Below are 72,089 nucleotides of genomic sequence, written 5' to 3'. Positions count from 1 at the left end.
TTAGTTCAGGTATAAAAATATCCTCTGAAATAGTTTAGAAAAGATACTAATTATAATTTATGTTAATTAAAATGAAAACTTGGATTTTAGAGAACATTTTTCCTGTACAGATTTTGGAGTATTTCATGAAAAGAGGCAAAGTAATTGTTGTATTTCACCGAGAAAGCAGAGGCTGAGAGGAAGGAAATCATCTAAAGATACAAGGCAGGCCACTGGCAAGGGCAAAAAGAATAGATACTTCAGTCAATACCCTACTCACAAAATCACACTAATTCATCTTTTTCTTGGAGAATTATGACTGTGTAGTCATGTGGCTTTTCCTGGCTTTATTCAGCTGGTAATTGAGGACATACATGAGTATGTACCAGGCTAGATCGATATGTTTATCATTTTACATGAAAACAGAAGGCTGTAATAAATACCAGGGCAGAAAGGTGCATACTGCCAGTTCTGCCAGGATCTTTCCTCATGTAATTTAGAATCTACATTCCTAAACTGGGAAAATGCCCATTCCATGGTCTTTGTGTGTCTGCAAGTCTTAGCTGAGCCAGTCACTTTATTTTAGAGTAGGATGGGATGGATTAGCACTGGACTTTCTGCTCTTGGCTCTTTTTCCTGGTGGTATTTCAAAGTTCTGGGTAATCCAGGAAGGACTGATATTCAATAGCCACTGTGGCAAGCCTTCTGAGATGGCAGGAGGCTTTTGGTACCCTCTAGATACTGTGTACAGGCAGTGACAGGCACATCCCAGTTCTCTGTACATAGCTGCTTCTTCACTAGAACCAGCTGTGACCTAATATAGTGGGGGTTTTTTTTCATATAGTTTCACAAGAAAGTGTAAGATCTTGTGTCAGAAGGACAAAGTGCATGTACTGTTTCTGAATATTCACATTTCTTGACTTCTGCAGGCAGCATCTGGTGATTTGAATCCCAAAACATTTAGTCATCTAATTTTCATGCCGCCGTTACATTTTTCAAGGCACCTTAGAGAAAATCTGTACCATATGTTATACTTTGAAAGTATACATAATAGTTATCTCTATTTCAAAATGAATCACAGACTTATAGGATAGTTTGGGGTGGGAGAGATCTTAGAGACCATCCAGTTCCAAGCCCCACTGACATGGACGGAGACACCATCCACTATCCCAGGTTGCTCCAGTCCACCTGGCCTTGGACACTTCCAAGGATGGGGCATCCACAACTTCTATGGGCAAAGTATGCCCATGACCCTTTTTTCTGACTTTTAACCCAAACCTCCCTTCTTTCAGTTTGAAGCCATTCTCCCTTGTCCTGTGCCCTTGTGAGAAGTCCCTCTCCAGATCTCCTGTACCCTTTCAGGCACTGAAAGGCATTCTAGGGTCTCCCCAGAGTCCTCTCCTCGAGGATGAACAACTCCAACTCTCTCAGCCTGTCCTCATGGGACAGGGGATCCATCCATCTGGACTCGGTCCAACAGGTACATGTTTGTGAGCAAAGAAAAGAAGATGGTTCAGAATATTAACAAGCTGAGGATTATTTTCTATTTTATTCCAGGAACCATTCCCTTCTTCCAGTCCTCTCCCCATCAGCCCCTCTCCACAGGTACTCTCCTCCCCATGCTTGGACCCATGTTCTCTTGTTCCTAGCTTTAGAGTACTAATTTCTTTCCTGACACATGAGAACTGACATAAGTGGTTGTCAAGCTGATCTGCCTTTTACGGTGAACAAAAATAAATAACATGAGGCCAATCTTTAGTAGCCTGTAAGCTTATTTAGACTGCACTCCCTGTCTATCATTCTTGCTTATAGAAAAGATAATGTGGGATGAATGTGGTTCTGGTTGGTAAATTTGCAAACTAAAATGCAAAGCTTACACATTCACTGAGGATTGAGTTCAAGTAAGTAATATCTTCAGAATCCCAAATCTTTTTTATAAGCTTCTGCTGCAGTTACCAGACAGAGATTGAAAGTTTATGCACATACATAGCTAAAAATAATATTTTGTACCAAAGATCTCTTATTACAGTGTTTTCTAATTATTTTGTGGAGCCCTTTGTGAGAATAATGATATTAATGGATATTAATTGCACTAGTGACCTTTTCTGATACACTAGTCATGCCAAAGAACTTTAAATTCCTAGAGAATGAGTCAGTGCCAGCTCCCACAGACTGTCTGAGGCAGGAAAGACAGCGGGAACCACAGAAATTATGCCTTTTATTTAAGTTTTATTTCACCATCCAAAATCAACCTCATAAGGAAGTGTGAAAAGTTACTCACGTTCTCTACCCTCTTTATTGTCACAAAGCACTCGTGTTCCACTGACTAATCCTGAGAGCATGCTTACATGACAATCAACAATTTCAGGTGACTGAGCTGCATGCCAGTACCATGCACACGACCAGACTTGGGCTAGTCACCCATTTACACAGGGCCGTGGGGTATTTGGTGTTCAGTACTTCCCCAACCACACTGCAATGCCTGCTGAGTTCACAGCTAGCACAAACCTGCCTCAAAGTCCTGAAGCACCCATTTGACATCAGCATCTCTCCAGGTAAAGCTGCATGGGTTGTTTAAAGTCTTGTCTGGATTCTCAAGTTATGCACATCTACCTGAGGAATAGGAATGATTTTTTTTGATGAATAGATGTAGTTATCCCTAATAGTCTCAGAAATCGTTTCTCTTTCGATGTGGTACTTTGAGGTCATCATAGCAAAGGTGCTTCAGTCTGTACCTTCAAATTATGAGCAGACTTACATGTCTGTAAACAAATTTGCCTCAAAAAGATGTATTTATGCACCAGTTCTCCTGTGTGTTCCCGAAAGGCAGATTCTCGTGCCCTTGTGTAGGTTCAGTATCCATTGCCTAAATGTGTTGTTACTCACCATGAATCATTTCCTGACTGCAAAATGTTACAAAAGGCAACTGCAGAAGAAAAAAGAGGCTGTACCAGGGTAGAACACATCTAATCACGGAGACCTGCCATATACTGTTTGTCACATACTTTTCATTAAATTTAATTTGATTGCAGCACAATACAAGCAGGTTATATCCCATGGAATCTGCACTGCAAAACCTTAGAACAGCATACAATTTTAGCTGCAATTTTACCTTATCTCTGATGGTTATGATATATTTCACCTGAGACATCTTGCAAGTGATTATCTGAGATAACGTGTGGGTTGGATGTGACTTTGGTAAAGCTGCATATCTGACAATAACAGATGTACATCTCGTACATCTCTAGCTAAATTAAGTTGTTGGCCTGTCATTCATCACGGTGATTCTACTCTCTTTTAGGTGAAAGTTGTGTCTGTCCTTTGGGAGAGAATTTAAGAAAGAAATCCCTTTCGTGCTAGAGTTTCTCCTAACAACATTTATTTGGCTATACTGAAACCCTGAGCTTAGCACACTCATTTTAGGTGGGTTTTTATGTTTCTGTTATAAATTGCCCACTTGTGGGCAGAATATCTTGTGATGTACAGTTGTAACTTACAAGTAAATTGTGGGAGAAGGAAAATGCCACTCCGTAATTGATAATGTTATTGTGGCAAACTGTTGAGTCAAATACAGTGCAGGCTGCAATTATCATCAGTTAGAAATTACATCCTTTCTCACTTTATTATGTATCATGGATGTCAAAGCAACTGAAATGTTTCAGCAACTGAAGTGGAAAAATGTGAGCTACCTAATGGATACACCTTTTTTTTTTTAGCTGCATTAATTTATTTAGTTGTAGGAATGTGCTTCTTTGGAAGCTGTTGCTGTAGTGCACCCATTTGGAAGTCAGCATGTTATAAATAAAGTGAGTTATTAGGAAAATTAATATTGAGTGAAGCTTTCCTCCCTTCTCTTCTTCCACTGAAAGTAAAAATCATTTGCAAAATAAATAGAAGCTTTTAAAATATAGAAAAATAAATATAAATCCCCCCAACTGTTTGAATGTTTTACCTGACTTTTCCAAAGACTTACTATTATGTTTTCTTGATTCAATTAATTAATTACTTTAAATCTATGACTCAAAGTTTAAGTGTGTGAGGACTTTTTTATCATTTGAGAATCTCATATTTTTATTTTTATTTATTAAGACTTAATTTTTGCTAGTAAACCAGCAACTCAATTAATTGTACAGGTCTATGTTTACTGTACAGTGGAATCATGCATGAGTCTGCAACAGAAGTTTTGTCTGTGACTGTCCAATGTGCCTTCAGTCTGAGCAATCTGTGTTTTCTGGCAGTTTGCTTGTCAGCATTGCATCGTATTCAGATGAAAGAAGGATTTACAAATACATTTAAAGGGCTTAATCTATTAAAAAATCTTGTTTCTTTTGGAGGAACAATGAAACACAAAGGCTTTTGTTTGTTTGTGTCCAAGCTGTGCTCTGTGTTGCCTACCCTGATGGAGAAAGGGTGGAGGGGTGGGATGAGGCTGATTGGCTTTGAAGACAGAAGGAGTCTCAAAGATTATAAATTGTTGCTTGGTTACAGCCCTTGTTTTTCACCTCTCCCAGGGATAAGTTGTGATGTTAGGGAAGACAAAAAGATGCGGTTTTGTTTTGTTTTTTTTTTTTTTTTTTTTTTTTCAGAAAACTCTTTACATCCAGAGCTCTAGATGGAGTTCTTAAGAGCTCCTTCTCTTAAGCACGTGTGTCCTAAGATACATGCCATTGTTTTCCTCTGATGTTGTACATCTGTACAAGGATGGCAGATGCCTGTGCTGAGTACCCTCTTGTACATATGTACAGCCATCATTTCTGCTTTCAATCTGCTGCCAGCATTCAGGGAACTCACATATTATGGGCCAAAAAATTGTGCTGCATGACTGCTGAAACCAATACACACCTGTGCTCTCTGCACTAAACAGCTGTGATATTTATAACCCTGTCTTGATATGAAGCAGCCAAGAGAGAAGCCAGCCTTTAGAAAGGTATTGAAAGAACATTATTTTGAAAGAACAAATAACAAAAAAAAATTATAATCTGATACATTGTAAATAAAAATAGGTGGCAGATCTTTCCTGTATTAAAATGAAATTCAATTTCTTGATGTGCCTCCTAGGTCTTCTAGGGTGATGCTTACTTTTGGAAATGTGTCAGTGATGTTCCTCTCTAAATGGCTCCTGCCCATTTTACTGAATCCAGCTTTCTTTTGTGTTCTTTTAATGTCCTCTTCACCTAGTTAAAGAGCAGATGACTTCTTACATGTGATGAGAGATTCTAGACCTGAGATCATCTAAATTCAGGATGTGGTGAGCACAGTGTGGTCTGTCACATCACGGAGCCTGGGCCTCCTCCCTGTAAGAGCAATTACACACGAAGGTGGTTGTAAACTCAGCCTACAAAATCACAAAGTCACAGGATGTCATTATGGAAAAGACTGCTGTAAATCATCTAGGTCAGCCTGTTCTACAGCAGAAACCCACTGAGCTGGATTTTAGTATCTCCAGCACTGAAGGCTCCACGATCTTCTTGGGGAGCCCATTGCACTGTTGGACTACTCTTAGAGTAATCAGGTTTTTACTTCATTGTAAGTTGCATTTCCTGTGTTTTTATTTCTTTCCATTGCCTATTCTCTCATACCTGGTGCCCTGGTTTAGTGCAAATTTGGGAGGAAACCTCTGAAGGGATCCCTCTAGAAAGCAAATTCAATTGGCCTCTCTTCCCACCAGTTCAGGAGACATAAATCTCCTTGGAGAAAAGTGGAAAAAACCCTGTTTATTTAACAGGCAAAGTAATCACAAGCCCAGCATTGAAAATGAATAATATTAAACAGTGGAACCTCTTGTTGTTCTGAAGAGATGACAAATTCAGACAGTCCTTGCCATGGTGTTGCTGAGCTCGCTCAGTCTCTCATCAGTCCCTCCAGGGCTGGAAAATGCCATCCTGGGCCCCAGTGGGCTGCTGGTGTGAGCTCCCAGTGCTCTGCTGGGTTTTTGGGTCCAGAGCAGGTTGCAACAGTTCCAGGAAAAAGAAAAGCCACAGTCCTGGGAACCTCTCTCTCTCATCTATCTAAAAACCCTTAACTGAAAGGAAAGGAGAGCTCTGTCCTGCTGTCTGTCTGTGCTGCAGACAACACAGTCCATGAGAGAGAGAGAGAGAGAGAGAGAATGCTGAAGCTCTTATTATCTCTGTGTGTTTGAATCCAGCTGCCTCAGACATTCCACTGCTTCTCCTTCTTCCCCCTTCAGCCCTCAGATCCAGTTTTAAAGGCACAAAACTTCTTTCTGGATAATGGGGATACCATTCAGCATCATAAAGTCACCTTGACACCTGAGTGGACACCTGAGCACTACCAAGAAGTGTCTGGCTCCATCTCTTCTCCCCTCCCTCCCACCCAGCACTTCATCTATTGATGAGATATCCGAGAACCTTCCCCAGACTAGAAAACTCAGCCCCTCTCACCTTTCCCCAAGTGACAGATCCTTCAATCCCTCAGTCATGTTTGTGGCCCATCACTGGATTTGCACCAGTTATCCACATCTCTCTTGTATTGGGGAGCCCAGAAATGGAGCCAGCACTCCAGTTTTGTCCTGTTGGTGCTGAGGGGAAGGAAGGAATCACCTCCCTTGACCTGCTGGCAACACTCTTTGTAATGCAAACAGCCTTAGAATGAATATGTCATTTTAGACAACTCATGAAAAATATTTTACTAAGCTAAAAAGGAAAACACGTAAAACTACTGACTATTCATGCAAATAAATGTTATGTTTTTTATTCTCTTATCTTACAAATGCTTGTCTTATACTTTTCCCCGTGCCTTCTTTTTTAAGAAGATTATGATTCTGTGTTTTTGCAGCCGAGTTGTTGGTGCTGACAGATTTAGAGGATTTTATTATCAGGCAGAGGTATCCAAGGATGTGTCATCTCTTAAACAAGTCCTGTTTTTTGACTGACACATGTCAGAATAGCAGGCTTTTCTCCCCCTTGCCTCCAGAATAGACACCTTCCCATTTCACAATGCTTTGCAATTCATCGTCTGGTTTTCTCACAAAATCCCAATGAGTTAGTATTTTACTTATTGGCTAAACTATTTGAAACTCAATTTATTTTGGCTGTTTCTGATCACGGGCTGTCGTTGCTATGATGTATGACAAAGTATGAAGCTGAAGCCATAAGAAAAGAAAATGGCAGACCAAAACAGAGATGAGATTCTGCCTCAATCAGTAACAAAATATGACTGAGTTTGTGAGGCCAGGATCTCACCCGAAGTAATTTTTCCATGTTCCCCCTCCTAAATCTCAGATTTCCTTAAATTCCTGAAGAACTGGAAATTTAGCATGAGACATATAAAGCAGCAAATTGTTGGATGTGGATTGCACTTCCATCACGAAAGCCCTCTAAAACAGATATGAACTGTGCCCACCTCCATATGTTCATGCAGTTAACTCCCAAATCAGAGAAACTGAGGGATTTTTTTTCTTTCTTTCTTTTCCCTTTTTCTCTCCTATCTGACTTCTCTTTGAAGGCAATGGGCAGTTTTGGTAGCTCCCCAGAAGACAGCGTGTGGGAGGGTGTTGCTGAAAATCTCAAAAGCAAATATAAATTAAAAAAAACGGATGCAACTATGTTTACCAAGGTCTGGCAAGCAGAGGGATAATTAAATTTGGATTTAGGAGGTATAGAAATCTTTGGCAGCAAAAATTTAAGGAAAAAATCCTTAGAGAGTTCTGCCAAATATTAGAATAATTATCTCTTAAATAAAATTTTATTTGCTTTCCTTCATTGACTATTGTAAATTCCAGATGCTGCCAAAGCTTTGACTGTTTGATTAATTGAATTGATTATTTTGTTTGATTATAGAAAACTGTGTTCTATAAAAACTACACGGTGGAAACACAAACTGTATTAGTGAGGCGCTGGTAGGTTAAACCTTCCCACACTTTCTCACATCTTAGACATCTTTCACAAAATTTTTTGAGATTTCAAAAATATACCTGCTTTAGCATACATGGCAGAACTGCAATATTTTAGCAGCTTGTTCCAATATATAAAGAAATTGGAATAACCAATAAGATGTCTTACAGGCCCTTTGGTCATACCTCTGCTCTTCCTAGGTACAGAGACCACTAAGTGCATCTGATCTGTGTCTTTCTGTCTCATCCTCCTCACTACCTCACAAAAAAACAAAAAAATTTGCCTTCCAAATCCTCTCATTCTTGAGTGGCAACATCTCCTGATTGGAGAATGTTTAGCTGTAGCCAAAACATTTCTGTTCTCCTTTACCTATGGGTTTGGTTTTGTTGGTTTTTTTTTTTCACTTAAAATTCTGAGCTGCTGGTGGTAAGCAGGTTTTTTAGGTAGAATAATAACAACAAAAATAACTGAAAACAACATTTTCTACGAAATAATTTGGATGGTCTTCTACTGAATAATTTTGATGAAACACTTCCTTTAAACCTATGTACAGGAGAATTTAATATATTGACCTGATATTTTCCTTTATTAGATCTTCCCATAAACTAATTATTGTTTCATTTTGATTGCTTTTTTAGTGTTGGATTTCTAATTTAATCTACAATATTTAGAAGCAAAAATGAAAACTACAGAGAGCAATTTCAGGTGGAATTACACTAATATTAAAATTTCCCATATGAGTTTCTAAGCCTTTCTGCAGTTTACAGTGTGGTTTTTGACATGTGGCAGGGAATTAATCTTGCAATCTGCTGAATTTTGATTTCCCAGTGGAAATCAACCAGGAATGGTCAAGGCTATGTAAAATTATCCTTTGCACATGGGAATGCTCAGGGCTGGTTCTGTGTGAAGGGAAAGTAACCATTTTGGCAGTGGCAGCAGATAGCTGAGGAAAACAAAACACTGAGAGCTCTGGAAAGCCAGGCTAGCCATGGAAAAAAAAAGATTTCCCCTTTGGAAATAAAAAGATTCCCCCACAAATATCATTTGCCATCTTCACTTTCCCATTCCCAAAGGAAGAGTAAACCCAGCTCTTCACTTCTCTGTGTTTCTTACTCTCCCTTCTGCATGGCAGAATTACCTGGGTTGTATCCCTGCCTCTCTCGTAGCTGAGCATCAAATGCTATCAAGTAAGGCAAATTTCAGCCATTTCTGATTAAAAGGCATTTTTCTGAATGACTGTGGCTGGCTTTCCCATTTTTTCCTCTAGACATCATTCTCTTAGTAATGAAAAAAGGGAAAAGGATCTGTCAATCCAGCTACCAGAATGGCAAGGAGTTCTGCGTGCCTGTGGCAAAAAAAGTTGCCCCAAGACTGAAACTGATTTTTAACCACCATCAGTTACTCTAGCTAAAATTTGTATTTCACACCTTGGTTACAGCTGGTATATTGCATGTCCTGTACTGTTATCATTGACTCACAGAACGAAAAGGAAATCCTTTGCATTCACGACGTTAGTGTCTATTGTAGTTTAACTGACCAGGAGGGCTTCTCCAAATAACTCTGCTACTCACATAACATACAGATGTTATCTTGAGGTTGTGTCAATTTAAAGAAAATCTGTTTACTAAGTACTGCAGCACGCTGTATCTTTAAAATCAGACAACACCAGTGTACATAAAGTGTGCCTTTAGTTATTATCAGCAAATAAACCTCTAGTAATGAGGTTTCAGATCTATTGGTTCAGTGCTGGTAATAATTCTCTGTGGAACTGACTTCAGCCCATTAAGCAAGGCTGCCTGTGCTCCCGTGGTTGTTAATTTGACGGGACTGTGTCACATTAAGTAGAACAAACATGTTTTCACCCGCTCAGCCATCCAGAACGGACATGGCTGTTACTCTAACAACTGGATATTGATTGGAAGCACTCACCCTTCCTGACCTAGGGCTGGTACATGGAAACAGAGCCAGGACTGATTAGGAGATTGTATGTGTTTGTGCACATGTGTGCCGTGTTAATGGTCCACATAAATTTCAGGCCTTTTGAATTCGTGTCATGTTAATGCTCTGAGCATGAGATCTGTCACTCATTTCCTGCAGAAGCTGTGAAGCCTCATTTATCTTTAATTATTTATTTGTCTGCATCCTTGTACCCATCTGGTCAGACCATGCTTTCACATGCTTTCAGGGTCCACCGCCCCATATTGAAAAATTTGTTTATTAGCTGTAGCTCTAATAAAACTGTCTCAGGAAATGATGAAGTTGAAGAACTGTTGGGATTGGCTTCTGGTTTTGAGCTCATGTATGGCATAATTCAGTAGATAGTAGTGTGATGCTTTTGTGCATTCTCGATACAGACAATATCATTAGCTGGTCATTTCTGTAGAAAGCCAAGGAACAGAGGAACTAAAGGGGACCAAAAAAAAAAAAAACAAACCAAAAAACCACACCACCAGAAAAGAATAAAGGGGGATTTTTCATTCATCAATTGATGAAAGCAGGTGACCTTGCAATATAAATATTTGATATACTGCATCTCCTTCCTGTAAATTCTCCTCTGTTGCTAACATTTAGTCCACACTTGGACGTGTACATGGTCTGATTGGCAGCACAGAGAGGAGGAAATGGGGTGAATGGCTCCAGCATCCCGTGCTGGTGAACTGTGGTGAGCCAGCATGGAAGGAATACTCCACTAGCCTTGCCACCAGGAGAATCATGAACTTACAGGTGATTCTGGGTTCAGTGAAGTCATGTGCTCTCACCTCCTGTAGACTTTCCTCAATGAAGGCAAGAGTTTGTTGATGATTTACTTTTCTTTGATATCCTTCTCAATTTTTTTTCCTGCTCCCTCTCAAATATTGAGGTCCTCACCAACTTTATTATATGACTCAGTAGAATTATGTCACATCTTCTCAGCTTTACTCTTTCTAAAAATAGTACCAAGAGCTGATAATAGGTTTTTATTATGAAGGTGACTACCACACACTGTCTTATAATCAAAGGTAAATTTGGGCCACTCAAAGTGAGAAATTACAGGTTTAGGCACTTTTAACAGGGTGATAGAGGAATAATCATAAAGGCTAGATATCTCTCATATGTTTTCTGCAAAATAAAATATGCACGTATGTAATATTTACTTTCCACTCTTTAATGTGGGTTTTTTTCCTAGAATAAATATTTATAAAAAATAGAGGTATTATAAAAATATATTATAAAATACTTTAAATCGTTTTAAAAATCTAGATTTTTAAAACGAATACCTAATTTCTAGTGTAAGATACTTAAGAAAACAATGTAACAATATGGAAAAAAATAATTTTTTAAAATTATTTGGTTTAAGATACAGCAAACAGAAACTAGAATTGCATTGTTCTTGCATTTCTTTCCTTCATAAAGCAGGAACAAGAAAGGCAACAGTGAAGAAAACAAGATAGAACTTTATCTGAAAATAGAAAAATGTTATGGACACGGTTCATTAACATTAAATATAAATATGCTACAGCGCTAAAATTCAAGAAAAATTGGGAAGAGAAAATGGCATAGCTAAGTAATAAATGAGTGGTCTTGAGCAGCAAAACATACTGTTCATCAAAGAGAAACAGTCATGTTATGTATAGAAACATTTCTCTCTACAATTTTAGTGAAATACTTCTACAGTGAAAGAACTTCTGAGAAATTACCAGGTTTATGGAAAGAATTTTTTCAAAGGATCTGTTTTGGTATTGAAAGTGCTTTTATTTCCCCACCTTGTTATACTTTCAAGCACCTGGAACAATCAGAGGAAATACTGCTTGAAAACCCTTCGAGAAAATATGTGGGGTAATAAAACTAAATGTTAATTTTCTATAGCTCATAATTTGTGAAGCAAACAATCTCAGAAATATATTTTGATACTTTGCTTTGTGGAGGTCTTTGGAATTCAGCTGAGTGAACATGATGATGAAAAGTGATTCTGGCATGACTGCATTTGAAGGGAATTAAAGATTCATGGAAACTCTGCGGAGGGACGTAAAACTGGAAGAACATCAGAATACACAATTAGTCATAGGGGATAATTCTGCTGTGATTTTAAAGTGATCAATGCAGTGCTTTTTCATATTATTAAGTTATAAATTATTTTATATTATAACCCCAGAAAATCAGACTCTTCATTATAGAACACTAGTGCTGCAGGATATTATATAAATATAATCATGTATATAACAAAATCATCCATCACACTGTGATAAGCAATTAGTGTTCAGTTGCAGCTAGTCAATATCAGTCTTCTAATTTTTTAAAATATTGAATTCTAATAAATATTTGACTTGGAAATTTTAGATGTGTACTTTACAGAATTGAGCTTTATTGGCACAAGGTCTCTATGATTCTTAACATGATTTGTATGATCACAGAATGGATGGGATTGGAAGGGACCACAGTGGTTCTTCTGGTCCAACCTCCCCACTCAAGCAGGGTCATCCTGGAGCACCTTGCACAGGATTGCATCTCAGTGGTTCTTGAATATTCCTGGTGAGGGAGACTCCACAACCTTTTGAGCAATCTATTCTGTCCTGTGATCATCCACAGTGTAAAGAAAAGTTCTTCCTCTTGTTCAGGTGGAACTTCCCATGCATCAGTTTCTGCCCATTGCGTCTCACCCCGTTTCCTGGCACCCCTGAGCAGATGGAGCCTGTTCCATCCCCTGAGCCCTCCCCACAGACACTGACAGACACTGACAGGGTCCCCTCTGTGTGTCCCCTCTCCAGCCTGAGCAGCCCTGGCTCCCTCAGCCTTTCCTCCCAGGAGAGATGCTCCATCCCTTCACCATCTTTGTCACTGTCCTCTGGACCTGCTGCAGGAGCTCCGTGTCTCTGCAGAAATTTTAATATTTCTGATCATTCTTCCATATTGGACCCTTCCCTCAGACCCCACTTTACCTCCTCCCCACACAGGGATGTATAAATACCCCTGTCTGAGGCTGGCCTCCTGCTTTTTGCTCTTTGTTAGTGCTTTGTTTGTGTTCCTTCCAAATATATATGCCTTATTGTTTGTTATTTTTGCATTATTAAATTCCTTTTCAGACTATTGGATCAAGGCTGCCTCTCTCTATCAAGTCTCCATCGGGGCAGAGTCCTGAGGAAACTCAAAGGGATCCGATTGTCCCGGCTCAGACTCCTGAGAGTTTCATTCCTGTTTCATTCCTCAGAATTGTGTCTTCCCAAATGAATCTTCTGTCTGCAGTAGACAAAGAGGCTGATCCTGTGGCTTTAATTCCTGTGTTCTATACAACTGTACCAAACCAGCAATGTTTTCATTATCAGGAGGGTCAAAGGGTGTGAAACTAATGTCTGGCTTCAAGGAAAATAAATTGTCATTGAGGAAGCTGCTTGAACCAGGCCCTGATTTTGACTGCTTTGTATCAGCTTGATTAAATCAACAGTGGATGGGACTACCAATAACATTGGTGGGTTTGATTGAATTGCGACGCTTCAGACAATCATGAAATACCTTTTGAGTAATAAAACGTTCTACTTTTTGTCCTCTGCTTCATTTTAGTTTCACCTGTGTAAAAGGAAAATATTTTTTTCTGTATCAAAATAAGAGAAAAAAAGTCTGCAAATTCATCAAATCTGGCTGAGTGACAAGGTAAAAAACATTAGAAACTGGTATTCGATGGGTATTTTGATGATTGGGTATGGGTCTCTCCCTACTTTTATGTAGAGCAAGGCTTGCAAACTAAATAGTTCTTTACTCACAATTTTTTTGTAAAGCAAAAAAGTAGATTCTCTAGCAGAAAATAATCAGAATCTGATTTTTTTGTTGGTTTTTCAGATGTGAGTTTTAATTTTCTTGTGTTTTCTTTATACCTAGGATGTACACAGCCTTGTGTCTTTCTGTCAGTGTTCTTCCTGAAATTCTTAGACTAAATGCACAAAGGGTATTTTTTCCCTGTATGCTATAAACAGCAATGTGGCTAGAATAAGAACAAACCTGCCACACTAAAATCATTTTGATCATGCTCAGGAATCCTGGTAGACATTTTGGTTTTCTGTATCCATTTCTTGGAATGAATAGGAATAAAGATCTCATCAACCTAAATATAATTCCAATCTGATTCATTCTGCAAAGGAGATTAGAGTATCTTAATGCCATCCTGCTGCTTTTCCTTCAGTGGAGAGGAGTAGTTGATAAAATAGATGTTTAAATCCTCAAAACTTAGTATCTAATAGCAGTCAGCAATTTAAATAAGAGTGTTCACATACCTTAGAGGTAGTACTTGTGCCTCCTGCCAGCTCTCACTGCACATGGTTCAGAATCTAGTGTTTCAGCACTGTCTTTAAAATGCCAGTCTTGAGATAAAATGCAGGATTTCATTTTGAAGCTCACAGTCTAATCTAGTGTATTTATTGAAGCTAAAATTGTTCCAATCGATGCTCTTTGGTTTTGGGTGCTTTTTGAAATCAGTAGAATTTCTGCCCTAACTCCACACAGATTCAGGCATATCACCAAAATCAACTTTTAGATAACTTGAAACTTAAATCAATGCTGTTACAAGTATATATGTTTTTTACCCCTTTTTTACATGGCAACACCATTGTGAGTGGTTTCTTGTAGCAGGTGGGCCACTGAATTCATGATCACTTCTGAGAATACCAACCTGAGCAATTCCTACAAAAAGTAGAAAAAGTTCTTTTCCTAGTGAATGGTCTCATTTTTCAGGCAGTGATTAAACACAGTTCACCTACAGAAAATAAAAAGGCCCATGCTTGTGTTGCACAAATGAACAATTTTTTCCCAAGACACAACACTATTTTAAATATCAACATTGAGCACATACTTAACTTGTTAGGAGTTTGTTTTAATATTCACAGAAATTGCTATTCTGCAGCTCATGAACTGTTCAATGAACTGTTCTGCTGAAAAGAAAAAACTTAGTATGCAGCACAAAGTAAGTAGCTGATTTTTTCCACCGTTTACAGCATCATTTTGAAGTTGTAAACAACAGAAAGTTCCATCTTTTTAGCTAGTTAGTTGGGCTTTTGTTGTTTTTGCTGTGTGAGAAATGCTGTGAAGCCCTATGTCCTGTAAAATACTAATAAAAGATTTTGAAAGCCTGTGTTGCTTTAAGAGACACAAGTCAGGATTCTGATGGGTGCTCCTCTGTCTGAACAAGATCCCTGCCTTTAGGTATTGATTAATTCTTTGTAAATGGGAGCTGCTGCTCAGTCAGTCTTTTGGGCTGTTAGAAGTTCACAATGTGATGGTACACACAATGCTCTCTGTGTTGAACCGAGTGTGGAGTGAATTAAAATTATTAACAAGTCTCCCCTCTAAAGACCATCAGCTAGGTAATAAATCAACAAGGGATACCACAGCATGATGAAACTGTTACAGCCCACAGTTATTACAACACATGGGGCACTGTCAGAGGACTTTAATCTCCCTCAGGAAAAAAATAATTTATTACAGCAGCATCCTCTGAACTTGCCTGGTAGATATAAAAATTATTAGGATGAAACGTTTGGCAAAGCAATATTGGCATTGCTAAGCAGGTTGCATATACTAATTCCTTTCATGAATCCACATCAGTACCTTCAGTAGTGAACACAATTATCTGATTTTGAACCAAAAACATGGTGGAACCAAAAATCTTGTATTTCAGACAATTTGACAATAGACATATTTCCCAGTAACTTCAATGATGAGAGAAAAAATGTGTATACATCAATCAGTATAAATAAATTAATAAAATTCTTTATTTGGCTTTAAGGACTACCCCAGTTATCCCACTGCATGCTTGAAGTCATGCAAAACCTGCTTCTGCAGGCAGAATCCTTCCAAGCTTGGGCAGAAGATGTATGAGTGGGAGTCTGATCGTGCTTCTGACACATGGATGTTTCTCTGGAAACAGGTAGGAAGCATTTAGCCATCTTTAAGAGACTTTGTGGCATTTTATCTTCTTTTTGCCAGAGTCAGGATTAAATGCTCGAGACAGTGTTTCCTTTTGGACTCAGATGTTTATTAATTCTTACCTACATTACAGTCTCACAAGCTGTGAGTTCTACAGCACTTCTAGCTAACAAACTAAAAATGGAGCCCTATCTCTCTCTCTCTACAAGGCCTTTTAAGGATAAACTGTCCAATTAAGAAATCACACCTCAATTATTTTTACTTTTAACCCAATAACCAACCACCCATGGCCTGCAATGTGGACTTTTCTATCCAATTACAAAACACCACCCAGACTCATGAAGAAGAGGGTGAAAAACAAGGACTGGCCTCTGCCCTAAAACCTCCATCTTGCTTTATATATATTACTATAATCTAAAACATTAAACTCCAAGCTTTCCACCCTGTGATATCACACACTTCTATCCAAACTACACACCCACAATCAAGGTGCTGTCATTCAATTTTGGAAGCCTTCTCCACGGCCTCAGGTGAAATGCAGTGTTTTCTTGGGGGTCAGTGCCTGTCAGCACAGAAAGACTGAAATTCCCAGTGACCAGAGTTCCAAAAAGGCTTCAGTGTCCCCCTGGATTAGGCAGCCACTGGTGGCTGAGTGCTGGCTCCTCACAGATACCCACAGAGACATGATGTGCTTTGTCTGGGGATGGGGACACATCGATCTGTCAGGCCAAAGAGAATGTGGGTCACTGTGTTTGCTCCCTCTGGGCTGCAAGCAGCTGGCTGCTTTAACAAGAACATAGTAGCTGAGAGAAGCTCTGTCAAGAAATTCTTCTAGTGCCTGAACAGTCACGTTTCGAAGAGCATAAAAATGGCTTGGACTGATATGTGCCCTGTATTATTTCCATATGCTGCCTCTGCTGAAGGGAAAAACCAGAATATCTGCTAGGCCTTTGGACAAGGCTGGGGAAGAAAATTGGCTCTGAAATCTTTGCCATCTTTTGCAGTATTAGATGAAAAACTTAACCACGCTTCCTAAGTAGGCTAGCCAAGCTCTGTCGTGATGAGGTATTAAGTAAAACAAGCTAAATGTAGGTAACTGAGAAATTACTTTAGTAATCTAAAGATGGAGTCTTTGATTGTACTGGGCTTTTTGCTTTTTTGGAGGGGGAGGAGGGATGGGGGGGAGTGGGTGGAGGAGTTGGGGCGTAGCACCTTCGCTCCAAAAGCTGTACAGAGAATCAGATGGAAATTTTGTATCTCCTATATAAAATATAATTAATTCCACAACTGAGTGGATTGACATGAAGATTCTTGTCTTTTTTCCCCCATCAGTGGTCTGTTCTGAAAATAATGAAGAGCCAGGTATTCTCCTTTCCCCAGTTACATGCCTTCATGGCATTTGGTATGTGGCCTAATGCAGACAGGCATCAGCCTGCAATGTGTGTACATACAATATCAAACATGCAATTATTGCCATTAATACATGTGTTAAAACATTCTCACTCAATGATGCTATAAGCACCTGTTCTGAATCAGGAATGTGGCATTCCAGGGCCCTGAAGGCCAGATAGGTTCTGCCTGAAGGGCTTCCAGGGAAGAAGGAATTGGAGATCAGCATTGAGCTACACACCAGCGAGTCAGATCCAGCACAGAGACATAGGAAAGACAGCCATATATTGCCAAATTTACCCATAAATGTTGTACTAGTAATTTAAATAAAGTTATACAAATATATGTCTGAGCAGTCATTTTTGTTCTTTTTTTTCTAAAGTGGTCACCTTCTAACAGCTTTATTTTCTTAAGTAAATATTTTAATAACCAAATGTCTCCTGCAACACCTAATTCTGTCTACAAAGGCATATATTTTTCAAATTCACAAGGAATTAATTTTTTTGGAGTTTCTGGTTGCATAAACCATTGGAATTCTTGGCTTCTAGTCACTTAAATAGACCCAGTTGGGCAAAGGTGGAGAAGCAATCATGCATGGATACACAATCAGATTTTTTAACATAATGGCCAGGATATGCTTAACAGGAATACCAGAAACCTGTAAAAGAGTTACAGCTATTCCTGGTAGCAACAGTAAAACTTCAAAAAGCCCTTACTCTACCCTTGTCCCATAATTTCATCTTCTCTTTTTCCTTTGTGTATATTTCGCAGACAAAATGCTAACAGTAAGATCATTCCAGACATGTGTCTTCTATTAACTTGTTGAACTCAAGAAACTTACAACACTCCATTAGAATGATTTCCCCTCTCCCTAAGATGCCCTGCCACAAATCATAGAGGAACTTTAAGCATTACTTGCTTATTCCTGAAAATACTGTAGTCCTGGAAAAACCCACTGAAAATCCCTTTCCAAATAGAGAAGTTTAATTCTGAACTGTGGCTCAGAGGCATTGCAGGCTTCTGCTCTAAATTATCTTAGATGAATTTGATAGCCTGGGGTCGTGTTAGTAGAGATTGATTGAAACATTAGTTGGGTTTAATCCTGCTGCTTGGGAAGAAGGAATATAAATTGCAAGCAGAATGGTAGCCCTGAATGGGATGATCAATACATAACCTGTCCCAGAAATCTGAGGTGTTACATTTCACATTAAATTATTTAATAATATCTGTGCCAAAAATAATATGATCCATATTAGGAGGGAACGATTAATGGTTTTATGACATTTTATTTGAGCAAGTTTAAGTTCATTTTTCAAAACCATGATCACACTTGCTATTTTTATATGGCTCCTTGAAAGTGTTTCCCCAGAATGAATCCCATGAATTTTCTTTTGTGTGAATGGAATTGAGCCTTCTAGTTAAAAAATGATGAACAGTAATTAGGGCATAAATTATTTAAAGGTCTTGTAGTTTAAGCAGACATAAAAACTGGCAGGCAATTAAATTCATGGTAAACTCTAGGGGATACTGGTGGAAACAGGTGGAAGCAAGTATTTTATGAGATCTTAGGACAAGCTTAGGGCTCAGGAGACGGTGACATGCGGATGAAAACTGGCATTTTTCAGTCTAATGCTGGCTTAACAAGATGTATAGGAAACCTTATTACACTGGTGTGAATGTCCCCTGTGAGCCAGAGGGAGGCCAAAGCTCCACATTTAGAGCTCCAGATGGGAACAGCCAGCCCCTTCTTTGCAAGCTTCCTCTTGCTTCCATCCCTTTATATGCATAAATATCTGTGGTGTAGGCTTTGGAGACTGGTTTCACAGCTACTGTGGAACCAAGTGGAGCAGAGAGCATTCTGACAAATGAGCAAAGCTTGCCAGCATCGGGGAGTTTGGAGGAGGGGATGCTGATGGCTCTGATGCACTGCCCACATGAATACAGGAAACTGAGGATGAGCAAATGTTGCCAAAATCTCTCTGCCGAACCAAAAGCAAATTTTAAAATTCTCAACAACAAGAATGTTGTTTAATATCAATTTTCCTTTTTGTGTTAGAACCAGCTATTATTCCTGATTTTGTAAAAAAATCATTTTATGCTAACTTACATTTCTTTTAAAGAAATGCATGACTGTCATGTTGAACCACAAATCTCTTTTTGTTAGCTGTATGAACATGGAGTGTGTACAAATCTCTCCATCTTTATTCTCCTTACACATGTTTTACATTTGCAGTAAGTAGCATGGAATCATAGGTGTGGTCAAACAAGCTGAGTTAACAAATTTATCCATATTTAGCATTTTCTTTGTACACTGAGGCAAAGGTATCCTTAAGCTGCCTGCCTTTATTTGTGTGAGCAAGATGATGCGCAAGAACTGACTAAAAGACTACCATGAGGCTATACAATGGCTCTTTTCGGATTGCTGAGTCTGTCTAGTTATTTTAATATATTTCAAGATATATTTGTTATATGTGTTTGTTTGTTTGCTTGTTTTACTGAGCCTGGGCCTGCCAAACAGCAAACACCCATCTAATATAACATAACAACCTTACGTGACAGCACTTCTGAAAGCATTAGCAAGACTCTACTGGATCTGTTTCTGCCTTAATGGTGGTTTTTTTTTTTTTTCTTTCATTCTCCCAGGAGAGTGGAAATTGCAGCTCAATAATACAGGTTTTTAATTACTTCTTAGCACACCAGTCCAGTGAGGTTGTAGACCAAAAATGATTTTTCTTTTCTGAGCAGATGGAACACTCTAAATGCTACACAGAAGACATAAAATTCAGCCAGTGGATAAATGAAGGTTTCAGCAGTTTCATTCTTGTTCAATTTAGGGAAAATAGGTCTAAGATTTGGAATTTCTAAAATGAAAATCCTGGGAAACAGATGTTACAGATGTTTTAAAACATTCTATTTTGTTTCCAATCTGTGTGTAAGAAAAACTAAAAACTTTCAGTTCAAAAGTGCCAAAACAGGTTGCTTTATTCTTGACACCTCTTTTGATTTTCAACGAAATGATATTTCAATGAAACCAGAGTGTTTCGGCTTTTGGCAGAGAAAGGCCTTGTTAGGCAAAATAATCGTTTTATTTTTCCTAAAAGACAGTTTTATTTCTATTTGGTTATGTTGTCCTTGCTAAAAAAATCCCTTCTCTTTAGCGTCTGGGCTCTGCTATTGGAGGCAGGTTGAAAAACCTTTGGATCTGACTCCACAGAAAGGCTCCATGGGAGGTGTCTTCAAAGGACTGCATCAATTTCTATGTATTGTTTGTGCTTGCCTGCATGCAAAGCTGCGGCCCTGAAGCATCTGTGTATAACTCTGCAAATAATGAACTTCCCCACTATAAAAACCTTTTACTAGTCCTGGCATTTCCACAGCTAAGCGCACATGAGACATCCACACTGGGAGGCAAACATGATAACACATCACAGGCTTTGGATTCAGCCCTGTGGAGCTGAGACACCCAAAATATGTTTAGGTTGATGAGATAGATGTCTTTATTCCCACTCATTTCAAGTGATGGGTGTGGATAACCAAAATGTCTACTGGGATTCCTGAGGATGACCAAAATGATTCTACTACAATGAGTGTAGCAAATTTGGACACCCAAACTGGGTGTTGCTTTTTATCTTCTCTGCCAGGGTCGGGACTAAATGCTCAAGATGGTATTTTGTGTTTGGACTCAGATGTTTATTGATTCTTATCTGCATTACAGGCTCACAAGCTGTGAGTTCTACAGCACTTCTAGCTAACAAACTAAAAATGGCTTCACCTCTTATCTTTACAAGGCCTTTTAAGGGTAAATTGTCCAATTATGAAATGACACCTCGATTATTTTTACTTTTAACCCAATACCCAACCACCTCTGGCCCACAATGGGGACTTTTCTATCCAATTACAAAACACCACCCAGACCCATGAAGAAGAAGGTGAAAAAGAAGGACTGGCCTCTGCTCTAAAACCTCCATCTTGCTTTATGTTTATATTTCCATATTCTAAACCCTTAGACTCTAAGCTTTCCACCCTGTGATACTACACACTTCTATTCACACTACACACCCATAATCCCAGTGTTGTCATTGAATTTTGGAAGCCTTCTCCATGGCCTCAGGTGAAATGCAGTGTTTTCCTGGGGGTCAGTGCCTGTCAGCACAGAAATCCTGAAATTCTCATTGAACAAGGTTCCAACACACAATGTAATGACATTGTTATGGTCGAGAAAGTTAAAAGTGAAAAGCCTCAGGACAGGGGAATAGCTGATTAAACCAATACTTGACTCACAAAAATTGCTACTTTTTTCCCCCTGTAAATGCTCACTCTTTGGTATCTGACTAATGCCTTGTGAATTCTAAAGATTAAATATCAAATTCTGGATCATCTGATTCTGTGTGCTCAAACATCACACTAAAGTATAATGATCCTTTATTTGGTGAGGACTCTCAAAAGTAGCAACCCCCCATTTAGCAGAACTGCCCTGGTTCATTTCCAGAAGGCCTCTACATCTTTGGACCCAAAGGTACACTTGGCCCGTGTGAAAATTTTGCTGTGTTGCACAGAATATACAAATACTGTACATGTCATTAAAGTATGTTATAGCCCAAAAATTTCTTAAAAAATTTTTACAAAATGCTTTGAGGTATTTAAATAATGATAAAATCACTGAAGGCACAAAGAAGGGCAGATTTAGGCACTCTGCTATGCAGTGTACACACTGAATTGTACAATTTCATGATGCATAATAATACTGTAAGCTATTAGGGCACTGTTTCCTGTTTATAATCCACATCTGATTTCTGTAGTGCAGAAACAGACTTAAAAGCTCCAGAACTCCCTAAAGAATTGATTATTTTTAGGTCTTTGGAGGGTTTGTGACCTCTCAATCCAGCCATACTTCTTTAAATCTGGTTGTGTGCAACTGCTAGTAATAATGAACTATTTTAAATACCTAAAAAAGCTTTTAGCTTGAATTACTGCTTAGCACAGCATGCGCAACACATAGCTGAGCAAAAGTAGTTTTAGCACTCATGAAAACAGTCCTGTATTTGGCAGGAATTTGACTAAATGATAAAGTCAGTAGTCTTACCAGCACTTTTATTTCTTTGCTGTAAAATGAAAATACTGCTAAATACACAGATAAATAATGCATAATTGCTGGGGAAACAATTTCCTTTTCAGCTTTTTATACATTGTCATAAATCTTAAGATACAGTTTTCAGACTTGCACAGGGTATTCGACTATTTCCTTTTTCTTTAAATTGCAAATGAACATAAAAACGCCAAAGGCCTGGATTTTTAAAGCACCTTGAGGGACTGCTGATCTTATTCATGTTTCTTCTTCCCATTTAGGGGAGAAAAATATTTGAAGCTAGTATACCAGCAGTGGTGTTCAGAAACGTCACAATCTTGAAAGTATTTTTCTCTGTGTAAGACAGAAAAACATCATAAATTTATAAATCTGTAAATTAAACGGTGCTCACTACATTGCCAAAGTTACTATAGCCTGAAACCCTGATTAGGATGCCACTATACTAAGTATTGCACATGTGGTGTAAAATAAAGCATATCCCCAAGAAAACATAAAATCCACACAGAAATAAAACATGAACAAAAGCATTGCCACAATAAACTTACGTATGGGAGAGTGAATAAACTGTTGTGAAGGGTCTTAAAGCACCACATATTAAAAATATATGAAAAATACTTACTATGGCTTCATCCTTTGTGCCAAGATTTACTTCACTTGGGCATTTAAGTGTCACGTAAAAAAAAATAGTTTAAAAACAACGAGCCATTTTATTTCTATTTAATATGAACCTAATAACTTTGACTTCTCTGTTCAACAGAGAGTTATTTTATATTCGGTTCTACTTAGAGACTGCAGTGGCAAGGGGACCTTGGGTCTCATAATGCCAGCCTGGTAGATCCCACCTTGTTTGCTTTGCCAGTGGGAATCACAAAGTCACCTGGGACTGGCACAACACAAAAAAAAAAAAAAAAAAAAAATCAGGCTTAGTGACGATATTCTGTGCAAAGGCAGAAGTACTGACCAAGGAACTGTGAAATGCCAAGAGGAAATCATGATGAGAAAGACATAGCTTGAAATCATCTCCTTTCTGGGAATTAAAACGCTGACAGGCACAGCTGAAGATCCATTTCTTCTCTCAGTTCAGTCCCAAACTGACCATGGGAATCAAGCATTTCAGGTTGTTTCTGACTTGAGGCCAATCTGCCTTCAGAACAGAGCAGAAGCAGGTGCTCCAAAATTTATCTAATAACTCAGTAGTACAAGGACTAACGTGGACTACAGACTAATTCAGTTCCTTCCTTCCTTCCTTCTCTCCAACACCTTCCTTCCGTTTCCTTGTCTCTGCTTCCCACTTCTCATTCCCCTTTCTGTTTCTCTCTCCTCCCTTCCTTCTAGTTTTAGTTGTCAGCCAGTAAAACACTGTAGAATAATACACTGTCAGTCTCTGCTGCCTAAGCTGCCCCAAGCTGTGTTGAACAATTAAAAATTCATGGAGGTCTGCAAGAGAGAAAGCACATTTGAGACAAGGGAGAGAGCCTAGAGTCCAGTGAGAGCATTGAGTTAGGAAGGGTGAGATATGCTTCTTCTTTCCAATCAATAAGTAATATAAGAATTTAATTATTTAGTGAAGTAGATATTAGGAATTTGATCTCTCCTCTCCACGTGACACTGATGTGTTGCTATTTCTGGTTCTCATTTCTGGGATAAATTATTTATGTATATAAAGTGCGTGCGAGATTTTGAGTTTATGTGTGAACATGTAAGGGGAGTTTTATTTACGTGTCACATAGAAGGGGAGGATTGCCTCACATTCATATACAGTATGATGGGCTTTGAGATGAGCATTACCATTTAGGAACAAGGCTTTGGAATCATAATATAGAGATGCATGCTAGGTCCTCTAGTGCTCAGTAAAGGTCAAAAAGAAAATCAAAATTTGGAAATACATGAATAGGAAAAGATAGTGAAATAAAACTGCATTCAGCCATTGAATGCATCCATTATTTGTCAACACCAGAAAAGTCATGGCCAGTTATGGTCCTCTGACCTCATAAAATAGATATTGGAACTAGAAAATTTTCAGAGACAAGGAATTCAAAAGAATGGATAGTCCTTCACGTAGACCATGGTGCCTAGCAATCTTCAACATGGAAAATAAGGCAGCTAATCAAGACAGAAGTCTTCAAAATCCTGAGTGGGATAGTGAACTGTCATTTGTCTTATCCAACATAAGAAAATCAGGACCATCAAATTAGGGTAGGAGAGGCTGACAAAAACCAACTAAACAACTCTCCTCCCAAACAAACAACAAAAATCCCAAAACATGAAAAGCAAGCAGGAAGTTATGGTTGTATTAGGCCTGTTAAATTGTTTGTTTTAGGACATCTCTGATGACAGAATATATTTTGCAAAGAGGGAATTAACAAGCATTCAGAAGAGAGATTAATTGATGATTACTAAGTAGACAAATACCAGCAAGCTTTGGGAATTTTCCAAACTGAAAATTTTTGGAAGCTAGAAGAGAATGAACAGGGGAAACTGCATATTCCTGCTTTCTTTGTCCTCTTCCATAGGAGCTCACTTTTCTTCATGGATGGAGTCAAACCAGTGAGATGTGGTGTGTGGTCTAACAAGGACAGCAATTATTGTCCCCTGTGCTCCTTCCTTACATATGGAATTGCTCCAGCAGTAAAGATGAAAGAACTGGGAAAAAAACCCATCCTCATACAGAAAAGAAAGGGTAGATTACTTGCATCACACTTCAATGGCCTTCAGAACATGTACAAGAGCACACAAGAAGCTTATGTACTTCTATGGAGCTCAGTTTCAATCTTTCAAATCTCAGAATAATTCTTTTCATTATTGTTCAGCAGAGTTCGTTGTTGAAAATTCTGTGGGATAAATGGCGTAATTTTGTTACCTGATAATTTTATAGCCTAAAAGTTAACAGCAGTAAAACTCTCTGGTGTCCACCCATGCATTTGGAGAAATATGTGTGGGTCAAATGATTCATCCTGATCCTCACAGACTTTTTTTCATATTCATGCAAGTCAGAAGATGCATTTGGTTATTTAGAGATTATAAACTTTTTTTTCACAACCAGGAAACATATGGGCAAAAAAGAGAACAGATAATGTTGTACCTGCCAGTCTGAATCAGCAGTTATGGAAAGCTGCCTGGTGTTACCATACTTGGTGTGGATCTGAAATCCAAATAGATCCATATATGTTGCTTCCAAAGCACTAGCAGACCCAGTTTTAATAATCACTTGGTCAGAAACATTTGGACCAAGCCCTATTCTGTCTGAAGATTAATTCTTAGCAATTCTGCCTTTGAAATTCGCTGTTAAAGAAAACTAAAGACTATAATTTCTACAATTAAAAATCCAGCTTACTAAAGAAAATAATAATAGCATCAAGTTATCGATGTGATGTTGGGAGGCCTGCATCAAGAGTATTTCCCAAAGGTATTTTTTTCATTTTAGAAGTAATCTCACGTGTTTCAGGGACTAAAGAGAGATTTGTGAATACAAAAATGTACTCTGTTGCTATTCAGAGAAACACATTGCATACACACTTCCATTACATGATCAAGCTTCATCTTAAAAATATTAGGGTTTCTTCCCCTCAATAACCATACAAAAAGTTGCTTCAGGATCTGGTTGGTCAGATAGTTGAACAGCTGATTATCTAACTTCTATTGATATAAATGAATTTATACTTTGGCCCTTATCTTACACAGTCTCAGACACTTCCCAGACTTGTGTTACTGCTGAAGGATTGTGTTACTGTTGAGATAAAACAGATTTTCAGATTTCTACAGTGATAGAATATATTCCTAAACATCAGTAAGTGATGAATGGAGGACCCCATTTGCACTCTTTCTTAGCATAAATATTTAACCACTTTCTCCCTACAGACTTTAGGACCTTAGTGTTCACTGTGGCTCATTTGAGAATCTTCTTATGTTATTTTTAATCTTTGGAATCTTAATGGAGATTCCAAGATATATGTCTCCTGATTTTTTTTCCCATTATTTTAAGATTTAATTTTGCTCTAGGTGTAAACCAGTTGCTCTCAACATACAGAATCAACCCACAATTCAATGAAAAGTATTTCAAACTTACTGACATGCTTTCTGGTTTGTGGGTGGGGTTTTTTGGGGTAGTTTTTTTGTCATTTTCCCATTAGCTTAATGTTTAATCATAACTATAATTTTTATTCTGGTAAGTTGTGTCTCTCTATTATTCAAAGTGCTAGAATGAAATACTGACGGTATCTGACATGCCAGTGGCATTTTCTCTTTGTCAAGGTCTCTCAGTGTTGCAGTTCTTATTGGAGGATCTCATCTTTTTTGTACTCTCGGATTTTTAATCAACTTATATACTCTAACATCCTCAAAATTGTCCTTGAACATCTCACTGCCACAATAAATAGTTTGTGTTTTCTTCATCAAGGTCACTACATTCCATTTCTTTCACAATCTGCTTCATGGTAAAGAAAGAAAGGGGTAAACTTCCAGTGGTGTTTTTCCAGAGCAGAGCTGGTTTTCCATATTGCAAACTGGCAGTGACATTTTGCAGTGCTTTAGGAGGTGTTGTTTTTATGAACAATACCCTGGTGACACACACCAGAGCAGCAATGGCAGCAGCAGAAGCAGCTGAGGTGGTAGCATGTTTTTAGTGGATGAAACACAAGAACTTGCCAAGCCTGTGAGAATGTGACCCATAGGAGAACCTGTTGCCAGCTTTTTTCTCTTCTATAATTTTTTTCCTTCTTCTTTCTCATTATATTTCACATTTTCCTGAGACTCAGTTTTGTAACTCTAAGTACCTTATGGTGATGAAGAGGAGAAAAGGAGTCTGCTCTGATAAGGAAAATAGACAAAACATTTGTGAAATACTTATGACCTTCCTTGTCTTCAGATGTCGGTAGAGGGTGAAGTTCTCCATTCCTTGCACAGTTGTTTACATACAAATTAAAATACTGTGAATTTCTGTCCCTAATTAGAGCTGCTTTTTTTTCTCTCCCAACCTTTGCTTGAGAAGGAATATCAGCCTTGGCTCTTTGTAGAGAACAGCAAAAGGCTGCCCAGTGGACTTGGCTGCTCTAGGTGTTGTGAGCCATGCAAAAGCTCAGTATTTGCATTATTGAAACAGGAAATGTGGGGACACAGGGAAATATGTCATCTTCTTCATCTTCTCTCCTTGCTATTCTCACTTATGTAAGCAAATCTTTTAATGAAGCATTTTTTGCTTTGTCTGTCATTTCATGTCCTTCCCTGGTCACACACACCAGGCATTGTCTCAGATGAGCCCAAATGAGAAGTTTAGAGAGAATGTTCTGATAAAAGATTGCTTGCAGGTGAAGACAAGCTGCTTTGAAGGCAAAAAGAGCTCTGTTCTCAGATGGTGAAGCAAGGGCATACCCCTAAGGTTGAAAGGCTGTATTTTGTTTGACTAATTGGGGTATTTTCTTCAGACATGGGAGTTTAGGTTGTGACTGAAGACTAAAACACATTATTAGCTAATGAAAGTTATTACTTCTATATTTGAAAAAGAATCTGGAATTTCAAAATCAGATTCATTCTGCTGTTTCTCTGTGACTGAGTCAGTTTAATTTAACACTTGCAGATACCTTCTTGCCATGTCTGTCAAGTGCTTTCAGGCCTGTTTTACAAAGGAAATAACTGGTGCTTTTTGTTGGGCTTTTTCAAGGTATGTGCAATCCTCTTTGCACTGCTGAAGAAAAAAATTCCTGCCCTAAAGTTTTAAAATCAAATTAATCATTTCTGCCCACTGAACTAGTTATGTGCAATTGTGTTTTCACTGTTACAGTTGTACAGCTTGAGAAGTCTTGACATGTTTCTTTTTTTCTGCTAACCTTTTCACACCAAATCAAATTAAAGATGTACTGTACAGGGACATTCATATAAAAATTATTATCTGTTATCTGTGTCCATCTATGCATGCTTCTTTAAGAAAATGCACTGTATCCCTGCAGCAGGTTGTGACTATCATGTGATGCAGGAATTACCATGGTAACTACTTGCATGCATTTTTTATTGGACAGCACAATAAGGTGAAAAAAGCTGTGAAAGTTGGTGGCAACACAAGTTACTGCTGCCCTTGGTTTGTCTGCCTCAGTCATTCACTGTGCTAAAAGCATTGCCGTTGTCTTAGGATGCTAGAATGTTTCTCTTTTATGTATTAAATCCAAAGCAGGCATATTTTATTGCAAAATTAATTTGATTTCTTCTATATTTGTGATTTATGACACAGAGAAACACATTTGCTTGCGTTTAGGAGAGGGAAAGTGAAGAGGACTTTTGCTCATTAATCTCAAGGAAAAACTATTAGTTTAATACTTTCCGTATTCTTTTGTAACATTTGTATAAAAATGAATATATTTCTCAAGAAAGGAATTCATGAACTCCTACCCCTTGAGGAAAAAATGTATTTCATGTTTAATGCTCTTTAAGAAACACAAATGCAGAAAATTCAGTAAAATTGCATTTTCTTACATAGGATCACCATGGTTGCTAAAGCACTTTTCTTTAAAATTCTGCATCTTGAGAGGTGCAGAACCTGAAATACAGATGTTGATTTTTAGGATATAATAGCTGTATTTAGAAAGGTATATGCCTCTAATAATATAATTTTAATATCTTTTAAGAGTTGCTCTGAGTGCTACCAAGAGAGAGCAGCAGGCTGTGCATGTGATCTCATTCACTGGCAATTGTTCTGATCCTTCAGGGAGCATTTGTAACTCATTCACTACATGTCTGCAAAGCTAAGAAGCTCAAAGTTGAAGTGTCCAGTGAAATCTTGTTTCTTGCATTTCACTGCGTAAAGGAGAACAGTAGAAATTTTATAAATGGTAAAACAAACCTGTGCCTTAGAAGGGAGCCTCCAAAAGTGAGATAGAGAAATAATTTTCCCCACCAAATTATTTAGAACAAGTTTTAAATCCTGTGAATTGCTGAACATAATCAGCACTCACAGCCTGATGTTACAGGAGTCCCATTTACAGAAATGAATGTAGAGAATGTATTTCCCAGCAGATCAACCAGTTTTCAGACTCTAATGGGTGAAGTGCTCTGTGTGAATCAATAATTAAACTGGGCTGAAATTAATCAAACTTCAATCCAGTTAATCCAAGTATGGGTCTATTTTTAATTCTTCACCAAACCATAGTTCTGTAGTACATTAACACTAGAAACTCAATACTGTTCCTAGCTCTGCCCATAGCCTACTACATAAATGTGTCCTGCTCCTTTTAGTCTGTAGTTTGCTGAATTTGGATTTTCCTACCTGCAAGAGAGCATAATGCTCTCTTTTCCCTGTGAAAATCTCTTTGGGATCACTTTAGATAACATATGAACAACCAGTAGCTTTGATGACATCACCAAAAAAAATTTTTGATCAGCTGTACTGCAGCCCCATCTTTCTTCTTTGTTCTCTGCTCTTCCCCAGACAAGTGGATCAGCCATTCTGCATGGTCACAGAATTGAGATTGCTGGACCAGTACCTTTGATGGGCAAATATGTCATTAGTGCCCAAGGAACATCTCCTAAAGGCAGTATAAAGAAATATGAACTGCTCATATTTTTTCTCAAATACTCCTTTGAATATCTGAGAAAAATATTGAAGAAAAAATCTGAAGGAAAAAAAGAGATAAAATCTGCATTCACAGTGATTTGTGCTTGTGCTGGTGTTTTACATCAGGGTTGACACAATATTATATAAGCTACTTGAAAGACATTTTCATAATAAAATTGGAATTTCATGGGTTCTGTAGTTGCCACATCTGAAGCTAGAACATTTGCCTCCATGTAAATTCTAAACAGGCAGAGGGCAAAGAAAATGAAAAAAACAAAGTATTATGTCTCACCTGAATTTGAACAGAGAATTCTATCTTTTGTTTCTAGTTTTTCTCCTTGTTACTATCACAGTCTGCCACCTGCTAGATTTAAAAGCCCTACAAGGCTGCCTTATTTTCCAGTACTGAGCCATGGGCTGATGTGACTCCTGGTATAAGACCATAATCAACTGAGTTTTCCCTTGAGTTAGTTCCAGTAATGAAATTAACTGTGTTGACAGTACTCACTGGCAGTCCACAGTAACTGCCTCTACTCAGGGGCCTCTACTTTGTATTTCTTTCTATGAATTCAGTTTTCCAAACCTGCATGAAGAATTTGATTTGGAGAAAAAGCTATTAATCTATTAATATATATCTTCTCCTCCTACTCAAGAATTGTTAGAGAATAGGGACCTTTAAGGGAGGTTTTTGAGCATCAAGTCACATACCCTATGTGCTAATGCTTTGAAGGGAAAAAGGAAGTTGCATGTGTCTGATGTTTTCTATGGTATTGATCACTCTCTCAATGCTGCAGGTTAACTCTTGGGAGGTTCAGAGTGATGCAAACATGCTTCTCTGGATGCAAAGGCTTTCACTGAATATAATTTAAAAAAAAGGAAAAATGTATTAAAATTGCTGATTAAATAGTGAATTTGATAGGACTTGGAATATTTGAAAAAGCAAGACTTGAAATAGCTTTAGACTTCTCAGCAATGTAGTCCTGTACATTTTGTGTGCAAAATAAGTGCAAAATTTATCAACTGATCCTCAAAAAATGTTATCATACGTGACCAGGAAGATAAACACACTGAAATTTCAGGAGCATCTCTACCCCAAATGTCAATTGCTTAATTAAAATATTCTTTTAAGGACATTTCTACTATATATTTCTACTATATATCTGGTATCTTTAAGAGGAAAAAGTGAGACTCGTGTTGTGTGTGATTTTAGCAGACTTCCCCTTGTACAGTGTTATGGGGGAGTAAATCCTTAGACAGTATGATATGATAGCAGATTTTGTATGCTGTAATCCTGAAAGGGGCTCGACCTGAGCCAAGAGGGACTCAGCTCTCTTCATTTCTTGCTAAAGGAGCTGTGTTCTGCAGAGCTAGGTAAGAAATGGGCTGCTGTTGTGTGTTCTTCATCAGATGATGAAAGAATAGAAATGTTTCCTGATGATCTTGCAGCCTATCCTATTTCCCAGTCTTGACAGTGGCTCCCAGCAGTTTCCACAGGTTCTCTGAACAATATCTGATGCTGCTGGAGTGACAGTGCATATCTATTTGCAGACTGTCTATATAGTAGAACTAGCTGGCTAACTAATACATTTTTCAGTATATGTTCCCAAAAACAAAAGATCACAGCAAAAAAAATAGGGTTTATAACAGTGCAGGCTTTGGGTAAATACAAAACCAATTTATGAACAAAAGAAGTGAAGTTGGTCCAAAGGTTTTCCTCTGTATGTAATTCATCCACTCCCTAATACAAAATATTCACAGAATATTAACAGAATGTTTTGGGTTGGAAGGGACACACGAGGATTATCAAGTCCAGTTTTGAAGTGAATGGCTCCTATGGGGATCAAGCTCACAACCCTGGTGTTATTAGTACCATGCTCTGACCAAGTGAGCTCATCTCAGGGTCATGACATACGACATACTCGTGACATTTTCTTTATTATTATGTTTCATAGCCTTTTCTAAAGACTGCTAAATGCTATTTCAGGTCTAACACCTATATAATATATATTTAATCTTGTTTTTATATATACTCTGTGTTAAAGAGCACCCAATCAAAATTTAACAGTGATCTACAGATAACAGCACAGCTATGCCATAAGGATCTCCAAGATACATTTTGGACATGCACGTCTCAGGCTAATAACCTTTCACATTTCCCCATTTCATCTGTACTTTGTCCTCTCATCTGCCTCCACTGGGACCAGTATTCATATTCCAAACCTTGGGGCAGCTGTTAGACAGCTCCCACTATTACAATTTTATTTTTAAAAAAGGCAACGTACGATAAGACATGCCACCGTATTTTAGAATTCTCATGTGAAGGGACGAGTAGCAGACACATGGTTTGAAGGCACAGCTTTTGTAAAGAATCCTTACTTCTCCCTCGCTGCTCCAGTGACTAATTCTTTCCCCTCCAAATGCCAAATTTGTCATATGAACAGAGCACATGACTGGGGGGGCAGAGAAAAAGTCATGTGTGCATGCTTAAAATTGGTGGTGAACATTAAAAAATAGATTGCTAAGTATTTGCAAGGTGTTTTGATGCCAGAGTCCTGACACAAAGATTTTAAAACTGAGAAAAGGGAGAAAGATTTGATTTAATAAGATTTTATGATGCAGAGGGAAACAGGTGTTCATGAAAGAATAAAAATGAAACTCAACACACTTGCTGTATTTGATGTTGAATTATGTTTAAAATTTTCTGTCAGGCAAATATTTCTCTTCATACCAATGTAGTCTATCTGAAAATCCTGCAAGTAATTAATCTTGCTGAAAGGAAAATTTTAATAGTTTTCATGTCGAGCTCCCATCAGAGAACCAGAGAATGGCTTAGGTTGAAATGGTCCTTAAATATCATCTAGTTCCAACTGCCCTGTTATGGTGCAGAATCCTGGTATGTATGATTCTGTATCTAATCAGCTTGATAGAGAGTGGGGGGATTGGCAACCTTCAGGAATCAGAGATGAAGTATCATGTCAAATTATGCAGCAGTATGAGTAGCTAGAAGTAAACAACAAGACTTTGGAGAGTTTGGCACATCACCTTTGCCAGCTCTTCTTTGATGTTATATAGTAGCCACACCGCTAGTTTCTGTATACTCAGAAAATGGAGCTAGTAGCCAAATTTTCTCTTTTAAAAGCAGCTGTTTGAAAAAAGAGATATTATTAACAAGAAGATGGGCAGGCAACTCAGAAATACCAGAGAAAAATAGATTACATAATTCATGCCTCCTGCAAACATTTCATTCTCTATCTAAACCAAGGACAACACCTTCAAACTTCACCAGTAGATTGGCAGCTGTGAGATAGAAAAATGTTTTTATATTCTCAGTTACTATTATTTTATATTCAGTATTTTTCTCAGTATTTGGGTGTCAAACTGTTCTTTGTCAGTTGTACAGTATGTACAATTTTCCCCCTTTGCTCAGAACCATTCATAATTCATTGTCTGGATTTGACTAACTGAGTCTCTCATGAATTTACAAATAAGCGAAATTTCTTATACTCTAGTGGCTCCTTGTGGAGTTGCCTTTTTTAGACTAAACTGCACAATTCGCTGTTTATTCAAGGGGTTTTTCTTCTGCATTTGCTATAATGTATACACAGGTTCTGATTCTTAAGTAAATCGTTTGGAACAATCACCCAAATATTTGAAGACAGGAGTTCTTTATAAAATAGTTCAGCAGTTCATATGCATTTTCGAACTGATTTGATGCTTGATTTTTTTTGTCTGACTTTTTATTCATTGTGTGTTAACTCATTAAAAAATGTGCATAAACGAAGTCTTCCAAAATGGTGGTGACAGAGGTACAGGGCACTTGTACATATTGACCTGGCCTGAATCACCTGACTACAATAGGGCTGCTCTACCAAAGTTGCATGACTGTCTCCTTGCAACCCTGCTGCTTTGTTTCTATTAATATATCCCCATTCTCTTTTGCCTGTTTCTGCAACATACGTGACAAAATGAAAGTATTGTTTCACATAGTAAGAAGCAAATCTTTCAGAAATTGGTAGTTACTCCTTTAGACCATTAAATCAATATGCAATACTTAAAACCTTGAAATTTTTGAAAGTATGCATTGAAATATTTGGGCTCCAGAGTAGCATGTACAATCTTTACATATGCCTACTGAAATTTTGAAAAAGATGCTCCACTTCATTGTACTCAAAGGCACAAATATTTATCTGTCTGCAGAGTTCCAGCTCCTGAGGAATCCCTGTGAAAAAGATTCCGTGGGTGATGCAGGCCATTATGACTGCTCTTACCAACCACAGGAAGGATTGGCATAGGGACACATTAGGGACAGCAATTTTCCTGTCCATATGGTTCTCTGGATTAAGGAATCAAAAGAAACTGAGATATTAGATCTGGGCTAGTAGTTGCATTTTGCAGATTTGGGCTGTTGGGTAGTGAGTCAAGGAACACAGGCTGGGAACTGGGCACTGCTGTTCTCATAAAGACAATTGGCTAATTGATTACACAGAAAACAGTTCATGTAGACGAAAAGAAATGCAACTTTTTCCAATAACTGACAAATATGTTTTGGCTAAGGCAGAGGATTGTTAGCAAGTTACCAGGAAAAGGGGATGATGTTTCACTTGAGGTGCTTGAATGCCACTCCAATTAAGTGATTTCCTTTTGTTCTTATTCCAAAATTTCCAGACTGAAAGTTAACAAGCTGTTAAAAAAAAAAAAAAAAAAGAAAAAAAAAAAAAAAGAAAAAAAAAAAAAAAACCAAAACCAAAAAAAACCTTCTTATAGATATTAAATAACTGTACTTCTTATTTCTGGGATGATGGAGAAGATACAGTCTGATTACGGTCATATGGTGCATCTGATTGATGGTAATAGAGCATTTGTAACTGCAGCTGATATGGGGGCTGTATTAAAAACTTCGGTAGATTTATTTATAACAAATTGCTCTTAAAAATAGCAAATAAAATCCTCAAATTAGTGCCCTGTAAGTTAATTATAAATTTTTGTGTTTTGATGTTGTTTTCTATTAAATATGCAATCAAGGCCCTCGTGGTACATAAATACTGAGATCATTGTCTGAAGCATGAGGATGCTGTAGTGATGAGCACTACTGAGTTGTAATTGAGGAAAATAATTATTCTGTCTTCAAATTAGGATTTAAACAGGGTGATGACTCTGAACAAGGAGAAGAAAACATATTCATTAGTGTATGTATTACTTTGTGTGCTGAGTGACATGGAGATATGAAAAGGAAAATCATGAAAAATATATTAATCCATTGTGCATTTCTTCATAATATACGGGGAAATGAAGCCAATCAAGGTCGTGCATGCAAATTTTAATTCTGATGTTTCCTGACTGCTAGCACTCATCTTTGCAGTCTTCAGTCTTCACACACACACACACACATAAACATACAGGGTAGCAACCAGAATTTCCAACAACTCTTTATTGCAAATGCTCAGTTTGAGGTCTGAGCATCATCTGGAGGCAGCAGAAGACAGCAGAAATTATAAGGTGGGTTTATTCTTCTGTTTGTGGACTTTAATTTCCTTTAAAGCCTCAAGTTAAAAGGGAGAGATAACTTTCTGATTTTCTGTTCTTCAACAACACTAAGTAGTGAGACAATTGTGAATGTTAATGCAAAGTGCATAAGGTGACTTTACCTAGAATTAATAGAATTTTAAAAATTGAAATTAGAACTGCTGTTTCATGTAGACATTTTCATTTCTTCCATTTAATATATAGATTGTGTCTCATTTTTTGGTGTCATATCAGAGTGGAGGATTACCTAAAATGTGTTGCTTTTATAATCAATTAGGTTGGAAAAGACTTCTGAGATCATCAAGCTCAGCCTGTTACCAAACACATCATGTCAACTGGACCATGGAACTAAGTGCCACATCCAGTCCTGTCTTAAACACTTCCAGGGACCTTGAAGGTCAGATTTGTAAGAGAGGATCCTGCTGAAAGATGACCCCTTTTAAAGTCTAGGATTGCCTACTTGGTAATGTGGCCTGTTACAGGTTAGTCAAACATGAGATCAGATCCTAATGGTGAAGTGTGCCTGTATTTTCTTAGTAAAGCATACTGCAAATGTACTATTAGCACGTTGCAATATTTACCCCAAACTCTGTCAAAGTTGTTACTGACAATCTCTGTCCTTTCTACAGATACAGACTGAGGAGAATGATGTCTGCAAACCAAAGTGTCCATTCATAAATGGCTTATTAAGAATATGATGCTGATTTTTTATCATACATTCTATTAATCACAAGAAAAGCTGAGGGCTAGTTAAATTTGGTTTTCTTATTGCAACGAGATAAACAGTGCTTTAGAGATTAGCTGTAAACTTATTCTTATTAGTGCCCAAAAGCAGATCAATAATTCATCTCTACTTCTTCCTACCCTTCGTGATTAATCACAAATTAATGACTACACACAGCAAATGAAAGGATGGCCTCCAGTATTTTTCCCCAGGAGATCCACATCATTCCACCTGAGATGGCACAGGGTGGCTCCTGCACTGTCTATTCAGGCAACACAAGCAAAACCACACAATGCCACGTCAGGCTTCAAGCTGCACTATAAACACCTTTTGTCCATACAAATTGTAATAAATGCTCATCAAAATAAGTTTCTTTAAAAAATCTTAATTCCTAATAAAAATTACATGAACCTTTTATTTTGGAAGTGAATGAAGTTGCCCAAAAGCGTTTGAATATGTGGCAGGTTCATACCCCCATTGTTAAGATAGTTAACTTTCAAACATCAGCAATACAATTTTGCTAATTGAGTTTATTGTCTTCTCTGATGTTCGGTTTTGCAGAACGTTTTGATACTGACCTTTAAATCTCTCCCCTTAGCTGGAGTGTTCTTTTCTGTATCTTTCTTTCTCACACCTTCCTGTTTCTGCATTTCTTTGAGAGATTTTTGTGAGATTATTCCAGGAAGAATCACATGGCATGTGATTTCATTGTAGAGGAAAGAAAGCCAAAGATGCCTGAATTGAAAGAAGCAATTCCACAGGGAATGGTTAAGCCACGCTACCAGCATAGTGCTGTTAAAAATCTTGTATATGATTCACTGTCTTATTTTTATAACATAGTTGAAAGTGATATATTTACAAGACTAAATGAAACAATAACAAAAAATAAAGTAAGCATTTCCAAGCAGTGCCTCCAGATTCACTTATTAGTCAAACCAGGAGACTTTTTTTCCTGTTGTTTTTCTAAGCTGTTTGATTGTTCATGGGGTTGTCTTTCTTGTGTGACTTCCCTTTTTCACTACTGACAGAAATTTAGGTGAGCATTAAGGGGTATTACCTAACTGATGCTGGAACCAAACATCTGGAACACCTGTCATTTGGGCACCATGGAAGGTGGAAATGGTTACATCCCTTGGTGACCAAGAGCCACACCTTCCCCTCTTTTGCTCTGTGTCACACAAGTTTCCTTTTTCTTTGCTTCAAATGCTCTTACCAACTCATGCTAAGTAAGTAGCAAAGCTGGGAGATTGCAGATGATCAATTCAGTGACAGAAGGATTTGAACATTTCTTGGAATATGAGACACTGATATCTGGGACTCTGATTCACTGCAGCCACAGCCAAAGCCCAGGAGTGCTCTCAAGCTGACCCACTTCACTGTGAGTTCCTGTGAAAATAAAGCTTTCATTCTAACAGAGAATTAACAAATGCCAGGAGCTTTGAGGAAAATATAGTAAGGGCCTTCTCTCTATTTCTTCTGTTCTGTTCAAAGTGAACATAGAGTGAAATCTAGTGAGCAGAAGCACTGTGAAGGATCTCCTGCCTGGTGGTGACAGTTCCAGAACAGAATTTCGGTGCTTGCTGAGTGCCTGTAACCCAGCAGTGTTCAGTCACCGGTGTAACAGGGACAATTTTGAGGAATTTGGTTTATCCTCATTGTAGTGACATCAGTCTCTTCAAAATGCATTGCCTCCATAGGGAGCAGAACTGGGTATTTTGGTAGAGGAATAGCACTTGATTCTCAAAAGTGTCAAGTTTGTGCATTGAAGTATCAGTTAGGGAATATCTTAAATGAGTGCCAATAGTTAAATGTTAAATAGTGCTGCTATTTCAACAGTATAAAAATTATTTCAGCTTGTAGGTTTTCTGTTACATAGTTCTTGTGTCCTCTCAAATTAAATTAAGGCACAAGAACAAATAAACCACTGATGGCCCAAAGGATTCTGTTCTAAATAAAACGTGGAGTATTTGCATTTAGTGATATAAACAGTAAATTACTGTTGTGTAAGGCTGGCATTGTATGAGCAAGTTTCTACACCAATAAAAATATTCCAAAGCAAGAAAATAAATGAACTAGAAAATACTTTTTAGAAAAATACCTTCTTTTTTTCACTCATATAAAACACAGACAGACACACAAAAATGTCCTTTAAAATAATTTGCCTAAAAATGAAATTCCGATTTCTTGTATTTTCATTTCTGTCTTTTTCAAAACTGAATGTCTTCACAATATAAAAATGCAAGAGGAATGGTTTTAATTGGGTAAATATGATGGAGATATACGAAAAAATCAGAAGTGTTTTCTGCAACACATATTTGGAAAAGAATTAATGTATACAATTTTTTCACGCATTTCATTTTCAGGTTGTTTAAAATGAGCCAAAAAGTTTTTGGAGAATGTATACATGCTATAGACATGCTATATGAATTAGGCCCTTTTTAGAGTTTTGACTGAGATTATTATTATATTTTTGTTATTAAAGGGCATAAAATGCCAACAGCATTTTCATGTTCATGCAATGGACAATTCTGTCTCACAAAGCAGAGCCAATCCACTTCTTCATCATCCCATCACAACTGCAGCCAAGAAGACGCCTCAGTGAACCATCACCTTCAGGATTCCTGGAGCAGAGCTGGATGGTCACTCCTCACCTCACAGTGCTGCCTCATGGTTTTCTGTGTGAGACCTGCACGTGCCAACATGCACACATCACATCTATATATATATGTACACACATTACATGGATTATACATCACACACATCACATTTAACTTGGTGTTTCATCTCTTTGTGCTTTACCGACCCTATGATCAGACACAACTCCACAGAAAAACACACCTGAGAAGAAAGCTGACCTTATCTTTATTTTACTCAATTTTAATTCCACAAAGCAACATTTTCAAAAAAAGAAAAGAACATGGAAACCTTCTAGATTAAAACTGAAAACGGTTTTTTTTGGTTGTTCTGACGTTCACCTTGAAGAAAATTATCATGTTCTCCTCACAAACTCTTTTAGTGCAGGGCCATTGGTGGCATCCAGCCAGCGTTGGCACATCCAGTTGATTACACAATACAGACTCTAATTCAGTGGCAATCTTCCAATCGTAACAATGCAATTCTTCCTCTTTTACAAGCTTTCTCATAATTCATTTTCTGCATCCAAGCATCATTTTTATGGGGAGTGCAAGTGTGAAGTGCTGAGGGCAGCGGAGGCCTCTGAGCCCATCTGAGCCTCACCAGAGGGTCACAGATACTGAGGACCTCATACTCGGGGTTATTTTTTTTCCTCTCTGTCCCTTTGATGCTTTAAGTCTTATCTTTCATGTTTTTCACATTCTGTGCTGCCCAGGGGTGCAGTTCTGAGCCTCATATTCAGTGTTGGTGAGCTCTCTTCACAGAGCAGGGAACAAAACAAATCCTTTCCCTGCTGGAGACCAAGGACAACTTTCAGGCCCAAAAGCACAAACAAGGGTGGGCTGGAGGGAGGAACAAGAAGCATGGGACCTCACAATCTGAATTGGACAATTAAACCCCAATATGCAAATGGACCAAAACTTATAAAAATGTGAGACTTCGTGACCATTTGTCCATTTTTGTGACCATTTTGGGTCCACCTTGGATGTAGCCCTGCTCAGGCTCTGTCCTGCCCAAGGTGTATCCTGCAGGCCTTTTAATAAATACCTACTTTACTCTCTAGCTCTATGCAGTCTCTGTTTCAGGTCAGCCTGCCCAAGGCATCACCTTCCATTCCAAACCATTCTATGATTCTCTGTGAAAAAGTGAGGAATTTTGTCAGCCCTCCTGGAAGCTTTTCCTCAAATTTCCTACAGTGCTTTATTTCCTGTAATTTCTAATTTACCCATGTATTTTATGTCTGACATTACATTTGTTTCATACTTATTCTCTACCTACTTTCTTATAGATAAGGACCTGTCACAGGTTAGACCATTGCTCAGATTATGATTTTGTATTATTTTCTAATACCTCACCTGTGGTGTTTGAGAGAATGTTGCAAAAATTGCAAGGATTATATGTTTCTGAAGTTAAAATTTTACCAAGAAGACATTTGCCAACAATCATTTTGTGACATTAATTCCAAAACACGGAAGATATTGTCTAAGCACTTGACCTCAGCACAATTAAGTACACAGACTTCTGTAGTGGCTCATAGGCAAACAGATAATACATTTGATTCTTTGCTGTGCTTGGGCTTTCAGCTGAGTGAAGAGGCGTTAAGCAGCATGAGACACATTAGCTGGATAGAGAGGATATCCATAGATATCTAATTAAAATATCTGACTGTAGTTCTAGGTCCTTTGATTATTTACTCTTAAATCTCCCAGTGCAATGGAAATTATTCATGCAAAAGACACAGGCAAATGCTAAATAAGTACAAAAGCAGCTGCTATTAAGTAGTTAATCTAGACTTATACTAGCTTTTAAATTCTTTCACAGCTTATCATGAAAGGAACAAAACATTTCATCTTTCAGAGGCAGCAACTGAGACTGTGATGTTATCTTTCTTATGGTACGGCTTTGAACTGTGACATTTATTCTGACTTCCATCCTCATTCCTATTCCTAGCTTCATGCTGAAAGAGAATTTCATTCGTATTTGCAGATATTCTTTTGTAACTTTTATTCAACCTTTACCTTGAGGCTTTCTTTTTCCCCTTAGGAAACTTTTTTTTAAAAATTTGATCAATTGAATTTCATGATCACTTTTGAAAGCAAAGAACACTATGATAGCTCTATCTCTGCAACAAAGAGTATATGTTAACAGAAGGGATCCCACTGAGGGAGATTCAAATATTTTAAGAATTGTCAATTTGGCTGCTACTGTCTATATGGAATCATTTGAGGACATGGAGGTGAATATCCAAGGTGTTATTCTAACCCATCTAAGTGCAAAGCTTTTCTAACAATTTTAATGGAGCCTGGATTCTGCACCTTCCTTTAACTTACCTTGCTGAAAAGATAACCAAGCAATAAATAAAAACATGAGTAACAATTCCTTTTTTTTTTTTTTTTTTTTAAAATAATAAGTGAGCAGGGAGTACCAGATGGGGAACAGAACAGAAATTGGTGACAAGACAAAACCATCAATTGAGTGTGAACGTGGTCTGATTGATAAACAGAGATGATTCAAGCTTCTGAGACTTCCAAAAGGGGAGCATTACATCATACATGTGCAACAGGCTTGCATAGCAATTCTTTGAACATGTGCAGAGGAGAAACCTCTGAGTAGAAAGGCCACAGCTCAGGAAAAGCCGAAGAGGTATATTTTAGCAATGCTATTTTATAAAAATTATGTAGCAGGAGAAGAACATAAACCTATTTACTGAGAAGAAATATAGGGGTTTAGATGAAGGGTCATGTCCCCTCAACTCTTCTTTTTCCTAAAGCAGACACAGCTGTTGCTGCTTGTCTTTGAAGAACCCAATTATTTTCTCCATTTCCCCCTTCTTCCTTCTCTGTCATGTTCCTGATAATTGCTTCCTGTATTTTCACATGAATAGGAGCCTGTGAAGAAATAAAAACCCTAGGAACTATCATGCTCCTCCCCTTCCCAGAAGAATGGGTTCTTCTGCTCTGCCACTGAAGGAAGAAGTGAAGGAGTCAAGGCAGAAGCAGAGAGCTGGAAAAAGAATGTGGAGGTTCCTTGAGTAGTGTACCATTCACAGGCAATTGTTACCTCTTCACTGAATTGTAGCTGGCTTGGACAGTGCAGTGTCTAATGCCTGCATTAAAATCTCTCCTTTATTCTACACAATTCAAAGGTCTCAAGCTATTAAGAAAAAAACTCTTCCTATATGTAATGAAAGGAAATTATTGAAATAGAGAACTTGTAAGATGACACTGAAACTAAAGAAGAATTGATTTTGATTTAGTTTGTATTTTCTGAGCTGTCCACTTACTATGATAAATATAACAGTAATTTTGAAGCCCCTACTTAGCCTACTTTTGAATGTTTCAGGAATTTTCAGTCCATCAAAAGAGTTAACATTAACTTTGTTAACTGATCAGCATCTCATGACAACCAACCTATTGATGAAAAGCACTGGGCCTGTTACTGCTCTGGTTAGTGTTCTGAAGCCTTTTGTTCAGCTTGATATTTCTGCATTATTCTACCTGGAAAAAAAATATTGAAAAGCAAAAATTTCATTAGAAAAATACTTACATTTAATAGAAGGTTTCTTAAAGTTACAGATTGCTGTGGGGTTTATCTAAAAAAAATAAAAATGGATGGAAAGTGCTAGATTTCAGTTAAGGAGCCTTGTTGCATAATCAAGAAAGTGAAAAAATCCACCAACAGCAACGTGCAGCTTTTCATTTTCTCTAGAGAATGCTGATCTATGCCAGGTTTTTCGCTAGCACAGATCAATCTGTTTTTCCCAGGTCCACTGCATCTCTCCCACTGATCCTCCTGCTCCTTTCCACACCTGTGCCAGGCATCCTTATGAGAGCACAAAGAGTCTTGAGACAGGTGCCTCTCCCAACACAGGCGTGCACATGGCTGGAGACAAGAACAGACGGTGTAAACATTGGTGTGGAGCAGAGCAACCAGCTGTGGGACTCTCTCCATTTCCATAGCAGATTCTGTTCTGCAGTGACTCTAGTTTTAGCCATCTATATTAAAACACATCTAGAAATCACAAGAAACTATAGTGGTCCTTTTTATATAAAAGGATAAATAGAGCATTTTATTAACACTTTTTGCAGCAACGAAAGTGACACAGTCCACATCTTTTTCATTAAACACAGCAAAAGCTATGGTCACGTTTTACATCACTTTGAGGCACAAAGCAAAATACTTCTTTTCTTAAGGTCAAGGTATGATTTGCATTAAAAAAAAAAAAAAAAAAGGAGAAAAAACAATCCTCAAGTTGTATATTGCGGTAGCAGGGTTTCCAATCACTAGCACAATACAATGAACAGACCAAGAATCCAGAATGGATTATTACATACAATAATAATCATTTGATTGAATTAAGAAATGGATCATCGTTGTCATTTTAGAGTATTAAGAAGTGGTCTGGTGTTGCTAACTTCAGTTGGTTCAGTTTGGTTCAATCCCAACAACCCCAAGTATATACAACAAGCTAAATGAAGGTTAATATATCATCTAGAAGATTATGCACTTCATAATGCATTGCACTTATTGCTTGGTACACTAATGTTGCAGTCACTGTTGAGTTATGCTAAAAAGACAAGCGTGGTGCTTGTTGGCTTCTTTCAACCCAACACTAGTTATTTACCACTTTGGTTTATTGTGAGTTTTTATGTTACTCGTATTCAGTGTCCATTATTATCAGGTTTGATCAAAAGACAAATACATCTTTTATTTCAGGGATTTTTAAAATAACAACATTTTCTATAATTACAGTATCTTCAATAAACATATCTATGTATACAACTGTGGCACGATGTGTAAAAATATGAAAGCTATTAAGGGAAGAATAAGGGTAAAATTATTCTCTGTTTCTTCTATTGGTTTCAAAATATTCTGCAAAACAAATGCATCCTTTTTCATAGAGCTACTTGCTCATAGTAAACCTCTCTTTGGAATTTTGTAAAAGACTATATTTTTTTCTAAGTTATATTGGGTTTTTTTTCTCTTTCTAAAGACACCAGTACAAATTCAGAATATACTGCAAAGAATAGAATAATAAAGCTTGGTTTTTGATAAAGGGATTTGCCAGGCTGCCTGAAAAGTCAGACTTAATATTATATTGTTTTTATATTAGTTGATAAATGCAGGGAAGAACATGACAATGTCTATAATTTCATGAGGTTCTGTAAAGGATAGAAATAAGAATTTGTGCCCAAACATTCAGTATAAAACTCCTAAATAATTCCTTTATTTATCACAGAGTAGCCTGCAGCATGTAGTCACGATAAACATACAATATGCCCTATTTGTTCTTTAGGCTTGATACAATTACCATTAAGGGAACTGGATCAATCCTGGTAAATGCCAAGGACTCAACCTTTCTTCTTTGAGAAAGTTCTTGTCCTAGACTAAACACACAACTCCTACATTGCACTGAGTAAATGTGTGTCTTTAACACAATCTCTTTCAATACAGTGTAACAAATATATAAGTGCATTTTTTAATGATCAAGTAGTTTTGGCTTTCTAAAAAGAGCATTAGATGTGCCAACTTGGTTGCTTAGTTGTGCTTTAATCTTTAATTATGAGTTTTAGCTCTTGTATACTGTAAAGTATCTACTTGCCTCTATAGTTTTGACCAGTAAACCCTTAAAACTCTAATGTTTATAGAACAAATATAATCTAATGAAAGTGATAACATCACAACTCATACAGATTGCACTTTGATGTATTTTTTTTTTACAGTAAGACCTTCCTGTTTGATATGTGTTTACATGTTCATACCACATTTTATTTCTGTGTGCAAACAATCACAATGAATTTAATCACAAACACTACAAAATATACCAAATATTTAGGTTTGTTATGAATAATCTCTTTCCTTGTAGTTGTATGAGTCTTGTACTTCCTCTTGTACAAATTCCTCTTTTTTCTCCCAGCCATTAGGCCAGCCACCATTGACCTGGGTTGTAGCACCATAAGACTTGGTGGTACCATAATTTACATAATTCTGAGTAATGTCCCCTGTCTCTTCAGCAAGTTCATCTTCATGAATAAAGCCACATTTCTCTTCACTTGTCTGTTCAGGGTCTGCCCAGGGTTGTTTCTCTCCTGAAGCAAATATGCCATAGAAGATCACACCTCCATAATGAACTAAAGCAGCAATGAGGAAGACATACTGCCATTCTTCACGTGTCTGTAAAGAAGAAATTTGCTAAATCAGAGTAGCACATAGATCTACCTAACTCTTCTGAGCTGGAAGATTTAAATTAGGGGTTGAGGTTGTGATAACCAGCACAGCTGAAACATTTAAGTGTCCGTTTTAGAAATATTTATATCCACCTTTCATTGAAAAATTTATCAGCCCACGAAAGCATCAACCTAGTGGGCATACAGTGAAGCGTGCCTCAAATCAGCCCCCCTGGATTCAAGTCCCAGACTCCAATATGGATATCCTGGCAAGCTGTATTATAGAGAGGTCTTTCTATTGAAACCAGTTGTATCAAACTGGAAGACTTGAAAACTGTATTTCCATTTACCTTGTTCTTTGTCATTGCTCCAACAATTATAGGGCAAACCATTCCAGACAAGGTCCCGACTCCATTAGAAATCCCCATTAAAATGCTAGCATACCTTGGGGCAATGTCTAAATGGTTGACATTGAATCCTGCAATAGAAAGGTCAGTGAGCGTTCACACCAAGAGCAGAGCAGTACTTCAGTTAAGGAAAGTGACATGACATTCTTACTGTAACATATTTGGGCTGCTTAATTGCATTTCTTTATCCCTATAAGACTTATAATGCCTAAATATTCCTAGACGGATGCTGGGTTTCAATTTTCTTTGAAGAAAATATTTTAAAGGAATACCAGGTTAATTTTCTCCCAAAACTGCAGTTTAAGAAAACCTCAAAACCTCCCAGTAGTGTCTGTGTGGAGTAGAGAAACCAGAGAATATTTAGGCAGGGAGACAATTTGTATTTCATAGTCCCTTACATGGCCATTTCATGCTGTAAATAACATGTCTTTTCTTCTTCCAGTTTGTAACATGTTCCTTTCCTATTGCCCACAATTTTCTTTTTGTCACATACACCAGCAGAAGGGAGTTATTTTCTATTCTTCAGAGGTAAATTGGGAAAAAAAAGACAGTGTTTGTAACTGAAATACTAATTCATTTTGAAAGATATTTACTTGTTCTCTTGCATTTTCAACAGCACAATCCTATTGGAAATGTATGCAGTAACTATTTAAATAATCTAAAGAGAAAGAATGAATTGTTCCCAAAGTAAGTACTTAAGTGAAAATAGGAACCAAACCTTTGCATACAGATAGCAAAAGGGAAAAGGTGGGCAGTATGATATGGTCAACCTGGGGAAAGCAGTACACTTCCCAAATTGTACAAAACAAGAATGATTCCTTGCAGAATGCATGAGATTAAGGACAGATTTGATTAGAGGAGGTTTTAGATGTTTGGCACAAAATGTTAGAGACATAAGGAACCAGCATGGGAGAGGATACTAAAATCACAGTGGGAAGACAAGGGGTGGCCAGGTGACTTGTGTTTGGGAAGGGAAAAGGCAAAGGGTTGATGAATCAGCAGGAAAGGGGAAGAGGTGAACTGTAATTCAGAAAATAAATTCCGGTAATTAAGCTCCAAAATAAAATAATATCATACTAGCAGGCTCTGGATTTAAAAAATCATACAATATAAACAAATCAATAATCAATACATAGTGGGGAAAAAATAAAAGACTTCTATTAAAACAAAGAGATGTAATTTTAGGTATCATTGTGTAATACCAGTCCATTTCTCTTCTATGTTTGATTTAAAGAAAAATCTGTAGTGTACATTAACATCTTAATGAGAAGAGAGTCTAATTTGCTGCAATGAATATGGAAAAGATTGAATTATTTGAACAGAAATAATCTAATACAAAAGCTGTAAGAGCAAATGTACATTCCTTTGTAATGATCATAAATAATGTCCTTTGGGAATTCCAGAGTGAGTGGGCTTTTTTAATTACTATCCATGAATAAAAGCAAAGCTAGATGTTCTGTCTTTTAAGATATAAGAGTTTAGTATTAATAGTAATATAATCTTACCAGATATGGCAAATCCACTAAAGCCTACAGCAAGCACTAAGAATGAAATAGCCACTCCTTTGCTGTGTGAATATCCCACCACGAGGAGAAGAGTTGCTTCCATACCAAAACCTGGTGAAATAATAAATAAAACCAGGCATTGAATTTAATTCCCTCTCAAACACTGCAGGTCTTAGGATGCCATGATATTTCATAGGAACACAAATAAAACATTATCTCAGACTGGGATATATTCAGGTATTTCTTTCATCTCTAAAAAGTGTTCTTTCTCCCTCAAAAACCATTATTTTATTCTTTGTATGCTAATTTATTGCTATTTTATTTCAGTTTTAAGATGAAAATAAATACTTGTGATGTGGTTAGGTCATTCCAGCCAGCTCTCATGGGAGTATACATTTAACCTACTTGTGAATTTTCCAGTCCTTACCACAGCTAATGTGGCTTTAACGTCATCAAGGATATAATAATTTAAAAAGTCAAGGTAGTTGTCTGGGCTCTCCTAGTGCAGAGGGTGTTTAGACAAGGAGCTAAGACTGAGCAAGTAGCTGAGAGTAGGCAAAATACCCTCCAAAATCTCATCTATTTCTTTAACAGTCTAAATGGTTTTCCAAATACCAAATAACTGTGTGGAAATGGCAAATGGGAGCACCTGTGTTTTCTTTTTATTTAGTAACAACATCTGCATTACATAAAAAATGCAGAAATATTGCCTCCTAAGAACACAAGACTGTGCAGTTTGTTTCTTTATTCTGGACAGAACACAACATGAACATCAAATCCCTCCAAGAAACTTTTAAATAAAATACAAAACTTACCTCCACAGTTCATTATCTTTCTCACATTAGTCGTTGAAACAATCTGCCTGCTTCTTAAAAAGTCAGCAATTTGTCCCCCAATAGGAACAATAATTGTCATCACTAAATGGGGCACAGCAGATAAGATACCCACCTAAAATTAGAATCAGAATTAGTACAGTATAAACCATAAGAAAACTTTGATTCTTCAATGCTTCAAACCTGAAGCATTCAGCAGCTAATTAATTATTTATTTTCAATGTTACACTATGTATTAATACTTAAAGTCTTGAGTTATAAAATGAACAAAACTGGTGATATGAAGATTTTATTTTATTTTATTTTATATTATTTTATGAAACATAGTAAGAATTTTTAAGAACCTCTGATGCCGTGACATTTTTTGTTTACAGATTGTTTTCACAGATTGTATTTAAGCTAAAGCTTTTCCCACCCTCACTTCACCCCAGTCAGAATTTTCAGAAAAATCATGATCAAATGTGTAAAACTGAATTACTGCTTTTTTTTTTTTTTGGTTTTTAATGCAGCTTTGCAGTAAGTCTCACATGCCTAGACACATTCCCTGTGGATCATCATCATGTGCCCAATGGCCATTTTTCTTTGATTTCTGACCAAGCTGCAAAGTGCATGTGGGCAAAAGATATGTCTAAAACACTCTGTATGTAGCAAAAGATAAAATACTAAATATCCATTTGTGACACTAGAAGTGCTATACATACATAGCAAATTAAGACATAATACTTTCGTGATGAGTGTTCCAATAGATTATATGTGTGTGTTCATATTTACCTTACAGGTCTGATCCAAACTTCACATGAATCACATGGAACCTTAGATCACCCCTATATCTCACATTTTGCCACCATCTTTTCTCCTTTCTAAATGAGAAAGGGAGATCAGTTCTCACCACGTTAAAGGGGCAGATAGACAGGTGACAAATTATGCTGTCCTCCCTAGAACAAGATGGCCCTGCTTTTTAAAAGGCATCTGGAAAGATTCATTTGTCAATGCTTTCTGTACAGCTTTGGGGGGATTCTCCAACCCCTGGGGCATCAGGGACAGAGTGTAATGGGGTTGGCTGACACCTTTCTAATACCAATCAGGATCTGGTGTTGAGCACTTAACTTGCAATGTAGCCCCAAGTGGATCATCACTAAATCTCATCCTGCCTCCACCTTTCTCTACCCCATCCTTTGTCACAGTTGTTACTTCACTTATTCATGCTGGTCAAGGAAACAGGAACTGGGATGAGCAAGATTGAAGATTTAAATCCATGATAAAGATGCATGACCCTTTTCTTTCCTATTCTTCATAAATACTACAATTGTAGTTCTGCTATTTACTTAGTTAACAAAAAAAGCTTTACATTCTTTTTACATACCTTGCTTATTTCAAATCCAAACACTTCCTCAAAGTAAGCAGGCTGACTAATTAGCAGCAAGTAAAAAGTCCAGCTTCTACAGAAGTTTGCAACTATTATTGCATAGACTGGCATAGATGTAAAAAATTTTCTCCATGGTGTTTTGTATTTCTGAAACAGAGAAAGGAGATCCAGTTACCATGCTGATCATTATCAAAACTCCATCTTCCCTTTCGTCACCCTTTCTTTAGCTATGGTCCAACGAGCACATATGTGCACAGCATATAAAAGTTACTACAAAATGCACAAGTGGAGAAACTCAGGGCTACTTAATTGTATCACAACACTCCTGTGCAACTGCTTTTGTCCTGTCATATAAACATGAACATACGCGGGCATAAGACCAAAATAATAATGTCATTAAATGACTTTTAAATAATAATGTCTCTAAATAATAATGTATTTAAAAGACAATGTAAGGCAGCAGATTTGACACTGTAACTACAGAATTTCATTCAGATTGAATGCAAGTATTTTTTATGCAGTATTCTACTATTTTTTTTTTTTTTAATCAAGCCTCAGCTGAAACTGCTTGGTCAATATTTTTTTTGTTGTTGTTTCTTTTATTGTATATTTAAAATGAATTGCATAAAGAAACAAAGAAAGACAGATGGACAATCCTGCTGAGTCCCAGCACCTGTCCACAAGCCCAGGCTTCCATCCATCTGTGTTGATCCAAACAGAGGATCCATATCCAGATAAGTGCTTGAAAATCACTTCAGCAAGAATTCAGGCTGAATTCAGTCTACTATTGGTTTGAATACTGGCTTTTCTTCAAAGAAACACAGACCATAGATGGATGTATGCAAAACCCTATATAGCTATTAAATTACACTTAAGTGAGAGGAAAGGATTAATTAAGTGACTTAATTAATGAGAAGTCAGAGAGAAAATCTAACTTAATGGTATGGGAAGAATTTCAGCTTAAATATTTTAGATGCATCTGAACTATTAGTACAAGATAATCACTGTGTTAAAAACTAACAAAAAAAAAAAGTTTAACTAAAAAGCCACAATGAAAAATAGACAGAAATTGTACAGTCCAAGTTAGAATTGCATGGAAATCCTTCACAGTAAATCATTTCACATCAGATTTTCAAAACCATGAACCCTACTGAGAGCTGTTGGATGTCAACTGGGACAGGCTCTCAATAACATCTAAAAAAGTCAGCTATCAAAAAATGACTGCAATATTTTCAGTCCCTAATTTAATATGAAACAAAGATTTTACTAACACAAAAATTGTTAATTCCTGAGTTCAGTCAAGAACCAGTAATCTTACCAAATAGAAAACAAAATGAGGGCCCACTGGGAATGGAAGGTGTAAAAATTAATGCAGATGAAGTGGGGCTTAAGCAATTTTTTGTTGTTTTCTTGAGTGAGCAAACATGACAACAGTTCCTTTAAAGCTTTTCAGCAGTTACAGAAAGAAGATGATTATTGGTTAGCATGATTCAAGTGTTAAATGCCTGGGAAATTCAGAGTTCATACATGATTTTTAGCAGTTCTTGAGAACTAAACAAGTACAAAACTAAGATTATGAGAGGCTTGATAATATATCTCCAGCAAAACTACTGCTATAATGGGAAATATTCTTATGGATCTCAAAGCATTCTCTATTGCATCTTGCAGTCTTTCAGGCAGACAAAACATAAAATAGTAAGGACATTTTCTGATGGTCTGAGGACCTCAAGAGACACTGAGTAGTGCTTTTCCTGCACTTTGCTTTTAGGAAGAGGAAAACCTTCCAGAAATTACAATATAGGAAGGAAACTGACTTTTTCGGCTCAAGATATAAGAAAAGTCTAAATAAAGCTTCAGGTTCAAATGTAGCTGTACCTCTTTTCTATAATTTTGAGTAGAAAAAGAGGCATAAATTCCATGAGATATCTGCTAGAAGAACTGGAACCTGTCTTAGTGCAAAAAAGTGTCCACCCAGAAATCCACCAGCATATTTAACATCTTCCCATCCCCCAGGAACATTTGTTCAAATTGTTCAAAATACACTTTTCCATCTTAAAGGAGAGTGTTTGATTTTTTATTTTTTGTCCTTGTCTTTATTTGGGTGCTGGGGTGTTTGCTTTTCTTTCTATCTCATTGGAAACCAGTGTTTCCATTACTTACTTCCATTGCACCTAGGAGGTTGGCACTCTCTCCAATGCTTTCTTCTATGTATCTCCTTTCTTCATCTGTGATTGTAGGATGCTTTGCAGGACTCTCATATGAAACCAAAAGCCAAAACATGTACCAGACTATACCAAAGCTCCCTTTGGAATGGAAAGAAAGACTTTAAAAAGAAATGCACAGTAAAGCAGCAAACAAGGAAGAAAAATCTGTGAAGAATTACAACGAATTAAAATGGCAATTGTTGTCAGTGCTCCTTTACTGAGTTCCCTCAATAGAGATAAATCTCCAATAGAGAGTTTGATCTTGTGAATAATACTTGTGCAAAATACATGCAGAACTAGAGCTAAGTGGTCTTTTCTTCCTTTACAGAATGATTTCAGGGGAAGTGAATATTCACTGATCTCAGCGTCAATTTGTACCATGCAATGCAATGAAATAGGTTCAATTTCATTTCACCAAACTGTAAATTAAGGCCCATTGAACTTTAAGATGCTACTGTTTGATTACTGCACTGAATTTTTTACCTGCAGGTTAGAAGACTCTGGCAATTTTTTCAACATAGCAATGCACTTCCTGAGTAGTTTATTAAATTTCTATAATGCTTCCATTTAATTTGCATAAATGCAGAATTAATTGCCTTGAGACATCCTTTTCTGTTTGTGTATGTCAACCCAATTGGTGTGAATAAAGTTATGTAGGTCTTCAGATAAAAATCAGGACAACTTATTCAGGGCAGGTACTCTAAATCTGCAGTTTTATCAGTGTGAGAGATGTTAAAATGAGCAGAGATTCTATAGATCTGCCTAGAAGTTTGCACTGCTTGTGCTAAAAGTGATGAAGCTTTCAACCCGAGCTAGCTTTTCTTATTTAATCATGTTGCTTTCTTACATACTCTTCTCTTTAAATTCTGTTCTTTCATTGTTCTTTTCCCTATTTTTAGCTTAGAAGTCCCACTTCTCTGGGCTTTTTGTCCTCTTAGCAGTAGCTTTTACATTTTTAGAAAGGGTAGAGTAAGGTCAAGCAATACTGGAGTGAAATGAGCAGAAATGCCTACCATACACATAGAACACAGAAGACCACCCAGTATATTGCACTAGAATCCCAGCTAAAGGCATTGCAATGACAGCTCCTGCATAGGAACCTACAAAACAAGACAGGTGGATGAAAAGGGAGGAAAAAATCAGTTTCCAAACACTTGTAGATTACAAATGGAAGGAAGACAAAAAAATACAGAGTTACTTACCACAAAAGGAAGTGGTTGCTAACCTACTTCTTTCTAATGGGGGGGCCCACTTGCTCCAAATACCGTGGCAGGCAGGGTAGGTGACCCCCTGGGGAATGGGTGTGCCACAAGTTAGCTAATGCTGGTCAGTCACTCAGTTAATTGTCTTTGCATGAGTCTTTATTTTTAATTGCTATAAACAAGAGGTTGAGAATGCTTTGCACTTTCACAGCAAAATCTCAGCACAGCCACAGAAAAACGTCAATATCTATTCAAGTTGAAATGGGTTTTGTATGTCACCCCCAAATCATTAAAGAGACCGTATGAAACAAATATCAAACATGCTCCCCCTTCCAGGAAAGAATTGCAAATAATTAAAGAGTAAGAGTATTAGTGCACCAGAGTCAAAGGAAGGATGAAAACACAGACCCTCTGAAGTCTTTCTAATGCAGGATGGATTTATCCAACCCTTTTTTTTTTTGACCTAACATTTAAAGTATAACTTAGGAAACACAGATTAAATTGCCACTGCTGTAAAACTAGAAAATAAGATCTATAACCACTTAGAAATATACTTTTAAGAGAAGTTTTTCACTCTGTCTTTAATGAACCTTCTTGAGCATGTAAAGCAAGTAGTTGAATGATATTATTTGACTTGATCTTAAGCCAGCTAATTTTAGGTCTCTCTTCAAAACTGACCTTTAATTTAGCAACAGAAATACTAAACCTGCAGTGTTGAAATGTTAAAAGATGTTACATGAAATGCATGGTAATTGTACACAAATTCCTGATTAAAAATTATGGAATATGCACATACACCATATGTATGCATTGTATAGGTTATATAGATTCACTTAGCTCCTAATCTGATATTTTGTTTCCTCTGCAAAAAGTAGAAAAACTAATAACATATTGCAATTACTGACTATTTCTCAAATATTGAGAGGATGAGCCTCAATATGCAGAAAATTGCAAAATCACTACTTCTGTTTTGAAAGAAGATTCTGTAACCAGTTTCCTGCTCATTTCAGTATTCTACAAATTTAAAAAAATATGTATAAAGATATAATCATAAGATTGGAATTTTTTATCATAAACCTTCTTCAAACATCTTGTTTGGAACTTTTTGCATTCATAATTCCTTTGAAGAGTATTGAAGAAATGTGTGAGTCCACAATAGCTAGTTTATTGTGTAATTAATTACCCACTTGCTTCTCTTCCTTTCATCTTTGCAGTGAAACACACCTCTGTGCATGCAGCTCACTTGCCAGGAATGGATCCAGATTTATACGTATTATAAAGTATATATGCATATATACTTTAAGAAATTGGTTGACAGTCACCTAAATTCCAGGCACTTCCTTCATCCCTTTTTTTTATTATTTTTTAGTTCTTTTAATACAATAAAGTACACTAGTTAAAAGCAATTCATGCAACAAAAGTTTTGTGGCACTCAGGAGCAAAGAACCAGCTAAGGATCAGGGAAGGGAAGGGAAGGGAAGGGAAGGGAAGGGAAGGGAAGGGAAGGGAAGGGAAGGGAAGGGAAGGGAAGGGAAGGGAAGGGAAGGGAAGGGAAGGGAAGGGAAGGGAAGGGAAGGGAAGGGAAGGGAAGGGAAGGGAAGGGAAGGGAAGGGAAGGGAAGGGAAGGGAAGGGAAGGGAAGGGAAGGGAAGGGAAGGGAAGGGAAGGGAAGGGAAGGGAAGGGAAGGGAAGGGAAGGGAAGGGAAGGGAAGGGAAGGGACAATTATTTTTTTCCTCTCTTAAATTATGGTAAAACTCTCATTCATTCCAACAAAAACATGGCATGGTCAGGACTTAAGATACAACCTTAAGCTTTTATTATATATTCACCCTGTGATACTGACCAGGAAGTAACTGTTGAGAATTAGACCAGTGTAAACCTCATGCAGTACAGGAGTTCAGTGAAACATCAGTGCTAAATGCATATCCCACTGGCTTCTCAGCCAGTGGGTACTTTGCTGTGAAATTTTATAGCTGAAGGAAAATCAAAGAGCTATAATTTGAACATTGAAATCCTTTATACTCGAAATCAGTAATAAATTTAAAACCATGTCTACCTTCCTTCCAAAGCTGCAACTGCTAGTTTATATCTAACAAACATCTATCACATTTACTAGTTATTTTATAATTTTTCCATACCTCTACAAGGCCCTGCAGGATCCTAACGAAGATGACACATCCGTAGTGCACCCTGGCTGCAGATGGTATTAGCATGTTGAGGGAAGATGTCAGCAGTATAGCAGCACCAAATACTCTGCAAAGGTGGGGGAAAAGGGAAAGTAAGTGACTCCAGTGTTGTTCCAATTGACTTGTTCTACATCTACTGATGCAGCAAAATATATGTTCCCTATGTGTGTTCCTTGTATGGGGAATATACTGACTGGAGTGGGTAAGTGTCTACTTCTATCTAATGTATTCATCTGTCTGGTAAGTCCCAGACCAAACACGGATGTATTTATCTATTTAGGCTAATATACTGAGGAAATATTCTTATGCAATCACAAGTATAGATATTACTTTCCCTATAAACGCCCACTTCAATTTTCACAGTAATTTCAGCTGAATCAGATTGAATCCTCCACCCTGTGGAAACAAAATTAGGAACAGTCTCCAAATGGTTTGCTAAGACAGACAGTCAGTAAGTTTCTCATGTGCTTTAATTGTAAGAAAGTGATACCATGCATTCACTCCTTATAAAGCAGAAGAGAATCCACTTTCACACAGGCCAAAAGCATCAGGAAAAATTTTAGAGCTGGGATTTTCTTAGGCACAAGAGTTAATCAATCTGGAAACATATCTGTAGAAAACAGATCATCCTTACTCCTGGTTTTTTCAGATGCTACTCACTGAAAACTGCTCGTTTTGGTTCCACAACATCCTAACTTCAAATAAAGCACATTACAAAGTCTAAATAAATTCATGAAGTGGTGATGCATTTTCAATTCCACTGGTTTTTATTTGATTCAATTAACATCCATCTCTTGTAGGAGAAAACCTTTTCTCCAGCATGAATGTGTCTTTTTTTAAATAAAGCTATATAATGCAAATATAAATCTGATGACATATGACATCACAGTATCTGATGTGGAACTGATTTGACAGAAACCTTTGACCTTCACTTGTGTTCTTGAGAAGCTGGTACAGTGCCATAAGTCAGTGAGGAACAGACCTTGGGCTAAAGAAGCGGGATGAAAATTCTCCTCAAAGACACAGTATTCCACATTCTGTATTTTGAATCACAGTCTGAAACAAGCCTTCAAATAGCAAACTGAGTATATGCCACTTCTGTTTGACACATATTAAAGGGCATAGTAAGGAAGCTTTGCTAAAGAGCTCTTAATCTTGTCTCTTCATTGTGTTCCCTTTGATCTCCATCCAAAGTTAAACAACATTTAGCTCTGTACAGCACATTTCTGGCTTTCCTTGTCAGCATGTTCCGTGCATTTGCTGGGAGTGACTGGGCACGTGATTGTGTTGCACTGTGAAGACTATTTTGACCTAAATTTTCTTCTACTTTTGATTTCTTTATCTCTAAGTTTCTACTCCAAAACTACATGCACTTCATTTCCTTAGAATTTAATACCTCCCTATGATCACATAAACTCCCATGGTGTCTTGTCCTGTTAAAATCACATGAAGATTGAATATTTAAAAAATGCCATCTCTTTATAAGGATGAGATTCACAAAATTGTTGCAGTAGCAGACTGTTTCTTCAAGGAAATTTACTCTTGTTTTTAAATCCTGTATCTGAGATCAGCTTCTATTTGCACACAACTGAAAGCTGTGTTTCCCAGAATGGCCTCTGTTCTCACATTTACTAAAGAGAAGCTCTTTCCTTGAGTCTGTTCCTTCTAGAAGACAAAGGAAAATGCAGCTGAAGGAATGATCAGAGACATGCCTCTTCCAGATTAAAATCTTGCCTATATTTAGACACAGGAGTACTGGTGAATATTCAGTTTCATCAGGGTGCAGCTGATGAAATAATTCTGTGGTGTCACTTGTGAATCAATTCCTTTTCTGAACTATGCTTTATAAGAACGATTTCCTACCTCTCCCCAAAAACCTAAGGATTTAAAAGTAGAATAAGTTAGAGTTAAATTAAGATTCTGGCAAGAAATGGTGTTTTAAATTCTTTTTGTGAATGCCTATGAAAGTGATGTCATGCATGGCTACTTTAGTAGGTCCATTTCCTCTATAGCTCTTAATCAAGAGCACATAAATCTCCCTGTATTTGCATTGCATCTCTCAGCGCACAATCATAAATATAATAAATATTTCTCCTTTGTGCTCTTTAATCTTCTTACATTTATTTCCATGAATACTAAATTCTACCTAACAAAATATTGTGATATAGTTTTTTGTAAATCTTACTGGTTTATTGCTTTAAATATCTCACTTAGCCATAGTTACTATTATTCAGATCAACTGAAAATGATTTTGACCAACAGTCAATCAAAATGCAGCCCACATTTGAAAATATTTAATTGGGAAATGGAACAAATCGGATTGTTCCTAGGGCATTTCTAAACTATTTTGATGACTCACACATCAAACCCTAAAATTGCATAATCCTGTTTTTTTCCTTCTTACGTTTTTTTTCCTGTCCACTAAGCTAGTGATTTATGATCCTTTATGTTTAATTTCTGCATCTTGTTAAATTTTTCTGCAATATTAACTCCAGCAGTCGGTTAGAAAGCTTAGATTCCTTATGCTATGGCAAACTGGATGTGTGTGTGGTTCCACTCTTGCATGCACTGATGGTTAATGTCCATTCTCAGACAGACACAGTTCCCTGCAAAACAGTTTCCAGCTTGTTTGGGAGTGTTTGCTGCTCTCTACAGCACATCGCATTTTTATACAAGCAGCTGTTTGTCCTCTTGGTTTTCTGAGATGACGTTGGATGGAGAGGTGTGGCCCTTGTTGGACACACAGATTTAAAGCTGCTCTGCCCTGTTGTACCTTTCCTCAGTTGTGTTTCCACAGCTGGGCTCTCCAAGTGAGCCAAGCCTTACTGCAGGGTGTCCCTCGGGCTGCCCTCAGCCTAGGCAACCCATGTGGCTGCACTTTTATCCTTGAAAACCCATTTCACTCTGGGCTCACTCCAAACCCCACAAAATGTTTTAATGCCATGGCACAAATTAAGAGCTTTAAAAGACTGAAGGTGAACTCTGGGAAAACTGTGTTATATCACAGAGATAAAGCAGGTGAGATCAGTGACACTGCCATAATTTCTGGCCCTGGCATAAGGACAGAATTAAAACGTCATGACGTGTCTTCAGCAGCCCCAACACTTGGAAAAAAATTCCTGTCTGATTCAAAATCAGCAACTGTGCAACTATATCTGAAAGAAAATAACCGTAGAAGACAATAAATCCAGTGGTAGTATGTCAGAGAGAGGGGGAAACCCCCATAAATTCTGGCCCTCATAAGTGACCAGAAGCAGTCCTGAAACAAAAAATTATGCTTTACTTATCTATTTCTATTTCTAGACTGAGCAGACTCAGTCCCAAAACTCAGAATCTAACATTGATCTTCAGTGTTCTGCTGACACTGGCCTCAAAGGTCATGAACTGTGACTAAATCCTCCTCTAATATAAGTAGTAATAATAGCAAAATCATATTTGAATGTGGGACATTTGGGATGGGAGAAGAGAGAGAAAATTACTTTGACAGCTTGGGAGATGTGCTTAGAATGGAATGAGGTTGCAGGGGGAATTAAGCTGTTTGGGTTTCAAGCCAATTTTTCTCTTTTGGACAAAAGAAAAATAAACGTATTTATTCTCATCTCTGGATTTCTAATCTCTGCATCTGAGCAGCAGCACTATTGTCATCTGCCTTTGTCAGGCAATTCCCAGTACATGAGCATTCTGCAGCGTGTTACAGATATTGTTACTCAGCTGGAAGCAGTGTCAGCTCAAAAAGTGAGCTGAGCACAGAGCACTTCAAATGCTGAGTGCCAGATGGATGATATATCGAGTTACATATAGGATATCTGAAAGTAAGGGGTCCTGGTTAGAGAAATCTTTTTACCCCAGTGATTGGGAATGAGAATTGCTGCAAAGAATTCATAAAACTAAAGACCCTTTTAGATGCATATGTGGTGGAATCAGTTCCTCATCTGAGTCCCCAGTATTTTTATTTATGCCAATTTTTAATATATTTGACAATTTCCACATTCACTGATGTCTCTATTCTCTGAATAAGTAAAGTCACCTTGAAAAAAAAGAAGCTAATAGATACTAAATGTGTCTTTTCTAAAGCATATGAAGTACCTGAGCTAAATTTGTGCCTTAAAAAAAATGAAAAGTAACTCTGTATGTTTAGAACTGATTTTTTAATATGTATTTAAACAAGAAAATGCTGTCATTTTAAGAGCTGTAAATATATATGCTGTATTAGTGAATTATTAACAAAATTTTATTAAAATTCAAAATATTAAAGAACAGTAAGTCTTGGTCACTTACAACTACAAAACACCACTGCATGTGTTTTAACAGATCTGCATTGAAAAATATGAAAGTATTGAAAGTATTCAACAGCTTCCATAGAAAATTAATTCAAGACTGTGACGGAATTGTTTTTCCCTCCAAAGTGCCACTGGTCATCGTTTCATGGAAGATCTATCTACTGAATAGGAAAGTTTGATTATTTTTTTAGTTTTTCAGGGAATCATAGGGTGTGTGTGGGTGTGTGTGAAAGCACTTTGCACCATTAAAATAAATTAAATTCAAAATATTATAAACTAGTTTCTTCTGACTGTAAACAGGAACTTATGGAAAATGTAAAAACCCATGTTCTTTTCTGAAAAACCTCTGCATCTGACAATTTTACATGAATATTGATCATATTCTAGAGAACATTATATTCATTGGATCAAGTATGTGTATTGATCAAATACTTGATTTGTAAACAGTGATAATATATTTTCTCTAGTCATAGTTAGAAATGTATTAGGTAAGAGTAGAAAATGAAGATGATTGAAATCATCAGCTTTCTTGTGAAGTTTTCCCAACCTAGTTTAAAGATTTGATGAAAAAAATCTGCCATTATAAAATAAATTAAATGTATTTGGATTAAAGTTGGTGAGCTGGTTTGCCATTTTCCTTACAGAAATCACATGAAATATGTTGAACAAAGAATTATTTTACGAAATATGAAGAAAAACTTAAGCTGGGCTTTGACTCTGCTTTTCTTTCTTGAGCAGTGCTTGTTTGGGAGAGTCCTAGTGCAGCAGCAGCTCTGAGCAGCAGAACATGTATCACATAATGTGACTTTTTAGACTATTCTGTCAGCTCAAGATTTCTAAAATGTGTTCTTTACCTTACCTATTGTCTTTCATCCATGGAACACCTTCTCCTCTAAAGGGCAGCAACACAACTAAACATGCTTATACTACATTTTTATACAACCCACAGAATATTCTGTCTGAGAGGAGCTGCAATGCTCAATGCTGTATTCAATGCTTCATTTTTTCCCTGTAAAACATAATGTCTAGAAAGAAGTGAGACAGGAGCTAGCTGCAGTGTCTATGGGCTTATAGCAGCTTTTCAGAATCTTTTCTTCTGCAAAAGTTGTGCAGCTTTTCAGAATCTTCTCTTCTTCAATGACAGTTTGTGATCAACCTTTTAACTTTGTGATCAACCTTTTCTTTGAATATATAGAAACTCCTATATATTAGAAGTTAGCTGACTTTTATAGCTGACTATATATTAGGGATTAGCTGACAACATTTCCCTCCTTACAAAGTGTATCTCTACCCATATCAGGTGTGATGAGGGCCTTCTAAGACTTTGATACAGAACACGTAAATTCTGATGATCTGAATTTGCTGTGGTTTTATCTGCCAGGTTGGAGGATTAAAAAAAAAAATCCCAAGATATTCATGAGACTTCTAGCAAAACAGATGATCCAAGGGGCTGGATCAAGCGTTGGTGTGAAATGCCATGCAGAGATAAAGTCGATGTGTATCAGCAACCCAAAGTCCTTCAGCTTTCTGCCTTCTTCAAACCCCACTGGTGCCACTGACTCATACCAACACCACAAAAAATTTTCAGGCTGTGCCTTCTATTGCTTGTTTGCTGACCTGTTTTTGGATATGTCAATGTGTATTTTGTAAAAACTTGGATGCTGTTGGATGACAGCGCCACTGGAATTGATGCTGAATGTAAAAGAACCCTGGGCCATTAAATGCAAATTGTTGTTCTTACAACAGCAATTGCATTACATTATCCTTTCATAAGCAGATCAGGTTCCATCTGAGAAGTTACAAGCATTTGCCCTACTTAGTAGTAGCTTTTCCTTTCCAACTTTTCTACTTCATATATCCAGTACATGTCTTCTGCCTATGCTGTTTTATTTTCATGGTTTTAGTCTGTTCAGTTTTCCACAACTGAAAACCTATCTTCTTCCTTTTGTGCCACTAAGCATATCAGGTCCTATACACCTTTTCTGCTTTTTTTCCTTCATTCATTTGCTCACTGTACCAATCCTCTCTCTTTCCTGTCTGAATTCAGCTGGGGAATCTCTGAACCTGCGGTTTCGTTTTACAACTCATTATATCTATATATGTCTAGATAAAGCTCTGACTCATTCCTTCTAGCTCATTAGCTTTGGGACAGCTTGCTCTTTAAATATGTAATCTGCTGGATAATGTTTCAAACCAGGATTGTCTCATTCAAGTCACCTTACCAACATGCAGGGCTTAGGCTGTTGTTCAACTGCTGATTTAGAGATATATAACACACTTGTCAAAGGAATCATCTGCAGGTTTAATTTTAAAATGTTTTGTGGAGTTGTTTGGGAGGATAACTAACATGTGTTAGACCCAAAAGCTGGGCATCTATACTGCTTTTTGGAGGGTTTTCTGATACATGGGCCACATATATCAGAAAGTTACAGGTGATTGTATCAGGACTGCTCAGAGCACAGGCAGATTCCTTCTTAGCAAAGTGGCAGTGACATTTGTGGCTTTATGCAACCAACCTAGATAATACTTTATTGCATCAAACCCCTTGTGCAAACTGTTTTGGGGTGAAGTAACAAAGAAAGTAGAGGTGATTAAGGATTCCTATTGCATAGAGTGCCTGCAGTTAATGGTCAGAAACATCCCTGGGTTTTGTTTCAGAGACTGTTTTACTTACTAGATACCACTGCTAATGCAGTAAGAATTTGTGGAAACTCAGGACTAGAAGAGAACTGGGAGCAAAAAGTTATTTGACAGCATTGACATATCTGGATGATATAATCCTTACAAATAAGAAGTTTCTTTTTCAACTTGTTCTGAAAGGGGTGCCATGACACAGGGGTTTGAATTGGGTGATCTTTAAGGTCTCTTCCAACCCAAACTGTCCTAGGATTCTCTGAAAGTACCTGGTGTAATTTTATGTAAAATGTGTAATGAATTTTATACAGATAAGGATTTCAAAGGATCTTCATCAATGCAGGATGGAATGCAAAAATAAGCCCAAATTTCAAACATAACCATACTCTTCTAGTTGTATCTCAACAAGGAGGACTAAGCCCTGAAATTTTTATATTTAGTTCTGAAAAAATTAGTCGAGGATAAATTTGGTTCTCGGCATTTTGTGTCTCAAGGATTACTTCCCTTCTGTATTCAATTAGTTCCAGAATTCCACGTTTGCCAATGTGGTGTTATACAGCTGCTTCTCAGTACCAGAGAAAATAACATTTTAGCCTACAACACTCTTGCCTGAGGTGCCTTGAGAGATAAAAGTTAAAACCATTAATGATGGCTCACCTGCTTCCAGTGTACCTAAATATAAACTGTGCTCTTACTGACTCTGAAAAGATTATTTTTGCTTGATAATAGTGTGATTTGTTTTTGTCATTTTTTTCAGCTGTTCCCCATGCACTTTCAGCTGTTCCTCATATTCACCTCCTTGACTGCAAACTGTGAGTAGCCACTCATTTGGAAGACTTACACTAGCTGTATTGATTTTTTTTTTAATTGTATACCTACCATGCCTCTTGTTCATTTCCTTTGTAACCTAAATACTCCCGATAATATTTGTCTTAGTCTAGTTTTCTTTTTTCAGTCTGCAATCATGCTGCAAACCTTTCTTGGGATAACTTTTGCTTGTGTTTATGTATTTCAAATTAGCTAAGTAGAACTGAAGCCATTATGAGGAGACACTGCTTAGCTGTTCTGTGGCAGATAGAGTCATTTTGACTTTTGTCTAGTACAGGACATTTTCACAACGACTCTGTTGACCCCTCTACTAGAAACATATCCCTGTGAAATGTTTGCTCTGACAAATCATGTTTTCCTAAATGATAGACAGAATGTAGTGGCTTTCTCTGAATTTGGCCCTTAATTTGCATAGAACAGCACAGAGCTAACAACACTGGGATTATGCCATGAATATTGGAATGGTAGAAGAACTCAGCTGCCCCCAAAAACAGAAAGAATAATCTACCTTTGCCACCAGAGATGAACACTTATTCCCAAGCACCAGTCCTAGGTTGGACACATTTCACAGGAGAATCGCTTAAAACCAAACCTCTTTAAAAAGAGTCTGTGGCCAGAAGCCATAGTGTAACAGCTTTATTTGGCTTTCTTAAATCAAGATAAAACAGGTTATTCTTATTCATATGTGTATATGGGAGGAGGGGGATGTGTCTCTGTGCTCTTCCTACTAAATCCTATTATAAGCCCTTCATGAAGCATTAATATGTAAAAGTCGACCTCCCGCCATCTAATCTAGTATAATAAGGGCTTGGATACATTATTAATTTTTGTCACACATCTGAGGCCCCCTTTTATCAAGCAAAACCCCCAGCTAAATCCCTTGTTGCATCATTAAATTGTGAAAACAGCTTCATCATTCCTGACAGAAAAATGGAAGGACCCTGAACCATATGGCAGAGGGAGCAGCAGTACCAGCTACCAGTTTCCCCAGTCCCCTTCTTGCACAGACTGGTACTTCAAAGACCCTGCAATGCAGTCGGGTGGCAAAATCATCTTGGAGGGGTTTTTTGTGCCATATTGGCTTCTTTGCCTGGGAACAGATGAGCCCCACACCAGTGCCAGGGATCAGAGACCAGTTCAATCTGCAGGATTTTGGACCGAATGTGAAAGGTGGGGTTGGCAAACGCAGCTCTGGGGGGTTTCCCTCACAATGCAAGGTCAGCTTAAGTCCTCAGAAGTTCAGGATTTGGCACTTGTTTAATCATCCACTAATCCCCTACTCATGCTGTGAATTAATCATTGTTTGCAAATCAGAAAACACACAATACACCTACCTGCTAAAAGAATTGAACACTCTCCCTTTTTAAAATAGAGAAATTAAAGATGTGAACTTCTGGGATACCTTTCTTACTTTTATTTCTAAACCAGTACTTTACCTTAAATTTTTATACTTGTTGTCATTAAGGCTGAGTTAGAGAGATTCTGATTTCACTGACATGCTAATGACAGTTTCAGTGAAAATCTGTGAGACTCTGAGACAAGATTCACTGACAGTTGTCTGAAATATCACTCATTTTATTCATACAAATAATCCTATCAGATTACTTGCTGGGGAGAAGGATTTATCCTTTAATAACAAGAAGATTGGCACTTGAGAAACAAAGATTAATTTGAAGTGAAAAGTTAATTTGTATAATTTCATTCAGATTAGAATGACAATGATTAAGAGTTCAGCATAGATGAGAGATAATTGCATTGTAGAGAAATGTAGTATAGTCATGTAGTTACATTTTTTTATGTGAACAGAGCCAGGATTTGAGCTTTGACAGATAATAGGAAATATATGTCATTACCAAAGGTGATTTTAATTTCTTAAAAAATGGCAGTCTATTCTACCCTGTGTGTCTCTTTGTGTCAGAAGGTTCTAATGTTTGAGTATACACAAATGAGCTAAAATGGCCACTCTGCTTTATAAAAAAATGTCTGTGATTGTTGTAGACCTACTTTTGAAAAAATCCTTGGCACATACAGTCAAAACTGGCATTTCTATTTTAAATATACAGCCACATTGGGAATTGATTCTCTATGGTGTAATCTAACAATGCCCTATTCATTTCAAAGAATCTTTCCTGATTTACAGTAAATGTTTAAACAGCTCACTTAGGAAACCAGTGAGGAAATACTGCCAAAGCATTTTAGCAATGCTTTTGGTAGGGCAAGGGGTTTCCAACCCTTGATTTCCAACATAAAGATTTCCAACATAAAGAATATTTAAAGGGTGTATCAGAAGTTTAAAATATCATGATATTCAAATTATCTTGAGATGAGGTGACAAAACCAAATACGGTTTCACACCTTTCCATATGTGTGTGACAGCACAGCAGGTGGTTTATTCACAGACAGCTGCAGTAGCATGAATGTGAAATAGGGAATATTCATTTGAATTAAAATATTACATTTCTAGATTAAAAACAAAAAATGTGCTTACTTATAGGATCATGTAGCCTGAAACTCGCTATGGTAAGACCCCTTAACACTTGATTATCTCTTATATTTTGTTTAATTATCCCTCTACTGCAAACATTTCTCAATAGCTAAATATAACTTCCATCATAGACATTTAAAACCCAATGAAAAAACCTTTCACATAATTTCTCTGGTTGGACCAGTGGTGGGTAGTCATTAATGTTACTATTTTAGCTTTTTTTTTGTTTGCATGGCTGCAAACTGAGTTGCTGATTCTTGTCATCTCTTTCCAGAGGACTAAAGCATACACTTGTACCAAGCAATTTTTTCAGTGGAATTACATGCATGCTTACAATCAGATTATCTCCTAATAATCTTTTTATATACATGTAACCTGAATACGTAGCTCTTGCTGATTCTTTCACTAGGCATCACTTTATACTGTCATTTTTGAGGCAATTAAAGATCTCTAAAATAATCTCCAATTTTTCAACACTAACATTATTGTGTCCAAATTACCCACAAAAATCTGAGGTCAACATCGTTGACTTAAATACACTCATTGCACTAAATAAAGAAAAATAAACGTTCTAGGATTACACTGATTACTTTAGTAGAGCATCAGGCTGGAAGCTTGTGATGTGTTTCTGGTCCCACATGGCTTAAGATCCCACCCAGTGAGACTGCTTTTTGGAGTGTTACCCTGATGTTACCTTGCACTCAAGTGTGATATATTGAAAAGAATTCAGTCAACCAAAAGTTTAATGCATCATCTGATCCACTGGATCTTTTTGTGCCCACAAGTTTATCAGGGTTTATACATATTCCCCAAATGACTGATGAAATGTGAAGACCTCAGCAGTATCATAATGGTGTCTGAATCTTTGAAAGGTTCATAAATCCATCCAGTCTCCCAACGTGATAAATATCACTAATCCAGTTACAGTCACTGACTTGGTTGTGGGGAAAAAAAAAAAAAAAAAAAAAAAAAAGGGTTTCATCCCACCACTTGGGGCAAGTACCCAAGTACCCTGGGCTCCCTACAGAATATACAGGCAAAGAGATGCCTGGAAATGACAAAATACACCTGAGGCAAGAAGTGCTCCCACAGGAATGATACCTAACTAGATAAAATACCCCTAGCTTAACTGGAGTAGTCCTCGGGTGCTGTCGGAAATGTAAATGTTTGTGAAGAAGAGAAAAGTCTGATTAGAGCATGACAACTTGTGTGCTTCTACTACTGACTTTTCCTAGCAATGTCCCTGCCATTGTCTTGCAAATCTCTGTAGTTGCATCACTTTACATCTGAATGGGTTCAAATGGCTTTTCTGATGTTGTTTGGGTGAGTGAAGACAGCTTTTGATTCTCTGGGTCAGATTCTGCAGCCTTTACTCAACCAAAATTCCAATTAAACCTGAGGAGTTACAGACTGTGTAGAGATGCAAAAATGATTAAAGGAGGAAGAAAAGGTAAATAGACCTTTAAATGGCACTTAATGGCTATTTGAAAAAGCCTTTTGCATTTCTGAGCCATTATCAGAAAGATGGCACTTGCAAACAGAAAGACAATGGACACCCTAGTTTAAAAATTGCATGTTTTGATTTATTTGTTTTTAAGGGTGTTTTTATTAGTGTTTTCTCAGTTACAGAGCATCTCTCTGTTTGCAAATACTGGCTTCCACTGTAGATCTGTCTAAAAGCTGTTTATCTAAAGGTGACCATTTTTTGCTTTAGCCACGCTCTCTCCTTCCTCTCAGTGTCAAGCACACACAAGCCATCTTGCTCCTCTGGCTAAGCCTCTCTGCCCATCTAAGCCTACCCTTAATGTTGCCCGCTCCTGAGCAGAGTTAAAGGTATATATGGCTGAGGTCAGTATCCATTTTGCACTTAGTGTGGTACTGGTTTGAAGAGTGGCACTAGGACCCTTTGCTGCCTCTGCGAACGATGGAGCCTGTGGCATTAAGCATGGATGTGAAAGCCTCATGTGTCTCGAATGCTCAGTGGATCTAATTAACAGGTAGAATCGCACCCTGGGTGCTTGAAAAAAATCGCCAGACACCATAGAAACGAGTCCTTAAGTCCCCGGACCATCTGCACTTTCTTTTCATTGTGGAAGTCTCATTTAAACATGTTTTTCGACCATTCTAAATTCATTTATGCTTTAATGAAAAATTCCTGCTGACGGTTTTCTTTTTCATTAAAACAAAAATCATAAAAATCTTTAATTCGGTCACGAGGGGGAACAAAAAAAAAAAAAAAACTCTCTCAAGCTTTGATGAAATAATGAATCTTTGGATTTGCCTCTGAATACGTGTTGTTTGGATCTCGTTGCCAACAACCTCCTGAAGTGCCTGGCTAATGGAAAAGGGAACCAACGTGAGACATCCCCAGCAAAAGCAGGGGGTTGCTCGAAGGAGGGTGAAAACAAATGCAGCATCACAGAGGAATTCCCGGATCGCAAGCAGCGGTCCTTCTCCCTCCCTAAGCTGCTGCCTTTGGGCCGGGCTGACTTTGGGGGGCTGCAGGAGCTGTGCGGAGCCCAGCCCCGCTCGGACCCGGGCCCAGCCTGGCCGCTGTTTTAGGCGCAGTTTTACCTGTTGGCTGCCAGCCGGGATGAGATGTACCCTCCGGGGATCTGGGTGATTATGTACCCCCAGAAAAAAGAGCCGTGGATCATGCCAACTGTTTCGGGATCCCAATTAAACTTCGCTTTCTTCAGAAGCAAGGGAGCGGGACAGAAAGAGAGAAAGACAAGAGGAGAGCTGTAATTGTGCCACTTCACAGCTTCCACCCGCGGTGCCAAAGAAGGGGTTCGGGTGCCGGGCTCTGCCTCAGCCCCCCGCGGCAAAAGCTGGCCAGACCAGCAGAGCAAACCCAGTGACAGCCTCAGAGCCCCCAGTGACAGCCTCAGAGCCCCCAGTGACAGCCTCAGAGCCAGCAGCGGCCGTGGCAGCAGAGGGGCAGCGGGGGCCGGCACCTCACAGACACAGCCCGCACTCACCTCTTGCCTCTGCGGGCAGCAAGCCCGGAGCGAGTTGTGGATTTGGGTGTTCAAGGCTCGTCTGCATTTATCATGTCTTTCTCACCACATTTTAGAGCGCTTTAAAACGTCTCTAATCGTTTAAAGCTTTTTTTGGTCAAAGCCAATTCAGCCCGGCGTTTTCAAACATTCCTGCCATACCTGCCCGCCTCCTTTACGGCCAGGTGACAGTCGGTGCCCTCCTTCTCCCATCCCCTACGGGTATTTTAGGAGATAGCTGCGCTTTTCAAGGCTGTGTGGAAAAGGCAGGGCGGGGGGCTAATTGTCCTCACAGCAATACCACAGACTGCGGCTAGGAACCGAAGTGAAAATGTAGAAATAATGGGTAGAAGTTGTTTCTGTGTCAAGAACGGGATTTCCGTCCTTCGAAGGGCAGCGGGCAGGGGGAAGGGAGCGGGGAGCATCGGGGCTCGGGAGGGGGAAATGCCGCGAAACCATCCAGAGCCCGTCCCACCTGTGCTGAGGTGCTTGACTGGGAGTTCTACTGGGAGGATGTGGGATTTACGAGGGAAAGGTTCCCACCTCTTTAATAATTTTTCCTCCTCGGTGTATGGTGCTGTTATTGACCATGTCCACGATGGCCACTCCCAAGTTACATCGGATCCCGAAGGAAATGCAGAATCCCAGTCCGCTCATGATGGCAATGATGTACCTCCGGGGCAGCCCGAAGCAGGTGCAGTCGCACAGCGGGGCTTTCTTTTCGGGCACTTCCATGGGCTTTCCATCTTCGGTCAGCTCGATGGTGTCCCCGGGCTTCTGCCTCTTCTCTAGGACTCTGCCCGACACAAGAAGGGAAAGTCAAGGCCTGGCCGCCTGAAGGCACAACAATTTCGGGGAGCTGGAGGCTTAAATTCATCGCTCCCCTCGCTCCTTTGGCTGGGAGACGGATGTGAGGATTTATTCCTTGCTTCCCATTCACCTTGAACTGCTCCTCAGCAATGACCTGTGGGAGTCACGATTAGTCATCCCCAACTCCCCCCGCCAGCCCTCCGCAGCGGCCCGGGGAGGAGCTCTAGCTGAGGATTGCTCATCTATCATTAAAGACTTCTGCTTAAATATGTAGGACGCATCAAGAAGACATCATCTGTAACCACTGCAGAGGCGCCATGTTGGGCAGCCCAAGAGGCTCAGGCACAGAACCCTGCTCCTGGAGGTTTTATTTCTAATAAAACGCCGAGGGGATGATCTTGGTGTGCGCCTGGCCCTCAGCTCTGGGAACAAAAGAAATGTTCAGAGGAAAAAGACGGCAGGGAGGGAGGAGCGAGGAGGAAGAGGAGGTGGAGAGGGCGATATTGCTATTTATTTTAGATTTGCAAAATGGCTGTCACATGCAGTGAGAGAAAACATGAGCGAGAACTGGCATCCCCGGAGAAGGCTTCCCCAAAGATCTCAGCGCTCAGCTACACGTCGTGAGCGTGTGATCCCTGAGCAGCTTCAACCTTCCCAGAGCAGCTTTAAGCATCATCTCCTTGCCCTCACTCCCTCGGTTTTATTTGGAAATCGTGTCTCCTAGAAAACAATCTAAAGGAATCTGAAGGGAAATGGTTGTTTGCAGCTATTTCCGATCAGTTGAAAAATGCCACTAAACGTGATTTAAAACATTAAAAAAAAAAATCTTTTAAAATGCTCTGTCGATAGCAAGAAAAATCAGGTTTATAGAGCAAGTGTCCCATACTGAATCCTTAAATCTTCTTCTGAAGTCACTGCGATATTTAAAAACCGGAAAAGCTAACCAATTATGTCGTCTTGAGAAGCAAATTCGTGACCATTTGCCGACACTCTGGACTCCACAACCGCTGCCCTCACCTCTGCTGTAGAAGTGTTTTCTCACTCGGAGGAGCATCTCTTTCAGGTTAACTCATCCGGCTGATAGGGCACTAACAATTAGCAGAATAAGGCTTAAAAGGTTATCTGTGTTCTGGAGAAAATACAGGGATTTTCTCCAAAAGCTATCCAGCTGAAATTCTCCTGATTTTTCTTTTCCGGACGTATTATTTCCATGCTTAAAGGTCGCGGCATTAAGAAATGTCTTTAAAGTTGTGAATAAAATAAACCGCTGTGGGTTTATGTTCAAAATTCGTTCGTGTGGATAAAGGGTAGGAGTGTTTTCTCCCTGAATGGGCGTCTTGTCTGGAAATCAATGTGTGAGAGTCAAGAAAATTGTTTGGATTCTAAGAAGAGTAAACAAAGTACTTAATTGCCGTGAGCTGAAAAAGATTAGCAAATCGCGCGTTTGTTAGTCGAGGTGTGAATTCAAACGGAGTTTTGCTGGAAAATATAAATACCGTTTCTCCATTATTCACTGTGTGACTGCAAATAGTAGAGATGATAGTTTTATTTAAATGCTGTGGAGTCTTTAAGAACGAAAAAGAAAAAAAAAAGGTCTATTTCCTTAATTATATTTTAAGCAGTTATTCTGGATTATCCTTTCTTATTAATATTAATTTTCAACAATTGAAAAGGACTTAAATATAACCAAAACGCTGTAGGAAATTAATTGCGTTGTTGATGACTTCAATTTTGCTTTTGGCTTTTCTTAATGGTACTCTTCCTATGAAAATGGAAGCCTTAATTTTGTCTTTATCACTTCACTGATATGTCCCCTTCCCTTAAAATGGCAGCAGAAGTTGTGACTCATGCTGTGGAACAGCCTGGTGTCTGTGCCCAGCATTGCCGCATAGGTATGGAAAAAAGATTTTTACGTGACCTACCCTGGGCAGGCAAATCCGCAGTTCCCTTATAGCTGCAATTCGGGCAAAGCCCCCCCGCAAAAAAACCCAAACAACCAAACGCCACACCAAACTAACAAAACACCCCAAACCAAACATTTTGGAGTGATTTCTGGCTGACGGTACAATCGAAAATTTATTGGAATTTCAGAGACTATTCTCAAATGTTGCGGAGGTCACTGAAGTCACCAGATTGGATGGAGAACGAGGTGTGAACTTTAGTGCATGCACTTTCTAGGTGTGCAAAAATCTGGGCTTATTTTTCCGTGTGCACAAGGCTCGACGGTGATAGAAATGTTCTTTGCACACAGAAATGTACAGGAGTGATGCTTTTGAGTTTAGCAATTGCAGCTGTATATCATTTATAGGACAAGCAGATGCTTCTAAAGGCAGATGGATAAATAATTAAACACATTCCTCCATATGTTTCAGCTTCAGGAGAAAAAAAAAATCGTTCAGATATCAATTATTTATACATCTCCATGTTTACCTTCATGTGACGACGAATTACACAAAGGACAAGGCTAATCAAAACCAGAATATTTTATATATATATATATATATATATATATATTTGTTAAGGGCAGAGGGCAAGATCCTATGAGGGCACTGCAAAATTAAGACGGAACAAAAATACAGGTTGCTCCTCTCTCCTGATTATGATTTCAAGATGGGAAATGGTGGAAGAAAGGTGGGGTAATCTTTTACTACATCTTTACTGACACCATCTACGAGTCAGATAGAGAAGTTACGAGGGTGCCATATTGAGCAGCTTCAGCACTAGTTTCCAGGATCTAGATTATATCCAGCAGAATCTCAACAGCTCCCAACCCTGCCACTGCTAACCTCCCCAAAACTCCGACCTCCTGCAGCAACGGGCGCTTAGGAAAAACGTCCAATTTTTTCTGGGAAGTAGAATCCTAGAAGAGATATCGGTCTTACCTGTAGAGTTGACCAAGCGATTTCCCAGCAAAATTCTTCAATCCCTCCTTGCCAGGAGTCAAAATCCTTTGTTTTACCGACTCCATTCCTGCGGGGATGCTCGCTGGGTAATGCTCTGCTCTGGATACGGCACTGCTACGAGCAACGATGGTTCATATTGGTTTAATCTCTTAACTTTTCGTCCTCATTCAATGGCTATCGGTGCACCTACGGGTAAAAGGAGAAGGAGAGGAAGAGTGCTCGCGCGTGTGTGTGTGTGAGCGAGGTGGAGACGGCGTGCGGAGCGGGGAAGGGGGGGCGAGGGCGAGGGAGCGCGCCTGTGTGCGGCAGCGAGAGGGGCGTCGGAGCGCGCTGCAGGCAGCCCCCGGGGTTCCCGGCAGCGCCGAGTTGCCAGGCACGCTCAGAAACTCTCCTCGGCCTCGCAGGGCTCGGCAGCGGCGGGCGGGGGCAGAGCCATGCCCGGCAGGGAGGGGACGGAGCTCTCGGCGCCGGGAGCGTTCCGAGGCAGGGCCGGCTCTGCGTGTCCGCGGCCGCGGCGGGGGCGGGCTGCGCTCGCCGCCCCGGGCACACGCCGACAAGTCCCCGGAGCCGCCGGCCGAGCCCACGGGCGGAGCGGAGCCGCGGCGTGTCCGCCGCCCCCGCCCTCGCTGCCTCCTGCCCGCGCAGCGCTGCCCCCGGGCGCC

At 38.3% G+C, this 72,089-nt stretch overlaps 1 protein-coding gene and 1 long non-coding RNA gene across 2 annotated transcripts; one reads left to right on the top strand and one right to left on the bottom strand.

Moving 5' to 3' along the window:
• The first annotated feature begins 9,912 nt into the window (after positions 1-9,912).
• LOC136363149 (uncharacterized) lies at positions 9,913-11,491 on the top strand. Its single transcript, XR_010743905.1, has 3 exons — positions 9,913-10,131; positions 10,439-10,556; positions 11,226-11,491. It is a non-coding gene; the product is annotated as an uncharacterized lncRNA (long non-coding RNA).
• A 31,160-nt stretch (positions 11,492-42,651) lies between these two features.
• Positions 42,652-71,814, bottom strand: SLC17A6 (solute carrier family 17 member 6). Its single transcript, XM_066320550.1, has 12 exons — positions 71,407-71,814; positions 68,258-68,510; positions 67,290-67,408; positions 54,441-54,555; positions 52,303-52,390; positions 52,114-52,200; positions 51,057-51,199; positions 48,894-49,043; positions 47,513-47,645; positions 46,698-46,808; positions 45,136-45,263; positions 42,652-44,792 (listed from the first exon to the last, which is right to left on the bottom strand). Exons 1-12 carry the CDS (start codon positions 71,490-71,492, stop codon positions 44,460-44,462), a joined length of 1,746 nt encoding a protein of 581 aa, XP_066176647.1. The 5' UTR covers positions 71,493-71,814; the 3' UTR covers positions 42,652-44,459.
• Positions 71,815-72,089: the final 275 nt, after the last annotated feature.

Source organism: Sylvia atricapilla, chromosome 6 (assembly GCF_009819655.1).
Source record: "Sylvia atricapilla isolate bSylAtr1 chromosome 6, bSylAtr1.pri, whole genome shotgun sequence".
Taxonomy (NCBI): domain Eukaryota; kingdom Metazoa; phylum Chordata; class Aves; order Passeriformes; family Sylviidae; genus Sylvia; species Sylvia atricapilla.
Note: the sequence above shows the minus strand (reverse complement) of the source record. Positions and strands in the feature narration are given on the sequence as shown.

What these genes read in the sequence shown, in the direction of transcription:
- SLC17A6 (XM_066320550.1), bottom strand. Translation starts at nt 71,492, where the DNA reads ATGGAGTCGGTAAAACAAAGGATTTTGACTCCTGGCAAGGAGGGATTG. An exon ending in TCCCGGCTGGCAGCCAACAG is followed by an intron (nt 54,556 to 67,289) that starts GTAAAACTGCGC and finishes CCACCTTTGCAG; the next exon opens with AGTATTTGGTGCTGCTATAC. An exon ending in AGCAACCACTTCCTTTTGTG is followed by an intron (nt 52,201 to 52,302) that starts GTAAGTAACTCT and finishes CTTGTTTTGTAG; the next exon opens with GTTCCTATGCAGGAGCTGTC.